The 68193-nt window shown below is 55.0% G+C and overlaps 3 protein-coding genes across 9 annotated transcripts; 1 reads left to right on the top strand and 2 right to left on the bottom strand.

Annotated features, from left to right (window-relative positions):
• The first annotated feature begins 5565 nt into the window (after positions 1-5565).
• On the top strand, positions 5566-27956 carry SLC29A1 (solute carrier family 29 member 1 (Augustine blood group)). 5 transcript variants are annotated; one of them, XM_082048062.1, is made up of 13 exons: positions 5566-5634; positions 21707-21789; positions 22217-22298; positions 22568-22713; positions 22943-23082; positions 23291-23425; positions 23600-23697; positions 24055-24145; positions 24270-24361; positions 24486-24594; positions 24848-24933; positions 26663-26862; positions 26964-27956. In XM_082048062.1, the coding sequence occupies exons 2-13, from the start codon at positions 21761-21763 to the stop codon at positions 27073-27075; spliced, it is 1320 nt and encodes a 439-aa protein (XP_081904188.1). In that variant the 5' UTR covers positions 5566-5634; positions 21707-21760; the 3' UTR covers positions 27076-27956. The 5 variants fall into 5 exon arrangements, with proteins under 5 accessions (XP_081904188.1, XP_081904187.1, XP_081904189.1 ...); XM_082048061.1 differs by lacking the exon at positions 5566-5634 and adding an exon at positions 5739-5903; XM_082048063.1 differs by lacking the exon at positions 5566-5634 and adding an exon at positions 15259-15392.
• Positions 27957-36083: 8127 nt separating this feature from the next.
• SLC35B2 (solute carrier family 35 member B2) lies at positions 36084-44535 on the bottom strand. 3 transcript variants are annotated; one of them, XM_082050062.1, is made up of 4 exons: positions 43702-44535; positions 40433-40626; positions 39980-40140; positions 36084-38233 (listed from the first exon to the last, which is right to left on the bottom strand). In XM_082050062.1, exons 1-4 carry the CDS (start codon positions 44010-44012, stop codon positions 37295-37297), a joined length of 1605 nt encoding a protein of 534 aa, XP_081906188.1. In that variant the 5' UTR covers positions 44013-44535; the 3' UTR covers positions 36084-37294. The 3 variants fall into 3 exon arrangements, with proteins under 3 accessions (XP_081906188.1, XP_081906189.1, XP_081906190.1); XM_082050063.1 differs by lacking the exon at positions 43702-44535 and adding an exon at positions 43443-43525; XM_082050064.1 differs by lacking the exons at positions 40433-40626; positions 43702-44535 and adding an exon at positions 43443-43667.
• A 702-nt stretch (positions 44536-45237) lies between these two features.
• NFKBIE (NFKB inhibitor epsilon) lies at positions 45238-58669 on the bottom strand. Its single transcript, XM_082050078.1, has 6 exons — positions 58209-58669; positions 47603-47705; positions 46847-47078; positions 46577-46665; positions 46059-46307; positions 45238-45742 (listed from the first exon to the last, which is right to left on the bottom strand). The coding sequence occupies exons 1-6, from the start codon at positions 58538-58540 to the stop codon at positions 45677-45679; spliced, it is 1071 nt and encodes a 356-aa protein (XP_081906204.1). The 5' UTR covers positions 58541-58669; the 3' UTR covers positions 45238-45676.
• Between the last annotated feature and the right edge of the window lie 9524 nt (positions 58670-68193).

Genomic DNA, 68193 nt, shown 5'->3' with positions numbered 1-68193 from the left:
GTTGGCCGATGGCTGCACAGCTGGCACTCAGTAACTAGCCACCCAGTGACTCTGTGGCTAATTGGTGTCATTACGTTGTAAATGCTTGTCAGAGCAAGTAATTGGGCAGCTGGAGCTTAGGGGAGGGCGGCAGCGGTGCAGCAGCTGGTGTGGGAGAGCGGGAAGATGTACAGTGAGGGAGGCACAAGTATGGCGATGAGGAGGGAGAGATTGCTGCGGGAAGGATTGCATCCAGGAGGTGGCAGGGATAGGAGACCCTTAGCAGTGGCTTGGGCAGAGGGGTTTGTGTCATCTTCCCTGCCAGCTGGGAGATGCCCCATGTCCCAATGATGCTGTTGTCCTATGGGGCACCAGGCCCTCCCCTCAGGCAGTTTGAGAGGGGCTGGACCTTGGCTGGACCTCACAGCCCACAGATGCCCTCAGTAGCCCCAGGGGTGCCCTGGGCCCCTTGCTGAGCTCTGCCCATGGACAATGGGGTTTGTTTCTGCTTGCCCAGCTGGAAAATACCCATGGCCCTGCCACCCTTCCCTGCCACATCTCCAGACTGTTTGCTCACCGGGGTGCAAGCGCTTTGGGGGGGTAGCATTGTTACTCCATTGCATCTCAGTGTTACCAGTGAGGGGAGCTGCTGAGCATTGGGAGGTGGTGGGGCTGCAGCAAATGCTTCCCTCTCCCCTGCCTCTCCTTGCAGGTTTTGAGCCAGGGCTGCTCCTGGGCTGGCAGTCAGCTCCTGCTGCCCTCAGCTCACTAGTGAAGAAGTCGCAGGCAGCTGCCTGACTTTATCCTGGCAGATCGCCTCGTGCGAGGAACCAGGGGGACAGTGGGGTGCTGGAGATCTGCATGGCTCCTTGCCAGCGGTGACATGCCCAGCTGGATCTCCTGCCACGGGCAGAGCTCGGGAGGGGATCACAGCCCGCCCCTCACCCACCTCGTCCCAGCCAGACTCAGGCCATCAGGTGAGCATCGCTTACACCCGCCACCTCCCACCCCGAAATGCAGGGCAGGGCAAAGAGGTCCTGCGGGGTCGCCATCAGGAGCCTCACAAGCAACGACCAAAGAACCCCCACCCCAAGAAGGGCCTGCAGCCAGAACCCTGCTCCGGCATAATTCAGGGCCAGCAAGGGATCAGCAAAACTGAAACCATCCCTGAGCCAGTTGCTGAACTCAGCAAGAGGCTGTGATGCTTTGTTGATTATCAAAGCATCTGGGATCATTGCAGTCTCATTATAACTGGATTCCCAGGAGCTTGTAGTGATTTTTTTTTTTGCCTTCATTGGCTAATAGGTTAATAACCTACTGGCACTTGACAGAGGTCCAGCATCTTCTGTGTTTTCCTCCATGTGACTGATTAAAGTGCCCCTTTCCCAACCCGGCTGTGCTCCGCTGCCCTGTCACACGTGCACAGAATCGGATACGGGTGCTAATCTGCTTGCCACCCCGCTCCTGCCTGCCTGCTCAGCTGTTTAAGCACACTGGCTCTCTGTTTCTCTCCACCGTGGCACAGAGGCTCTCTGAGCCGAGCCACCCATGCCTTCCTCAGGAACAGGGTGAGCGGTGCCTGATGGAGGGAAACGCTGTCTCTGTGGGTTGTGCTTGCAAAGGAAGGGTGGTTTCGTGATGGAAAGGGGAGCAGGATGGTGTGCAGCCCCCTGACCTCAGTCCTGTTGCAGGCTGACAGCCTCATGGTGCCTCAGTTTCCTACACAGGCACAGGCAAATTGGAGAGAAAGGGAAAACATTATAGGGAGGGAAGGCTGGCAGGTTAATTAAGATATAGTTGCAGAACACTTGCAAATCTCTGAAGAAAACATTCAATATAGGTGCCAAGTATAGAGAACCCTGGAGGCACCAAGTGCCTGCAAATGCTGCCTAGCTCCTCAGGCCCTAAAACTTAAATATTGCCCAAGAGCCACGGAAAATATTCCTTCAGCTCGTATGATGCATTACCCACAGCCTGGAATAACAGTTCCTTTTTCCTCTTGCTTTCCAAACCAGCTGTTTGTTTGCTTTCCCCTTTTGGATTTTGATGCTTTAGTTGAAGCAGGGAATTGCTACCAAAAAAAAAAAAAAAAAAGGCAGCTTTTGTAAAAAGTTTGGCAGCAAGCTGTCTGAAGGGGAGCACTTTGACTGTTTGTTCTGCCTGTTACAAGCTAGCTTTGAGCAGAGCGTACAAATTGGGCTCCAGGTGACGGCGTCGCATTGCCTGCAGTGCACATTTGAGGTTTCAGAAAGAAAGCTGGACAGGCTGAGCATCTTGAGCCCCACTGGCGTGTCCTGGGGAGCACGTCCGTGGGACTCCCAGCCTTATGTAAGGGAGAGGCTTTGCTGGCTGCCTTCCTCCGGGAAAGCAGGGCTCTGCCTGCTCCCTTTGCTCTGGGGAGTGCAACAATCTGCCAGCAGTGGCAGCGTATTTTGGCACCTCACTGCGGCTTTCGGGATGGAGAGGGTGGAAGAACAACAAGCCACAAGGCCCTGCTTGAGGCTGCTTTTTCTGCTTGCCCAAATTACGGAGGGGAGAAAGATCTAGCTCTGTGTGTCGTACTGGTGTGGTGCATTGCTGGGCCCGGTACCAGTGCTGGGCAAAGCACCACTTGTTTCCGGTTTGGAGCAGAAACCATTTCCATAGCTATTTGCTTCTTCTGGGAAGCTTGTTATTATACTTGCAAAAGCCAACACAATAACATGAGAGTCACTTGGGAGCAGAGGGCTCTGCAAAAGCAACACATCCCATCAAGATGAAGCAAGGCAGCTTGGCCCTTCAGCAAGGGCTCGTGTCTACAGGGTGAAAAGTGAGTTGTCACCAGCTGTGTGGTTTGTCACCTTCCCTCACAGAAGAGGTGTCGTCCCCCTGGGACCACACACCAGCATTGGCATCACACAGCCCAAGGTCCTTGTCTCGCTCTTGAGGGCAGACATGCTCCTGGGATGAGACCCATGGGTGAAACCTCTTCTGCCCTGCACCCTCTCCCAGCCTCAGCCTTTCTCACTGCATGGTGTCTTGTTCACTCCAGGTCTCTTGCTTTCCCCAAAGGAAGGCATCGTTAGACCCCATCCTGCAAGTCAGTGGTGGGTGGGAGTGCAGGTCTGTGCATAGAAGCAGCTGTGGGTCCATGGTGTACTTTGGAACTGAAGCTGCCTTTCTCCTCACCTCCCCTTGGGTTTATCTGCCGGCCTCCTGTCTGCCTGTGGTCACTGGTGGCTGAGACACTGTTCAGTGTTAATGGATTTTAAACCCCATGTCTCCACTGAGAGACAGCTCTACTGAGAGATGTTGATGTACTGATGATGCTTGGGAGTGGCTGTGAGGGTAGGACCAGAGCTGTGAATTAAAGAACATTTAGTCCCGTACTTTGGGGATGGTAAGTGCTACACACCCCACTGCTGAAAGCCTGGGGTGAGACAGTAGCTACTCCCACCCCATCACAAAGCAGAGACTTCCCAGAATGTCCACACCAATGCGAATTTTGTGTTGTTTCTCCTCCCTATGAGGTTTGAGGCTCTTAATGATGCTGAGAGCCTTGTCCTGGCTTCTGGAAGCACGATGGTACTTTGGCTGGGCACCACCAGTCTGGACCTCATGTTCAGGAGTCCCTGGGGATCAGTTCCCACAGCTTTTGGCCTGTACTGAACTCGGAGCTTATATAGAAAAATCAAATTGTAGTGATGCCCAAATTTTAGCTCAATGCTGCTGACCAGTGAGTGTGGACATCTCAAAGGGAAACATGGGGCCAGGGTGCTATGGCATCAATGTCCTGGGGACTGCCATGTGGGCTCGTAGGGCTCCATAGGTGACAGCATGGCACATCGCAAAGCCAGAGAGCAGGTGACATGAGACATCCCAAAGCAGGCAACCTTGATCTTCTTTTTTTGCTTTTTGTTTCCCTGTCTATTTTGAACCATGTTCTTCGTTCATGTCACATCCTTTTTGCTGGGGTTGAAGGAGGGAGACAGAGAGGAGGAGGGGAGGGAAGAGGAGAGGAAAGAGAGGAGAGGGAGAGGGAGAGGGAGAGGATGAGAGGTTTTGCCTGTGTTGCAGCTCACTCAGAAGATCTTCCAGATCAGAGAGGCTTAGGGAAAGTGGGCTGAAGAAAGGCAGGCCCTGGGCCTGGATCCCTTATTGCCTGGGAGATCCAGCAGCAGCTTAATTGGAGATGGGAGCTTTTAAATTTAATTTGATCTGATATGAATCTTGCATTTAAGACAAGAGCCTCCTGTCTTATTATCTGACAACATTGTCTGCTGCTCACTTCATGTTTTTGGCACATCCTGCTATCTCACCGCAGAAACCCATATGGCAACAAATATCTACCACCAGCACAGAGAGGGAGACATCCACAGACAGGGGCTGCTACTGAGCAGGACTGTGAAGAAGTCACTTCCTGAGGGTGACACTCCACAGTGTCATCATTGCATCTCAGAAAATGCTGGTAGCTGTTTCGCCCCTGTCCTTGTTGCCTTTTTCTTGGGCTTTGGGGACTTTTTGCTTACGTGGCAATGTTCCGCAGGTCTGTCTCAAAATACAAGCTTGGTGCTTGGATCCTGCAGGGAAATGTGTCTTAGAGATCATCTCACTGAGAGATCATGAGGATGGGAATCTGCCAGAGCATTCGGGGGTGTTTTAACTTCTGATTTTAATTTCTAACCCAAACTGATCACTGTCTGTAGAGAATTTTCTGAGGCTGTTTATTAAGGGAACAAACACTTTTGCAGTCAGAGCTGCTACAGGGACTTCCTGGTGCCGTGCCAGCAGCTGCACAGCAAAGGTGAACGGTGAGAATGAGGAGGGCCCTGTGCTCCCAGCGGAAGCACTTTGAAACACCGAGCTGCAGAAAAGGCTTCTACAGACCGTTTAACCGCCCGGATGTGAGATTGAATTCAGGTGCACTCCCCTTTGCTGCGGGACAAAGTACCCTAAGTCCTGCTGCACCTTGGCACTCCAGCAAATGAACAGGCTTTTGTCATAGCGGAGTAGTTACCTCTTCCGGAGAGTTAGGAGCCTGGAGATAGAGAGCCTGAAAAAAAAAACAGCTTAAGAGTCCACTTCTGCCCTTTTGATACTGTGTACACATCATATTGATATGCTCTGGATACAGGGGAATTGCTAAATTTCAGATGGCTCTGTGCATTGCCTGCCTTCCTGGGTGTCACCATCATGAATGCACAGTGCAAAAAGCTGTCTTCAATTCTCTCTTTAACCTGAGATATTTATATATTATAGTTTTACACTCAAAAGTGGTGACTGCCAGCAGAACGGGTTTTTGTCCAGGTTAGTATGCAGCACTGAGGACAAGTGATGGATCTAGTGAACGGGACCAGTTCACGCTCCATTTAGAGCCGTGATATAACATACAAGCTCTCTTTAGAGCTATAATATGTACTAACGTACAGGTATTAACAGAAACCGGAGCTGGGTGCAGCTCAGGGGCGTAGGAAGAGGCTTTGCTCTCCTTCCACCACAGCCGTGCACCATAAAGCAGCCGAACCCCGGGCTGGATGGGAGAGCCGGGGGTTTCCCCGCCGGCTGCGGGGCGCGGGGAGGCGCGGAACGTAGTGGGGGGAGCCAGGGGCGGGCAAAGCCAGGGGGAGGCCCGGGACCAGCGAGCGGCGGGGAGCGGCGTGGAGGAGCCCAGCGCAGGTGGGTTCACCCGTGGGGTTGGGTAGCGCACGGGGACGCGGCGCCTCTTGCTCGTTTTCCCCCCGTGGGGTTGAGGGTCGAGAGGTGGGTGGGGGGAAGGCAAATCCCGCTGTCCCCCCCCGCCGCAACGCAGGGACCGCGTGGTGCTGAAGGCGGCAAAAACAGGAGGAGGAGTTTGCAAAGCGGACAGGGAGGAGGTGGTTTCCCCTCCGCGCTGGGGACAGAAGGCGCCAGAGCCAGCAAGGAGCGGGGGCCGCCTGTATTTTAAGGTACTGACTCAAAGTCGCTGAGCTTGCGATCTCACCCGGCTGCCGCCGGAGCTCCGAGCAGCCTTGCAAAGCTGCCGGGTGCGTGGGGAACCCACGCACCCGGCAGCTTTGCAAGGCTGCTCGGAGCTCCGGCGGGAGCCGGGGGGTCACAAACTCAGGATCCGGCACTGCGGCGTGGAGGGGAGGCGGCGTGTGGGTCGCAGCGCGGGTTGGGGGGGTTGATGCATAGATGCTGCCTTTTGGGGTGGCGGGGTGGGGGTTCTTCCTTGCTGACTCGCACAGCAACTGCGAGTCCCCTTTCCTGGTTACTGCCGGGGGAGAGCATGTGTTTTTGGGGATGCAAAGCAGAGCAGCATGTGGTTTTGGGGATGTGTAGCGCGCTGATGCTCTGATGCCTGGGATGCAGGACTTCACCGAGGGGTTTGTTCAGTGGTCCTCTGACTGTAGGGATGTGCATCTCCGCCGAGCACTGGTGTGTGTGCACGATAGCGGTGCGTGTTGCGAGGACCCGCTGGAAGGTGTGTGGACTGGGTACCACATGCTGCTGTGCAAGCAGCAGGGCAGAGTCCTCTTACCTGTCAGCAAAGCCGCTGGGGCCAGGGTTCCTCCAGGTCTTGCTCAAGAAAATGTTCTAAGTTGGCTGTGGGATGCTGTGGAAGATTTCGGTAAGCATTTCTTTCTGTTCCTGAGCTGTGTTAACAGAGAGCCTGGCCCAGGCAGCAGCACTGAGAGCTTCTGTGGAGCCCTTTTGTGCTGTCCTCCCCACCCCTGTAGTTAAATCTGAGCCTCTAATTAAATCTGAGCCTCTCACCCATGCTAGGTGCTAATACTGCCAGGCTGACACAGTCCCTGCCTGTGTTCACCAGCGTTCCCATCTGCCTTTTGGGAACGGGCCGTAAAGCTTTGGGCTGTGTGGGAAGGCAGCAGCAGCCAAGCCTTGGGGCTGTGGGATCGCAGACAAGTGAGCTTGTATCCTTGAGCCCAGTAGATTCCCCAGGGCTAGGGGCTGCAGGAGGAATTCATGCAGCTGTTAGCCACAGCTGGATGTGCATCCTGGCTGTTCTGAAGCAGGAAGCAGCCCAAAGGCCCTTCAGTTGCCTGTTGCGAGCTGACACAATTGAGGGACTTCTGTCAATGCCGACACGGGAAATCCCACTCCCCTCCTGCAGCACATCCCGGCTTGGCGGCATGGTTTCCTCTCGCCAGCCCCTGTGAGCTGCCGGACAGCCCCGGGCTCCCTTGGGCCTGCCTTCCCTACAGGATGTGGCTAGGCAGGGATGCTTTTCTCTTGGGTTCACTGGTTATCCGAGTGCAGTTCATGAGTCATTGATACAGTGTCAGTCCAGTGCCAACACCACGTGTGCCCTTCGAGCACTCCTGCTCCTGATGTTGCCTTTTGCTCCTGGAAAAGACAGGTATGCTTGCTCTTGGCTCGCCATGAAGGTCTTGACAGAGTGGGAGTGCTTTCTGTACAGCATTGAGGGCTGTAATGTAGGCCACAGAAGATGGTTTGCAGGGTGGCTGTTCCACCCCGGCTAGAGCAGACAAGAGGTGGGGGCCTACGCTGTGCCAGGTACCTGGAGCGAAGAGGCTGAAGCAGTTCACTCCAGCTTGAATGAGCAAACGTAGGGCCAGCACACAGGCCAGTGTGGCACCTCCATCCTGCGTCTGTCCCTCTTCTCTTCCCCAAGCTGCGTAATTAACTACTGGCATAATTTCCTCATCATAGCATCCCTACTCTCATTATCTTGGGCTGGGAGGTATTTACAAGCCTTGTGCTCTTTGAAGATGAGCCATGGGCTTTGTTCTTGCCCTAGCCTGACCTGTCTCCCTCATTGTTGTGGTTGGGGGGCAGCCAGGGTGCGGAGGACAAGGCACTTGTTCACCCACTCCTGTGCTGCTCTGTCCTCGCTCTGCCTGGCTCCATTCCCAGCTACCCTGGCAGAGGCAGGGCTTGGGGACCAGTCCGTTGGGCCATGGGGAGCCCAAAGCACCTGCCTGCCCTGTCCAAGTGTGAGGGCACAGGCCATTGGCTTTGGGAAGCCAGCAAGCAGCATCCACTGCTTTCTCGGGACAGTTGTTTTCGTCCAGCGTAACATCCAGGTCCTTGGCAAGTGTTAAGGAAGCAGCAACAGCCGCTCTTATCAGCAGAGTAATGTTTGCTTGTGCTGCTTGCCAGCTCGGTACTGACCCCACAGTGCAAACTCCGCTCACCTCCCTGCACCTTCCTGAGCTCCCCCAGCGCCTACCTCTGCCCTGTGACTGGTGCTGCTGGGGCTGCAGGACCGTGAGCTCTCCGAGTTGCATCTCCATAGAATCACAGAATCATTTTGGTTGGAAGAGACCCTTAAGATGGAGTCCGCCTATAACCTAAATCTAGCACTAAACCATGTCCTTAAGAGCCTCATCAAAATGTCTTTTAAACACCTCCAGGGATGGTGACTCCACCACTTCCCTGGGCAGCCTGTTCCAATTCCTGACAACCCTTTCCCTGAAGAATTTTTTCCTAATATCCAATCTAACCTTCCCTGGTGCAACTTGAGGCCATTTCCTCTTGTCCTGTCACTTTTTACTTGGGAGAAGAGACCAACACCCTCCATGCTACAGCCTCCTTTCAGGTAGCTGTAGACAGCGATAAGGTCTCCCCTCAGCCTCCTTTTCTCCAGGCTAAACAGCCCTATTTCCCTCAGCTGCTTCTCATCAGACTTGTGCTCCAGGCCCCTCACCAGCCTGGTCACCCTCCTCTGAACTCTCTCCAGAACCTCAGTTTCCTTTTTGTAGTGAGGGGCCCAAAACTGAACACAGGATTAGAGATGCAGCCTCACCAGCGCTGAGTACAGTGGCACAGTTACTTGTGTAGTCCTGTTGACCACACTATTCCTGATGCATACCAGGATGCTGTTGGTCTTTTTGGCCACCTGGGCACACTGCTGGCTCATATTCAGCCAGCTTTCAATCAACACCCCCAGATCCCTCTCTGCCAGGCAGCTTTCCAGCCACTCTTCCCCGAGCCTGTAGCTCTACCTGGGGTTGTTGTGACCCCGCGTTTGGCCTTGTTGAACCTCACCTCCACGCTAGCTCATAATTAGCTGCCAGCAAGATCAAGCACAAAGCACTATGCAGAGTGAGCTACAGGCACTTGCAGATGGGCAGGAGTCAGGGTTTTAACAGCTAGGCAGCTATTAGGATTTGATTAAGCAGTGTGATACTTTATAAGTTAACAATGATAGTGCTTCATAGGTTAACAGTGTGCAAGACATGGGATGGGGAAATAAGCGTGCAGAGTAGGGGCAGACCCTGGATAGGTTTGGTTACATCAGGATTTGTGGTCCAGAGGGACCCCACTGCCCCAGCTGAGGTTGCGGAGCAGCACTGCACCCCATCTCCTACTCCAGACCCTGCAGACCTGGCTGGGGGATCAGCTGTACATACACTCTGGGGTCCCCATGTGGGAGAGGAGCTGTGGTGCCGCGTGAGGAACATGTACGAGGGTAATTGCTCCCATGGGACAAAGGAAGCTGTTGTGTAGGGATAGCACTAGCTATTTGTAACTTCATTGCTGACGCTGGTGGTGTGAAGGACATTACTGTTGTGACATTTTGGTCCTGCTCTGCCTTGAACCAATCCCTGAGGGCAGTCTCAAAGCACTGGGTATGTGTGGCTGTCATGCACCATCCATGACACAAATCAGTGAGCCTGGCATTCTGAGTGCAGTACTGGAGGCTCTCTGTCAGCCTCTCTGTTAAGCCGTGTGTGAGCACAGCCAGGCTTGACCTCCAGGAGACCAGCTTTTTTTGAGGCCAAAGGGGAGCAGGGACCTATTGCCTGCTTGCTGGCGCACGCAGAAGTGGCCAGCAGGAAATCAGGCAGATTTCCGCAGAGCCTTCTTGCTTTCTTCCCACCACACCACTGCCAGAGCGATCTGCTCTAGTTCGTTTACTTTAGGACGTGTCTGGTGGGAAAGCAACCCGCTGTGAAATTTCCAGCTGGAAATTCATGGAGTGAATGGTCTGGGAAGCCGCAGAGGCAGGAGGCAGGCAGGGCTGGAGGTGGAGAGGAGTAAGGTTGAGAGGGGTATGGCTGAACTGGGAGCAGTGCTGGGATCGGAGGGGTGTGCAGGCAGCCTCCTGCTCTGGCCACGTACCGAGGCTGAATTATGGCAGCAGGACTGGCTGGAGACTCCCAAGCCTCTGCCATCGGCCTTGCTGTGCCCAGGGCAAGCCATCAACCTGAACGTGTACCAGAGTTCTCCTGCTGGGCAGAGGGGCATCCCACTTGGGCCACCCTGCTTGGCTTCTGCCAAGCCCATGCTGTGGCTTCAAGGGTGGTCCTCATGGACCTGCCCAGTTCATCATGCCTAGCACAGCCACCCACTGGCACCATGCAGGGACAGGGAGCCGATTGACACCTGCGGCCGAGGGCTGGAGCGCCTAGAAGAGCTCAAAGATGGTCAGGGCTTTGGGGTGGGCAGCCCCATTTGAGTCTTGCTGCAGGTTTGCTTGTGAGAAACCCTTGTGAGAGAAGCTCCCTCTTTTTAGGTTTGGGGATTACCCCTGGAGAACAGCGGGAGGAGGTGGGAGGCACTGGTGGCACAGCTGCCTTCTTGGTGCTGGCCAGTGACTCAGGGTTGAAGGAGCTGCCTGCCCTGCCTTTGACAAGCCTTGTCTTTTCCTGGCCTCAGAACCGAGATGCAGGCAATTCCATTTTTTTGCCTGGGGTATCCTTCCTTGGTGCTATGGATGAGCTCTTTGGTCGTACTTGCTCCAGATGGGATCTCTGCTCCTTTGGGGAGCCCAGTCCATCAGGGTTTGTAGGTGTTGGGCTGTGGCTGAGGCCAGTGGGGTTGGGTGGATCTCCGCACCCTCCTGATGAAAGCAGGAGCGTTATCCACGGGAGGAGGCAACACAACCAAGCTATTAAGAAACAATCCACCCTCCCCTGCAGCTTCTCCTTCCCGTCTTCACACCCACTCCTCGTGGCAATACAAGGTTAGTGTGACCGTGTGGTAAACCACATCAGAGAACTGATCTGCCAACATGTTCCTGGATGGGGCTGTTACCTCGGGGGCAGCGGGAGTGGGGTACCTGGGCAGTGGGGGGCAGGAGCTGTGCCTCACAGGGGGTCAAGGGAACTGCTGTAGGGCTCCATGCTCCCCCTGCCTGGGCTCTGCATCTGGGACTGCTCCAAAAGAGGAGCCTTTGATCAGAAACAAAACCTGACAGCAGTAAATTGCCTGGCTGTCCATAAGCAAACACAAGTCCTCTGCCACCAGCTGTCCCTCCCTTCATCCCTTGTGGTTGTACGGGGGATGCGGCATCCTAGAAAGGCATTGCTTCAGCAGGGCTCAGCCCCTGGGCTCCCTATCACCTGGCATCGCTGTGGGAGTGCATCAGCATTCCAGCGTGTTCAGGCACTTGGGCAAGCTCTGGCAGGGCACCTTTGACAGAGGTTATGGTACCCTGGGTCTCCCAGTGGGGAGTCTCAGACCTGCCCTTGTCTCTTCTGCTCCCCAAGTTAATGCAGGAGAGGCTGGGATGGTGGCTGAGCCTGCATACCAATGCTAGCCTCTCCAAAGCACCATTTCAGCATGAGCAGAACACTCGGCAGCTCTCAGGTGGGGCTCACATGCCTACCTGAGACGTCTCCAAGGATGCTTATGGTCCCGGCAGCTGTGGCACACCGGGTGGCAGCTGGTTACACAGATGTGACAGGATCTGCAGGCTGGGATTTGGAAGGGATGTGACTTGCCCTTTCCAGACTTGTGGCCTGGCTTATTATTGTTGGTCATGAGGGAGAGTCTGTTTTGCTGGGGTTTGGGCAGACGCGGGGGTGAGCTCCCCACCTCCTGTTGGTTCTCCCTGCCCTTCCTGTTTGCCATGGGTTAGCTGATGCTAGTGCTGAGAGCAGGAGGTTTGTGCTCTGACTTATTCCCTCTGAAGGAGGTGTCTGCCTTGAGCCTTGCTCTGGCTCCACGTGTGAGACCTTAGTCCTGCCAGGGTGTTTTGAGAAGCTGAGTTGCTCAGGGAGGAGGGAAAGGAGTGCCAGAGGTGATGTTTCTAGCCTGGGTGTTTACTCCAAGTCCTTTGCTTGCTCCACACCGCTGATGGCATGCTGCCACCTTGGCTTTCCATTCCTCAGTCTGCAGACGGTGTGCTGCCCACAGGGCTCTTCTGGAGCTGCTGCAGAGCAGGGATGTGGCAAGCCCAGGTCTCAGCAGGCAGCATCTTCCCCTCAGTTTAATTTAAAATCAGCTGGGAAGTGTGCAGGTGTGTGTGGCTTCTGGAGTGCCCTCAACTCCTAGGACTCTTGGGAACATCTTTGCCCTGCTGCTGGGAGCTGGCTGCAACTTTGGAAGTGAGTGGCTTTAGGCAGGGTCCGTGTTGGGGGAGCAGACCCAGCCAGGGCATCATCCCTTGTTCCTCCTTTTCCTTCTGGGGATCATGGGGCGCCCTTGGCTGGGACAAAGTGTGCATGAGGGTGACAGACATGCCGTCTCGTAGAGCAGAGCTGCCGTGCCCCTGTCCATTGTGAAATGTCTGCATTTAGCAGCTGAAGCCAGTTCAGGGTTTGTGAGATGCTACGGCTGCCCAAGCAGCGAGCGGGGTCTTGGCAGGACAGACAGCTGGCAGAGGGACCATGTGGGACCACGGTGGGTGCCAAAACCTGCTTCCCTATTCGCCATCCCCTTTCCCAGTAGGGCTGCGGATATGGCATGCCAAAAGCAGCCGTCAGCCAGGGCCCCTGTTCCTGAGCTGGCCTACAAGGAAAAGGCCACTTGGTCTGCAGGGACCCAAAATAGCCCTGGTATTTCTGTCCCGGCCACCGGGCACAGCTGACGTGCGGAGGATGGAGCTAACCTCAACCCGCCATAGGCCTGGTGGTGGCTGGCCACTGCGTGTCCGTCCCAGCTTCTGCCAGGGGACTGCTGGTCAGCCCCTCCAAATTTTGGGAGCTGGGGAGATGGTGATGCTGTGGGAAGATGTGTTGTTCTGGCTCTTTTTTAATTCCTCCACCCCCCTACTAAATTGGAAGCAGCTGTGCAGCCTGGACCAGCCTCCAAAAAACTGCCGAGTGATGGCAAAACGAGATCTGTCCTTGTGCCAGTCCCCCAGCAGGGCTGACAGCCTGCTGCGGCCCCTCCGCCGAGTCCTCTGGGTGCAGGGGCAAGGCTTGCTCCATCCAGCCCCGGGGAAGCTCTCCCGCTTGCTTGGAGGGGTCGGGGACAGTGCAGCCCAGGTGCATGTGGTTCAGCAGCTCCTGCTGGTTGTGGGCAGCTCTTGCCAGCGGAGGGTCCTGCCTGCTGCCAGCTCTGTGCAGTCGCATACGGGAAGGAGCCAGAGCTGGAAGGACAGAGCCTCTCTCTCGGGAGGTGAACATGCCCCAGGGTGTGGGAGGCAGGGGGCTGCTGTGGGCAGGTGCTGTTGCTGCTGGTTGACTGCCAGCTTTCCCTGCAGCCCTGTTCTGGGGATGAGCAAGGGACCCCTTGGCTCAAACTCTCCTGGGGGGGAGGAAGAGGCCCTGTAAAGTGCAAAGTGGCATTTGGAGTAGGGGAGCATGTCTGGGGTTAAGCTGAGCTCTCCCAGCCTCCTCCCCCTGGGGTTCCATGCATAGTTTGGGGAAGGATTTAGAGGGGCTTTTGAGATTTCTAATGATTTCACAGCCCACCCCCTTGCCTTGCCCCTTTTCATAGAGTTGTTTTGAGAATCTCCCAGCTGCAACATAAGCTGTTCCCATCCTTTTCCCGCAGCACCTCATCACAAATTACTCCGTTCTCAGCTCCCTTGTGTCATTCCTGGCTTGACTCCTTCACAGGTCTGCCAGCTCTAAGCTCAGTCCTGGGGCCAGGAACATGAAGCAATGGAAGAAGAATCCTCTCCACTCTGCATCCCAGCACCCTCGGGGCCACCAGTGGGCAGGTGGCCTCCTGTAGTCCTGCTCTTCACCTCTGGTACTGCTCCCTGAGCAGTCACCTCAGGGACTGGTAGTCACCTCACATGTTGCTGGTAGATATGTCAGGGTATGGAGAAGCTCATCTTGCCCCTCTCTTTCATTCCCTGTCCATGGGACTCTCCCAGCCTGGCCTGCTGGGGTTTCTTTATTCTGCATTCATTGAGTTCTTATCTTCAGACTTGTCTGGTCATGGGCTGTTTCGGTCTCACCCTGTCTTGCTGTGTGCTTCCTCTTTACGGGTCTCGCCTCCGCTCCTTTCAGCTGCAGACATTAGGGGAAATGGGGACACAGTCCCGTAGGCTCAGCCCATCCCTCTGACCTGCTATTGCTGCTACCCAAGGTGTGGCCGGCCCAGATACCATCTGTACAAATGGTGATTCCTCTTGAGCAAGCCCAAGCGTGACTGGGGGGAAGCTACTAAAGCAGAAAAGATCCATCTGGCAGCTGTGCCTCAGGGGGTCTTGCCTAAGCACTGCCCCAGCCCCCAGAGAGTACCACTCTTCCACCCCAGTGGGTGGAAGTGAGGAGTGTGTCTCCTGCCTGCGGGAGAGCCAGGCTGTGGGCAGGCAGGTACCAGAACTGTGCTGTGTGCTGTGGCGTGGTTGGGCTGGCCTCTGCCCCTCATGCATGGCTGTCCTGCTTTGTGATGGCCTGTGCCACCAGCGCACCAAGCCCCAAGCTCCTCCATGTGAGGAGGATCCACTCCCGGAGGTGCTTCGGGCCACTCCTTGTGCTTCTAGCTGATTCTTACATTAATGGTGTCCGGTTGTTCTCCCCAGGGGTCCTGTAGGGTTTTCTCCATTGGTAAGCGGAAACGTGGCTTCCTCCCATTGTGCCTCTTCCCACCGCAGACCGCGGTCCGACCCCAGGGGAGCACCCCTTCCTGCAGCACCCCCTTCCTGCAGCACTCCCCTCCTGCACTCCCCTTCCCTGCAGCCCTGGGGCAGAGCCGGGCAGCACCTCCGGTGGGAGACCACACCAGCACCCCTGGGGGATTGGACCAGCCCTGAGGACATGGGCTTTGTGGGGGCTGCCAGCTGCAGAGGATGCCAGCTGAGGGTGAAGGTCTGGGACAGAGCATCCCTGGGCTCTTCCTGAGCACATAGCAGTCCCATGGGAAGCCATGGCCAGGTGGTGTGAGCCTTTGTGCCTGTCTGTATTGGGTCATGCCCCCTCCCTTTCCCACCTCCAGACAGTCCCTGGAGGTGCTGAGACCTGCCTGGAGGCACATCCAGGTCCTGGAGGTGGTTTTTGCTCTTCTTGGAAGAGCCCATACGAATCTCCATCTCTGCGAACAGGCTCCTGAGAGCAGCTTATCTCTCACCCTCTGACGCCTCCTCTGAAATGACGTCCCCAACTTGGCTCCTACCCCCCCGAGTGCTGTATCTCCTCTCACAGCCCCAAACTGCTGGCCTTGGAGCAGGCGACTGTTCCAATATTTGCGGGGCTTTTCCTGCCCCTCCCAAGGCTGCGCCATCCCCATAGTCCCGTGGCCTGAAGTGACCAGGAGCGAAGGTCTGGGACTAGCGTGCCCTTCTGGTAAGCTTCTTCTATGAAGTTAATATGTCCCTCTGCCATGGACAATGACCCACCTGGGGGTGACAGCCTTTGATGGGACACGGAGCATCTCTGCTCCAGGGGGATTGTGTGGATGCCTGGAGGGGTTTTCTCTGGCCAGGAACCAGGCATGCCTGGGCTTGGGTACTCACAACATGCTGGGGAGAGAGGGGTGTGTGTTCCTCATGGGGCTGCCATTGCTGGGGCCCTCTCGTTGGTATTTTGCCGGTCATACATCAGGGCTGGAAACCCACTCAGCAGCCCTGGTGGGGAGGTGGATGCCCACAGCCTTGTGGGACTCGGTGCAGGATGCAAGAGTCCCAACTGCATTGCCTAGGGGATTTTTGTGGCTGGCTCTGCCTCATCACTGCCTGCTCCCCTCTCCCTGGTGGGAAGCCCTTCAAGGACAGCACTTGAGTCCTGTCAGGCCCTTGGGTAATTTGCCTCCCAGCTGGGTTTCTTTACCTGCTGGGGGCAAGGTCCCCCAGGGAGCCTCTCGAGGCTCCTTGAACTCTCCAGATAAGGGACTTAGCAGCTGGCTGGTGTGCGCACTTCAAAACACACGGTGGGGCTGAATGCTCCCCCCCGCCTCCCCGCTGGGCCTCCTTGCCGCAACCCGGCAACCGAGATAACAGCCAGTGGTGGGTGCTGGGAGTGAAGTGGCCTCTGTGGCTTCTGCTCTATGGGGAGTTTGCATGGTGACTGCGAGTGTCACCAACCTGAAGGCAGAGAGGGTCTAGAGCTGCCTCTCCTTTTGCCAGGGGAGGAATTAAGGGAGCAAGGTGAAGCAGGTCAGAAATGGTGCCTGGGGCTGGGACACTTCCCAGGGAGGTGCTGAGGAGGCATAGCTGCTGCTTGCGGTGCAGAAACCTCTGTGGGGTGAGGATGCTGCTCAGGCTGCCTTGCAGGAGGTTTTTTCTGCCTGCCCAGCCCTGTCAATGCAGAGGGGTTTGTCTGCACACAGTGAGGCGAGGGGGGAGGCAGAAATGCCCCCATGCCACTGCCTCACTGAGCTCCCTCCTCAGGATGCAGGCACAAGCAGCACCGGGGGAGCGGGTGGTGCAGCAAGCCTGTTTGCAGAGAGGCGGGCTTCGGAAAGGAGAAGAACAAGAATAATAGGAAGTGCTACCAGCTCTATGATGGATACTGCTTGCAAAGCACATCAGGAGCAGGAAGCCTGACATAGTCTGTTGGAAGGATGGGGGATCGAAGGAAAAGAGACCATAGAAGAAAAGCCAGATTGAAGCTTTTGCCTCTCTGTCTGCTCCAGAAGAGCCTGACAGAACCTTCTTTTGAGGGGCTCCTCAGAGCATCTGTAGAGGAAAGGTTAGAAAGCAAAGCTAAACAGCAAGAAGTCACTAGGGCAAGGCGATGTCCACCAAAAGGAAAGGGAGGGTGAACTGGCTGGCTGTTGCATGTGGCCTCTAGTCATTCATTCACAACTTCCCTGGCCCCCAGGGACTGGGTGGGGGGAGAGATGTGATGTGGGTTTCTAAGAAGGGCTGGAGGGAACTTCAGGGAAAAACTGACGGGTGAATCTGCTGTGGCGCCCACATGCCTGCGCAGAGATGGGGTCCTGCCGAGGGGCCCCCAAGCTGGGGCAGTGCTTTTAGGGACTCTGGGCTTGTGGTGCCCACACCGCTTCCCAAAAAAAAACTTTCAACCAGGGCTTTCAGCCCAGTTTTTAAGGGAACTGGCTGGTCAAGGGGAAGGTCCTTGCATGGCTCCGTAATCAGTACCAAAACAGGAAGGAGGGTGTAGGAGTCAGCGGTCAGTTTTTGCAGTGGAGATTGCTGTGCTGGGTCTCATGTTTTTTCAATGTGTGTGTGAGCGACCTGGAAAAGGGAATGAGCAATGAGATGTCAGCTTGCTGAGGCGATTGGATTACTCAGGTTCGTGGGGACAAGTGCCAGCTGGGAAGAGTACAGAAGACCATTACAACACCAGCCAGTAGGCAGATGAAATTCAGTTTAGATGAATATCAAGCGATAGACGAGGGTGGGGGGCAAAAGCCCCTAATCCACAAACAAGATTACACACTGAGCTGGCCACTCACAGCAAGGCCTGGGGCTATTTCAGATAGCTTGACGTCCATAAAAACACATTGAATTATCTTTCTGAGTGACAAAGCAGAAACAAAGCAGGAAAGCTTTGTGCAGCTCTTCAAATTGGCATCTCACGCCCTTGCAGGCACTGTGTGCCCACAGTCCCAGTGTTTCTGGAAGGGTTGAGGGGAGCCAGGGAAGGCTGGGAGGAAAGAAAGCAACAAGGAGGACTGAACACGTGGAGCTGTGCCTGGATGACTAACTGAGCTAGAATTTATCTGTTTGGAAAACGTGCTGCAGGGTGGATATGATCCAGGCCTCTAAAGCTGAGGCTGGCATGGAGAAGCCAGTCCAATGTTCATCTACCTTTTGATGGCAAGGGCAAGCGAGCCCCAGCTGAGGCCTCTCTCAGAGGCTCCCGAGTTTGAGGGGGAAACAGGGATTTCACAGAAGCAAAACCCACTGTGGGCTACAAAACATACGAACAGCATATCCCTGTGGCTGGGGGAGCAGTTGGGGAGTTAGTCTCTGCCTGTGCCACTTTTACCCTTTCTTGGCATCTGCTTTTGCCCTCTGAGGGAGGCGAGCTTTTGAGCCAGACTGGCCTCTGATTTGACCCAAGCTACCTGGCCTTATTTTGGGAGGGCTTGTGTTTGTCCCAGCACTGGGGTGATAGTGTAAGATCACGCGCACACTCATACGTCTTGTGAAATACAAGCACGTGTTCTCGCAGCTGTTGGCTGAAGGCGGTGGCAGGAAGGACGCAGCCCCGGAGGCTGGTTCTGCGGACCCTGGTGTGAGGTAGGAGAACCCAGGAGTGACGTGGTTAGAATTCAGGCATGCACATGAAATCTTATGAAACGGGTGGTCTGGAAGTGTTTCCCATCCTCCAGCTGAGTCACAGCCACCAGGGCTTCACATGACTTGCACACCTATACCGGGCTCGTTCCTTGCCCATGGGTAAACCTTGATGTGCCCCCAGATCAGCCTTCCTGCTGGGAGGGCTCTGGTGTCACCCAGGAGGGGCGAGCGGATGTAGGGGATGGGGTGAAGCCTGGGGAGGCATCTGGCTCTGCCCGGTCTTGGCCGCGCTCAGAGGAAGTGCTGACCTTATCCCTGCAAAGTGATCCCCTGCAAGCAGGGGCAGGAGGACATGGGGTGCTCATCCTTGAGTGTGATGACAGCCCCTCATCTAGGGACTGCAAGGACGGCGCTGTGCTTGGTGTGGCGTGAAGAGCTTTTCTTTAAAGAGCTGGTGTTTCTGGGTATAAACCCATAGCGTGCCTGCCCATCACCATGAAATTGCTCTTGAGCAGAAAGCCACGTGTGTGCTGTGCTCACCTTTGGTGAAGGCAGCAGAAGCAGCAGAAAATGTGATGTGTGGGATGGGAAATGTGGGGAAATCTCCGAAGCCTGGTGACGAAGAGCGATCTACAGGTGTGGCTGTCCTGCAGTGCAAGCTTTGCTGCGCAGGTTAGACGGTTTTGGTGACAGCTGGCACTTCTGTGTGACCCAATACCGCAGGTGTCACTTAGCGTCTGTCAAGGCCTTTGTACAGTGTGAATGGGCAATTAAAATTGTGCTTGTTCTTGTTTGTACCTGCTTAGAGGTGCTATCCTGTGGTTTGTTAAGCCTGCTCCTTGTTACCTTGCTCCTCTTGCTTACACATCACTTCTGAGGGGATGAGACACAGCTCTATGCCCAGGAATAAAATGGATGTCCTTATACCAAGGTCCTGCATTGCTCCTGCTTTTCCCTATCCCCCGGGCTGTGCAGCTACCAAGCTGGTGGCCAGGCTAAACATCAGGAGATGCCTCAAGAGGTGGTTAGAGCTGTGCTGTGCCAGCCAGGTGGCTGGAGGGTGGCATCGGTCCCCTGGTCCCTTATGGTAGAGCTGCTCTTGTGGAGCAGGAGCAGGGTTGCCACCAGGGTTGCTGGTGTTTGTTCGTGTGACCTTTTCTGTTTGTTGTAGGGTTGTTTGTAGGAGCTGGCAGCTGGGCACATTTCCTGCTGTAATGAGTGCTGACCCGTGCGCCCCTTGGCAGGCGCTGGCTCTTTGTGGAAAAAATTAGGAGGTACTTAGCGAAGTGAGACAGAAAACAAACAGAATAGGCAGGAGGCTGTGCTGGGCAGCCAGGCAGTGCCAAGGAAGTCGGGTTCCTGACGCAGGGATGTGGGTGCTCTCCAGACGGAAGCAGGAGGTGCCGGGAAGCAGCGTGGCAGAGCAGCACGGAGCACCCTGCCCTGCTGTCCCCCGAACCTCCCTGCCACGCCTGGCTCCTGCCACCTCCTCCACAACACCCTTGCCTTCTTGCCTTTCCTGGGCACCGCGGACGGGCGCCTGGGCAGCGGGACCTGGGCTGTGTGCCAGATGTGGTACCCGACACCTCTTCTCCTCCTCTGTGGATGCCGCTAGACCCACATGGCCCCAGCCCCCGTGACTGGAGCTGGGGCCTGACACTGACCCCCAAGAGCAGGGGGGTGTGGAAGGGGGTGGACTGTGCTGCCTTCAAATACACTGAACTCGGGCCTTGCCCTGGTTCCATCGTTGCCAGGTATGTCTGTGGGTCAGTCCCTGCCCCAGTTTCTTGGGACACTGATGTGAGCTCATGGAGGTCAGGGAGGGTGGCCAGGGGATTGGCTGGGCAAGGGGCAGCATGTTGAGGGCTTGCTGGGGACCTGCAAGGGGAGCTGGGCTTCTCCTGCCTGTTTGAGAGAGAGATCTGTTTGCCTGGGGACAAGCAGTGGCCCCGGCAGGGTTTCTGTGTGCAAGGGGGTGGCAGTCGTGCTCTCAGATCCCTCTGCTAATCCCAGGTCGGGGCTCGGGGCGTCCCCTGCCCACTGAGGCACTGGCAGGCTGCCAGGAGGCGATTTTGGGATGTTTTCTCTGGAAGCTCGGGTGGCTCACAAGGGCAAAGCAGGATCTGTCATACACTGTACTGCCTGCATGGTAAGGCAGGGGAGAAATGCTGCAGCCGGCTCTGGCATCATGGGATGGCACCTGCTGGTTTTGTGGGGCTCTCAGTCCCATGCAGACCTACCTGTCAGCCTGCTCTGGCTTTTCCAAGCAGCCAGATTTCCAAATTTCCAAATCCTTCTCCGCATCCTGCTGGCTGTGTTTTGGCTCTGTCATAGCTGTAGGCTCCCCAGCCTGCAGGACTGCAGCAGAGGAGGTGGCGAGCTGTGCCCAGAACCACGCAGGGACCTGCGACAAGGCACACGGGTTCTGCTGCCTTTAATGCGTGTCGGGGCTGGCAGGGACTACAGATCCCAGCATGCTGCTGCCGGCTTGCCTCCTCCTACGCCATACCTGGCAGGGCGCAGGCAGGGATGCTGTAACCGGAGCATTGCCGACAGCCAAGGGGCATGCCCCACAGGGGCTGGGGGCTCAGTGCCGGGAGCCCCGCTGCAGATGAAGCCCTGGGAGAGGTGCTGGAGCACCCCATGCTGCGCCGACCGGACTGGAAAAGGACAAGGCAGGCCTGCAGCTTCTCTGGAGCGGCTAATCCTGCAGAAGAGGGGGGGGAGCGGGGAGGGAAGGTCTCTTCTTGAGGGTCCTGGGGCTGTATCTGTGGGGCTGTCTGAAGGGAAAGTAATGCCAGGGAGATGGCAGGGACCGGGCAGGTGGTGATGGGGGAGAAGGAGCGGTAGGCACCAGGGAGGGGACAGCAGTGCCGGGGACACCCTTGGCTTTCCAAGGTGACCCAGGAAAGGGCTGCGAGAGGCCCAGGGAAGCCGGATTCAGAAATAGGGGGTTTTTAGTGGTGGTTCTGGTGAGAGAGGCTGCTGGATTAAATGTGTCTTTTGTGCTGCCATGCCCCAGGCATTGGAGGGAGGTGGGGAGGGCAGGGGGGCAGACACAGCCCGCTGCGCGTATGCTTCACTCACAGCCTGAGGATTGGGGGCACAGAGAGCTGCAGGCTCACAAATCCTTTAAGAGCCTGCTGTGGAGCAGCTGGGCAGCTGGCGCCGAGCAGCCTGGGCATCTCAGGAAAGTGATTTTCCCTTCAGAGGGAAGGCTTGCTGTCCCCAGCCAGAGGCATATGGCCATGTGTCACAGACCCTCAGCTGAAGGGCTCCGAGCCACAGGTTTCCAAAGCTAGCGGGGCTGTCCTCTCCTCATTTGCTATCTCTGTTTGGCTCCCGGTACTGCAGAGCCCGTACCCCGCAGCACAGCTGTGGGGTTAAAACCAGCACTGCCCCTGCCTGGCCTGTGTCACTCACTCTGCCATAAAATCCTCTGCTTTCCAGACGGAGAGCAGCCACAAGACTTGCTGGGAGTGGTGCTGACCTTTGCCGCACAAGATGACAGCAAGAGACGGGCCCCAAGACAGGTAATGTGGGGCTCCGGGCTGGGTGTTGGGGCACATCCAGGACACCAGGAGGTCAGGGATGACAGGGGGGACCCATCATCCGGGGAACCCCCTCTCCTGAATGTTCACTGGGCTACCAAACTGTGCCTTCCACAAGATGCTCTCTCTGTCAAGTTTTCCATAGCAAACAGGCTGTAAACAGTGAACTTCTGGGTGCCACGTGCTGAGGAGCAGCTGGCCTCCCCGACCAGGGGAGGGTCTCCCATGGCACCTCTGCAGTGCCACGGTCTCCTCCGGCAGCCCAGGCTAGCTGGGGCTGTGGGGCAGGGATAGGCCAATACATTTCATCTTTCTCCTGGTGCCTCTGGCTGTGGTGTTGGGGACAGTCAGAAGCGATGCCTGTGCCCCGCCCAGTGTCCCGCTCCAAACCTCTCCGTCACCTCCACAGGTACAAGGCTGTCTGGCTGATCTTCTTCATCCTTGGCCTAGGAACGCTGCTGCCATGGAATTTCTTCATGACCGCCAGGGAGGTAAGGCCTTCCCTCCTGCTGCTGCCCATGACACTAGTCGTCCCTTGTCACGTCTAGGGACCACGGTGTAGGTGTGTCAGCATGCCACAGTGTAGAGTCCATGCGTTTGCATGCAGGAGAGACAGAAACGTGGGTGACCTTGATGGGATGAGTGGTGCTGAGGTGGCAGGAGGTCTGGGCGTGAGGCTGGAATGGGGAGAAAGGTGGCCTGAGTGTGCTGGAGGGTGGCCTCGCAGCACCTTGGCCCCACTGGGTTCCTTCTCTCGCAGTATTTCATCAGCCGCCTCGGGAACCAGACCAGTGAGGCTGCCTTTTCCCCCAACTACCTGCAGTCCATGTTTGACAACTTCATGACTCTCTGCGCCATGGTGCCCCTCCTCATCTTCACCTGTCTCAACTCCTTCATCCACCAGCGGTGAGCGTTGCCTTGTTCTTGCCCCTACCAGTCCCCATAGGGCTGCCCAACCACGGCTCATCCTCCTACCCCAGCACTGAGTCAAGCCGCAGCCCATTCAGTCCAGTGAAAGGCAAAACACCAGCCTCCTGTGCTGGCGTTTGACTGGAATTCCCATGGGAGAGCTTGGTCCCAGCCTCACAGGCTTTCTTGGGGGGTGGGTTTTGCTCACTGAGACCCTCTCTTACAGGATTCCCCAGCAGGTCCGCATCTTGGGCAGCCTGGTGGCTATTGGACTGTTGTTTTTAATCACCGCGATCATGGTGAAGGTTGCCATGGAGCCTCTTCCCTTCTTCATCTTTACTATGATCAGCATCGTCTTCATCAACTGTGAGTGAGGCAGCAGGGAGAAGGAAAGGGGCACAGCCTCATGGCTAGTGCTGGTCTCTCTGAGAGAAAAGCATGGCCCTTGATGCTGGAGAGCCAAGGAGGAGGGAGACCTGCCCTGCCTCACAGGGTAGGGGCCTTGGCTCCCTGCAGACATGCAGTCCATCCCTGCCTTTGGTTTCTAATTTCTGCTCATCTTTCCCCTTTGCAGCCTTCGGCGCCATCCTCCAGAGCAGCCTCTTTGGGCTGGCAGGGCTCCTGCCTGCCAGCTACACAGCTCCCATCATGAGTGGTCAGGGCTTGGCGGGCACCTTTGCTGCTTTGGCGATGATCTTCAGTATTGCCAGTGAGTAATCCCTGCCCTGCAGGTGACAGAGCCTTCCCAGAGCACTGCTGTCAACAGGATCTGCTGGGCTCATGCTACAGGATTGGGTGGGAGATAGCAGCAGGGCCCCGCTCCTGTCAGCCCTCATCATCTTCTTCCTTTTTGCCCCCTTCTCCTCCCTTCCTGTGCTCCCAGTTGGCGCCCAGCAAGCCAGGACCTTCATCGGTTACTTCACCACAGCCTGTGTGGCAATTGTGCTGGCAATCTTCTCCTACATTCTTCTGCCTCGCATGGTGAGACTTTTGTCATCCTGGTGGGGATGGCGTGGGGACCTGGGACCTTTTGCACATCACAGCACAAGGACCATGGCCCACTGACACCCCAGCCTTGGCTCCTACCAGCCTCCACCTCCTGGGTCAAGGCAAGCCCTCCCCTGCCCCAAAGGAGCTCTCTAGGATAGTTCCCACCTCAGATACCCCAGTATCCTTGTGCTACTGTGGAAATGAGCCCCTGGGTGAGCAGGGAAGCATAAGTATCGGACATAAGTGGAAGGAATAGTTTGCCCATGTTGCCCATATCTGGCATTACCACCCGGCCCCTGGCAGCCTTCTTTCTTCACGGATGAGTTCCCTGTGGCTGTCTCTCTGCAGGATTTCTTCCGATACTACTCCATGAAGGACAAGACAGAGTACCGTGTGTACAATGCAGAGCTGGAGACCAAGAGAGACCTGATTAAGAAAGGTAAGGGGCTGAGAGGAGGAAGAGGAAGGAAAGAGAGGAAGAGCTGAGAAGAATGAGACAGAGGACTAAATTAGATCTCGGCTTTCTGGGGTCTGCTATGCCCTGCTTGTGTCTCTCCCTGCAGATGAGCCCAACGGCATGGAGCAGAATAACTCAAAGATCATCCCTATCCACAACCCTGACGAGAAGCCTTCAGTCATTGCCATTTTTAAAAAGGTCTGTGAGTTGCCCCTCGTACAGGGGATGGGCACAGGTGTAGGAGGGCAGGGGGAGAGGAGACCAGCCCTGCACTGGTCTCTTGCCCTGTGTTTGGTACCAGCCTCCTCTTTCATCTGCCTAGCTCTGGGTCATGGCTGCATCTGTCTGCTTCGTCTTCACTGTCACCATCGGCGTCTTTCCTTCCATCACAGCTAAGGTGTCCACTGTCCTCGGAGAGGGAAACAGATGGGGTAAGTGTGGCTAGGGATGGGGTGGGGTAGGAGGAAACATGCAACAAGGTAAATGGGAGGAAACAAAGTGAGGCTTGAAGTAGTTGGGGTGCTTGAGGGGAAGAGGAGACCATTGTGCATGATGGTTTTTTATGTGGGCACCAGCCTGACTGAGAGAGCATTCCAGTCCTTAGTGGGAAACCAGGGGGACTCAGACCTGAAGGAGTGCCTGGGGCATGCTGGGCTCATCAATGACCTTCTCCCCCTTCTGCAGATTCCTACTTCATCCCTGTCTCCTGCTTCCTGCTCTTTAATGTCTTTGACTGGACAGGACGGAGTCTCACTGCTCTCTTCACATGGGTAAGTGTGGAGAAGGGAGCAAATGCCCAGGCACTCCTCATCCCCAGGCCCCTCAGCCATGGCTGTCACTGGGGCTGGAAGGAGAAAAGAGGTGCAGAGCTGACTCCCACCCTGGCTTTAAGTCCTAAGCAGAGATTTATGGGTCAGAGCCAAGAACCACAGTGTTGTCCTGTCCTCCTCCCACCCTTCTTTCAGCATGGCATGGATGAAGCTGCCTCCTCCATTTCAGCCTCTTTGTAAACAAACCTTCACTCCAGCTATGCAAACAGCCAAGCAGGAGCGTGGCAAGGAAAGAGGGTGAAAGACAGGGCAGCCCAAAATAAAACCTCGCCTCCACACAGGACACAGCTGCTTTAAAGAGCCTTGTCCTGGGAGCAGGGCAGAGCCATGCCACATGGGTCACAGAGCTGTCCCCTGCCGTGTCCCCTTGCTCTCATCTCCTCCGCTTGGCTCAGAGCTGCTGGGGCTGAGTGCTTTGAGCTGTGATAGGGGTGGGTGAGGAAAGGGGCTGTCCCATCTGTCTCTCTTCCTGCCCCTTCACCCATCCCCCCAAGTGCTGTTTCCCTCTGTTTGTTGAGGCTGTTTGTTTAGAGAAGCTCTTCAGCACCATATGCTGTAATGTCCGTCTGGCCTGGCTTCCCTGCAGCCTGGAGCTGCTTCTCCCCCGGCCATCACTGCTGGCTGCCCTCGGCCTTGGCCATGAGCCGCATTGCCTAGTGTCCAGGCCGCAGCCTCCGTGGTGGGATGACCCAGCAGGAGACGTTTCCAAAACAAGGCTGTGTGGAAAGTCTGACTACATGTGGTTTGGGCTTAATTTCCCTGGTTGGGGCCCCGCTCGCTCCTCTTCTCCTCCTCAGGCAGGAGAGGCTGCTGCTCTTGCCTGTTTGCCCACAGACATAGCAGCTGTCCTAACCTCAGCTTCCCCCCGTTCTCATGAAGTGTCCCATGGCTCCACCAGCCCACGCAGCTCCCAAGGCAGCTGTGGGTCTGTCCTGACCCCAGACCAGTGAGCCCTGTCATCTGCAACCCTGGCACCCCATGGGGGGGACCCCAGACAGAGCCAGGCAAATCTTGTACCAGGGGCTGCCTCACTCGCAGCTGCAGAGACAGCACAGGGGGACAAGCGCCTCCATCTTTGTCCCAGCCTCCCATGTCCAGCGGGATCCAAGGAGACTATAATTCAGTCCCTGCCTTTCCCAGCACTGTCCAAAACAGCCCCAGCATAATCCGTTTCCCAGATTGCTGGATTTCGCCCTGCTTGGCTGGGAGATGGCGTAGGAAGCTGAGGCGCTAGTTAAGCTCAGTTTTCAGGCCCTGAGGTGCCAGAGGGGATTTACCTCTGCCAGACTTGTCCTGTGTGGTGGTTTGTTGATGGAGGAGATTGCGTGAGCGTGCACGAGGCTCTCCTGCCTGCCTGCCTGTTGTTTTCAGCAAGGGCTTAACAGTCACAAACCCAACTCAGTGTTTTGGCTTTAGTGCTGCTGTTTTCCAAGTCATCTGGGATAGGACTTACAGGGCAGTAGTGAGACCTAGTAGGACCTCCTTACCACAGCAAGCAGTGATGCTGAGATTTGTTGCAGTGGAAAAGGTGTCTCAGCAACTTTGCCTTCTGTGTGGCTCCTCTGCAGCCCCAACACAGCAGGGACAGCCAGTGCAGCGCCTGCTTTCATGCCACGGGATGGGGAGTGCCCAGTTCTCAGCTTCTCAATGACCTGTGTTTTTCTCCCAGCCTGGAAAGGACAGCTGCCTTCTGCCAGTGATGGTGGTCCTCCGTGTCATCTTTATCCCTCTTTTCATGCTGTGCAACGTGCAGTCCCGTAAATACCTGCCTGTCGTATTCTCTCATGACGCCTGGTACATCGTCTTCATGATCTTCTTCTCCATCTCCAATGGCTACCTGGCCAGCCTTTGCATGTGCTTTGGGCCCAAGTGAGTAAGAGCTGGGGCCAGGGGAAGGTTTGGTTACACCCCCAGGCAGGGCATAGGGCACACGTCCCCAAGGATGGGTCTGATTCCTGTTTCTCCTCTAGGAAAGTGCTTGCCCACGAAGCGGAGACAGCTGGAGCCATCATGGCCTTTTTCCTGTCGCTGGGCTTGGCCCTAGGAGCTGCCGTCTCCTTCCTGATCCGAATTCTCATCTAGCAGAGGCACCCAGGAGGTGCAGGGACACCAAGAGACGGCTCCGCATCCTCCTCTGAGGCCCTGGACACCTTGGCACCGTGGGGAGATGACACCTCACGCCTGCCCCTGCCAAATCACACTGCCATGGCAGGCATTATGCCCAGGGACGGTTCCACTCCTGCAGGGTTGGCCTGGCTCCTGCCACGCTTGGCTGTGTGATGCCTTCAGGCCTATGTGCCTTTTCCTTCCCCATGCTGTGTGTGTGTGTAAGACCACCCCAGGATCTCATAGAGGTCCAGCTGCCTCCCACGCTGCATAATTTCCCCAGCTCAAGTCCAAAAGCCAATCTCAGCCTCCTCTGTGATGGAGTTGGAGGCTGGTATCCAGTGTTATTCCCTCTCTTGCCCTTGTCCCCAAGGCACCTGGGGACTTGCTCTCCTTCCCTTCCAGGGGGACTGGAAACAGCCCACACCACTTCTGCTGGTGAGACTTACAAGTGGGGAGGAGACGCCTGGCCAGCCTTGCCATTCCTGCTCTCTGCTAGGCGCACAATCCCCTCTCCAGCAGCAATCCCAAGGACACAGAGATCCCTGTCCCACCCATATGAAGAGTCAACACTGTGGCTAGGCTGAGGGAGGAGGCCTCCACACCTCCCCTTCTCCCCCTCTCCTTGCCTTTGTTCCCTACATTTGTGTGTGTGTGTGTGATTGTACCAGTTTTCTTTCTGCCTCCTGGTTGTGTGACAGGAGGCCTCACCATGGGCTACAAAAGGAGAGAAGGCAACTCCTTTTCCCAGCCTGCTTGTGCTGCAGGGGGAGGCTTGACCTCTCCCTTGGCTTTCCCATCCCGTCTGTGTAAACGTGTCTGTACAGTTGCCGTTTTCTATAAAAAGACCAAAAGGCCTCTTTGTGTATGTGCTTGTGTCTCTCCGTCACCACAGCGGAGAGGGCTACAGAGAGGCAAGGGCTGAAGGGAGCATTTCCCAGGTGTCCCCAGGGTCTCCTGTAGCCATTATCAGCCAGTGGAGCAGTGCGTGCATCCCCTGCAAAGGCTTTTTACCAGGACCTGTTATGGCAGGACAAGGGGTAATGGTTTTAAACTAAAGGAAGGAAGATTCAGGCTACACACAAGGAAGAAATTTCCTACAGTGAGGGTGATGAAACACTGACACAGGTTGCCCAGAGAGGTGGTAGATGCCCAGTCCCTGGAGACATTCAAGGCCAGGCTGGACAGGGCTCTGAGCAACCTGATCTAGTTGAACATGCCCGTGCTCATGGCAGGGGGGTTGGACTGGATGAGCTTTGAAGGTCCCAACACAAACTATTATACGGAAGGCCCAACAGTTCTCCACTATGGGGACTTGGGCAAGATGGGAAGGAGGTGCTGCCCTCGGGGTACACCACGGAATCACAGAATGTTAGGGATTGGAAGGGACCTCGAAAGGTCATCTAGTCCAATCCCCCTGCCGGAGCAGGAACACCCAGATGAGGTTACACAGGAATGTGGCCAGGCGGGTTTTGAATGTCTCCAGAGAAGGAGCCTCCACAACCCCACTGGGCAGCCTGTTCCAGTGTTTTGTCACCCTCAGGGTGAAGACATTTCTTCTCATGTTTAAGTGGAACCTCTTGTGTTCCACTTTGTACCCACTGCCCCTTGTCCTATAATTGGTTATCACCGAGAAGAGCGTGGCTCCATCCTTGTGACACTCACCCTTTACATATTTATAAACATTAATGAAGTCACCCCTCAGTCTCCTCCAAGCTAAAGAGACCCAGTTCCCTCAGCCTTTCCTCATATGGGAAATGCTCCACTCCCTTAATCATCTTGGTTGCCCTGCACTGGACTCTCTACAGCAGTTTCCTGTCCTTCTTGAACTGAGGGGCCCAGAACTGGACACAATATTCCAGGTGTGGTCTCACCAGGGCAGAGTAGAGGGGGGAAAGAGAACCTCTCTCAACCTACTAACCACCCCCCTTCTAATACACCCACAGGCTGCCAGCACCTCTGCTAAGGAGGCAATGCACCTGTGTCAAACAGTCCACCACTGGGGCTCCCCGTGTGCAAGCGTGCCCAGGAGTGGTGCGAAGCCACACGGAACTGCTCTCCCACCTCCTTCCATGGATAATGGAGTGGACAGAGACGGGTGGGGCAGGCAAGGCTGGCAGTGAAGCGTGTCCATGAGGGAGAATGCGGTGGGAAAGCGGGCCTGTTTTAAGGTGGTGGGCAATGGAGGGAGGAGGGTCTCCCACCCTTTGTCACATCTTCTCAGCTACAGGTTTTAGTTACATTAAGCTGTGGAGGGACTCCTGGGAGCTGGTTTCAGGAGAAGCCCTGTTTCCAGGTGTTGCACAAGTGTGATGAAGAGCAGCTGAGGGAACTGGGGCTGTTTATCCTGAAGAAAAGGAGGCTAAGGGGAGACCTTATAGCTGTCTGCAACTACCTGAAAGGAGGTTGTAGCATGGAGGGTGTTGGTCTCTTCTCCCAAGCAGCAAGTGATAGAACAAGAGGAAATGGCCTCAAGTTGCACCAGGGGAGGCTTAGATTGGATATTAGGAAAAAATTCTTCAGGGAAAGGGTTGTCAGGCATTGGAACAGGCTGCCCAGGGAAGTGGTGGAGTCACCATCTCTGGAGGTGTTTAAAAGGCATTTAGACAAGCTTCTTAGGGACATAGTTTAGTGCTAGAGTTAGGTTAGGTTATGGTTGGACTCAATGATCCTGAGGGTCTCTTCCAACTGAAATGATTCTATGATTTTATGGGTTGGGCTTGTGTTATGTTATGAGGATGCCCATTTCTCTCATTGGAAGCAAAAGGACTCCTGGTAGTGGTTGCTCAAGGCTGAGCCTGGGGTCATGGCCCTGGCTTGTGTTTGTCCCTTTCTCTGCAGCTAGAGATGGAATGTGAAATAGAGATTAGTGGTGATGAGGCAGAGGAGGAGAAAGGTGAGAAGGAAGACAAAGAGGTAGCATCCAAAGATGAGGAGAAACCCAAAATCAAGGATGCGGGCTCTGAGAAGGAGGAGGTGAGAGACAAAGGCAAGAAGAAAAAGACCAAGAAAATCAAGGATAAATACATTGATCAGGAAGAGCTGAACAAGACCAAACCTATTTGAATCTGCAACCTGATAACATCACCCAGGAGGAGTATGGTGAGTTCTACAAAAGCGTGACCAATGACTGGGAGGACCACCTGGCTGTCAAGGTGGGTGCTGGGCCATCCTGGCTTCCAGGGAGGGACAGAGGGTCCCTTTCTGGCCAGTACCCAGAGCCACCACGTGGTTGTGCCTCAGAGGGACTGAGGGCTCCAGAGTCACTTGGTGGTGCCCCAGCCCACACTGTGATCCCCGTGCAGTTGGAGTGGTTGTCCATGCCAGCCTAGAAGCACAACAGGAGTGTGTTTGGCCTCAGAGAAACATAACTTGCCCATCCAGGCCTGCTGGATGCCAGAGAGCCCTGGTACGTGGTGGGCAGTGGGGCTGAGGAGGGGCAAATGCAGGCTGCTTTGATGCTAGAGACTCTGCTGTGCCCCCAGTGCTGAGGAACAGCACTTCATCCTGCCCACAGCAGGTCCAGCAGGAAGAGGAAGCACCAAACCCACTGGTTTTCCTTCCTGGCTCTGCAGCAGTGTTCTGTGGAAGGGCAGCTGGAATTCAGGGCCATGCTCTTCATCCTATGCTGCGCTCCCTTTGACCTCTTCGAGAATAAGAATAACATTAAGCTCTATGTGAGGCATGTCTTCATCACAGACAGCTGTGATGAGTTCATCCCTGAGTATCTAAGTAAGCCCCCACCTGCTTCAGCCTCCAGTGAGGAGCTGGAACCTCCACAGCCTGTGGTTCCACTCCCAGTATAAAGCGACTACCTGAGACGCTAGCTGGTGTGGGTGCACAGCAGTCAGTGCCTTAGCACTTTTCCTCCTGTAATGAAGCTCAGAGCTCTTAATCTGACTCTTGTTTTCATTTCCCCTACTCAGACTTCATCTGGGGCATTGTGGAATAAGAGGACCTGCCTCGGAACATCTCTCGTGAAATGCTCCAGCAGAGCACGATCCTCAAGGTGATCTGCAAAGCATTGTGAAGAAACTTTTGGAGTGCTTCTCAGAGCTGGCAGAGGACAAAGAGAGCTACCAAAAATGTTTTTATGAAGACTTTTGCAAGAATCTGAAGGTGAGAGCTGGGTACCCTGCACCTGGAGGAAGGAGGGACCCATGTCCTGTCTGCCTGAGGAGCAGGCTTGTCCTGTGCCATGTCTTCTCTGTGTGGGTGTTAGGGTGGAAGGGTCTTGTGAGTGCCCTAAAGAGCTTTGCTGGGCAGCTGGCCCCTCTGGCTGCCCTAGGCCCAGGACTCAAATTGTTAGGGGACAGGCAGAGATGGCTTTGCCTTGAGGATGGCCAAGTGCATGCAAGTCCCATCCTGGAGGCTTCATGCATCTCTTCTGCCCCCAGCTGGGCATCCATGAAGACTCAACCAACCAAAAGTGCCTTTTGGAGCTGCTGCATTTACCATGCGTCCCAGTCAGGCAATGAGGTGACTTTGCTTTGACTATGCATCCCATATGAAGGAGACCCGGAAGAGTACTACATCACAGGTGAGCCAGAGCTGCTCCGTGCCCTAGTGAGGTGGAGGTTACCTGCCTACCAGCCTCAACTTAAAGCAAATTCTTCCCAGTAGGTCCTGCTGCCTTCAGCAGGCTCCCCCTGCTGAATGACGGCCCATTCCTGGGGGCTGGGGAAAGATCACCTAGGCCTAGAGCCCTGGCTGCAGCCAGTTTTATGCAAGGGGCTCTGAGAGACTGCTGCTGTTTGTCCTGCTGTAACCAGCTCTGACATCTTGGTGGCACCTCATTTCTAGCTCCAGGGGAGAGTAAGGAGCAGGTTGACAACTCAGCCTTTGTGCAGTGTGTGTGGAAGCCTGGCTTTGAGGTGGTGTACATGACTGAGCCCCTTGACAAGTACTCTGTGCAGCAGCTCAAGGAGTTTGATGGCAAGACCCTGGTATCAGTCACCAAGGAGGGGCTGGAGCTGCCTGAGAATGAGGAGTAGAAAAAGAAGATGGAAGAGAGCAAGGCCAAGTTTGAGACTCTCTGCAAACTCCTGATGGAGATCCTGGACAAGAAGGTGCAGTGGTGCAGACAAGGGCCCCAGCTCAATGTGTGCCTCTCATCTCCTGCAGAGTAGCCTCTAAAGGAGACCAGAGGTTCCAGCATGTGCTGCACCATGTTCATCTTAGCTGTCAGACTGCAGGTGAGGGGCACTGACCCAAATACGTGCATTGATGGGAAGAGGGTAAGTGTGGGAAACATGCAGTAGGTACTGAAGGTGCTGGCTGAGCTGTCCAAACTAGTTTGTATGGCAGCCTTAGGGCTGTTTGGAGGCTGTTTTCTGCTTGCTTTGTCTGGTCCCCAGGTGAACCTGGAGTATCATGTGTGCTGTAGCTGGGCCCAGTCCAGGGCACGTGTGGACCTTGCTCAGTTAACCTTTGGCTGCATTGGCAGGTAACTATCTCAAATTGGTTGGTCTCATCTCCCTGCTGCATCATCACCAGCACTTATGGTTGGATGGCCGATATGGAGCACATCATGGTTTGGCATGACTACGGGGTGCTTAATAGCCCTGCTCCTCAGGCTGTGGGCAGGAGCCAGCCTGCCTTTGCTCCGGGAGAAGCTGTACCTCTGGGATCACTTGGAGGCCTCTCTCTCCCTCTCCTCGCCTCTCCCAGGCATGGATGAAGACGAGGTGACTGCAGCTGTCCCTGATGGAATCTCACCCTGCCAGGAGACTAAGGTGCATCCTGCATGGAAGAGGTAGACTAAAATAGGAGGAAGCCTCTTCTGTCACCTGCCCCATATTATGTCTGCTTAGAAGGGCGTCTGCTCCCACCAGCTGCTACTGACTCCTTGGTGGTGTCTCCTTTTTTTTTTTTTTTTTATTTGGTTGGGGTTGTTTTTGGCAGGGGGCAGGAGAGCACAATTCCCTGTTTGTTGGTAGTGAGTGATTCAGGCAGCCCGAGGCCTGTCTGTTCTGTGTCTTTCTGCTGTGTAGTAACAGCTGATGGAGAGTGGAGGTGAGGAGCCAACAGCCTTCCCCTCTCTCCTGCCCATGGGGTCTCCCATGTTCCCAGTAGGCATCAAACACTGCCCTTGTTCCACTGGGGTGGGAGAGCCCTTCCTTAGAGCTGCTGCCTCCCTGAACACCCAGGATGGGATATTGTATTTCAGTTGGCTTGGTTACTTTTGTTTATTTTTCTGTTGTTTTGTCTACTGGAATTAAAATATCAAAGAATGTGGTTTATGCAGAGAGGTCTTTTGTGTTTCATGCCTACCATCCAGAGGAAGGAGTCTCAGCGTATGCCTGAGTGTATTGGGCAGCTGGTCTCTCCCCTGCCCTGAGTGGTTTTCAGAGCGCTGTTTTAGCTTATCTCTACCCCTTCCTGCCCAGCCACCATTCAATGGGTTGGAGAAACACATTATGTGCTGTGCAGGTGGGGTCATCTCCAGCTGGGCAGCAGTTCTCCACTCAGAGAGCTGCATGCCCCACGGCTTGGGAACAAACCTCTTCCATCTGCATGTGTCAGCTGGCCAAGCTGTGCCAGGACATCTGATCCGCGTGTCCCTGTGGCAGGAGCCACCTGCCTGTTCCCTGGTGGTGCAGGGGGTGGAGTGACAGCTCATGACTATATTATTGAGCGGCTTCTCTTCAGCTCTTAGGCAAAACAGCTTTTGCTCTGTACTCTAGACTCTACCTTTCTTCTCACTTCCAGCCTGTCCTTGCTGGCCTTCTGCAGCACTGGAGCATTTTGCAGTATCTGGGCACGCCCTAGCTTTTGCCTGTGTCCCAGATGATGGAGAAGCCTGGGTCATCACCTCTGATTCACCTGCACTTTGCACCCCACTCACACCCTTCACTGGGTGAAACTCCTGGCCACATTGGCCCTGGGGTTTGGCAAGGGAAAGGGACACCAAGTTGTGCTGGCTCCTTGTCAGCAACTGCAGGCACAACACAATGTGGGCTTCAGCAAGCATCCATCTTCACTAGGGAGGGAGGAGGCAGAGCCTGATGGAGTCCCCTGTTGCTTACCCAGGGACTGTGGGGCACCATGCTGCAAGCCTGGCAGCTGTTTGGGCGCAGGCTGCTAGGGCAGTGCGGAAGCTGAGCTAGCAAATGCCTTCAGGGTGGTTTTCTTTCCCCAAGACAGGAGAAAAAATTGTTTAAAAGTAAGATTTCTTTTTGGATAGGAAAGTTTTGATATGTGAGTCAGTAAATTCTTCTCTTTCACAGATTGTTAGGGATTGGAAGGGACCTCAAAAGATCATCTAGTCCAATCCCCCTGCTGGAGCAGGAACACCTAGGTGAGGCTACACAGGCAGGTTTTGAATGGCTCTAGAGAAGGAGACTCCACAACCCCCCTGGGCAGCCTGTTCCACTGCTCTGGCACCCTCACTGAGAAGTTTCTGCTCAAATTTAAGTGGAACTTCTTGTGTTCCAGTTTGAACCCATTACCCCTTGTCCTATCATTGGTTGTCACAGAGAAGAGCCTGGCTCCATCCTCACGACACTCACCCTTTATATATTTGTAAACATTAATAAGGTCTCCCCTCAGTCTCCTCCAAGCTAAAGAGCCCCAGCTCCCTCAGCCTTTCCTCATAAGGGAGATGCTCCACTGCCTTAATCATCTTCGTTGCCCTACGCTGGACTCTCTCCAGCAGTTCCCTGTCCTTCTTGAACTGAGGGGCCCAGAACTGGACACAATATTCCAGATGTGGTCTCACCAGGGCAGAGGGGGAAGGAGAATCTCTCTCGACCTACTAACCACCCTCCTTCTAATATACCCCAGGATGCCATTGGCCTTCCTGGCCACAAGGGCACAGTGCTGGCTCATGGTCATCCTGCTGTCCACCAGGACCCCCAGGTCCCTTTCTCCTACACAGCTCTCTAACAGGTCATTCCCCAACTTATACTGCAACCTGGGGTTGTTCCTGCCCAGATGCAAGACTCTACACTTGCCCTTGTTATATTGCATTAATTTTTTTCCCGCCCAACTCTCCAGCCTGTCCAGGTCTCGCTGGATGGCAGCACAATAACTTAGAATGCTTGTGTGCCTTGTTTTTGCACTATTTTTTCTTTAGATCTACATTTAAATTAGAAAAGGGATCCCATTCCCAACCTTTTTTTTTTTTTTTTTTTTTTTTCGATCAAAGGAAAAAAGAAATCCATTTTCAGTCTGTCAGCAGATGGTAGGGCCAGACATTTGGAGGCATTTGCAAGGGCAGGACCAAGAGCTGTGAGGCTGCACAGACACTTTCAAGAGCAAGGAAAGGAGCACAGGTAAAACTGCTGAGGAGCCAAGTGCTATGAAGTACTGCTATCCCTACTGTCTCAGCTATCTCAGCACTATGGTAAGCAGCTCCTGTCTCTGGTCTCCTCCTCTGTTTCTCCTGTAGCCCTCAGCCCAGTCTCCTGCTTCTCTAGCTCTTACACCAAGGTAATGTCTCTGACCCCAGATCACCTAGACCTACAGGCAAAATTTTTCACCAGGTGTCTCCTATGTGCTAGTAAGATGTACCATTCATACCCAAACCTCTTCTGGCTCTGGCATGGGGCCAGTGGAGCTGGTGTGGGTCCATAAGGAACGGGTTCTTCCAGGGCCTTGCCTACAGCACTGCTGGCCCTGGCTGGCAGATGTTCAGCGGGCCTCTGCACTATCTCTAGGTAGCTCTACAGGCTGCAGCTATACCTGTTAGCGCTGCCCAAGCTGCACCATGCAGGAAACCCAAGAGCTAAACCTGAACTGGCCTAACAGCTCCACCAGCCCACTGGCATTAGCAGAGGTCCAAACCTGGCTGTGCTCCCCAGTCATTTGTGCAAGGACCTTGTCAGGCCTTACAACAGAGGCACCAGTGTTTGGAAAGACAGACAGCCTTGCTGTCCCAGAGAGACTAGGGACACAGGAAAGGTTGGGAAGTCTCTCCTTTAAAACAAAACAAAACAAAAAAACAACCCCAAAAAAAAACAAATAAAAAACATTTAGCCCCATGGCACTATATGCAGCATATTTTTAATTTAATAAAATAAAAAGAGAAAAATGTTGCCTTTCAAAAGTACCAAAACCTGCTGGCTTGTCAGTCAGGTTGTGTTGAGGAGAAAAGGGTTAACCAGTAAAACCCAGGTTCCTGGGGAAGAGCAGCTTCCAGTGCTCCAACCTGTCCCCTGCTGCCTGAGGAGCAGGTGCCCCCTTGCTTCATCCCCTGCTGCCTGGGGAGCAGGAACAAGGCACCCCACGTGGGCTCTGCCCCACCTCTCAGCCCTCCAGGCACAGTTGGGCTCTGTCGGGGCCCGAGAAAGCCAGGGCTGATGCGTCCAGTTGGCAGGAAGAGGGGTTATTTGTGCTTCTCTGAATGGCAACTACAAAGCCCAGAAACTGTGGCACTGAGACACCCCGAGGCGATGCTGGGGCTTCTGAGCAGCGCAGCCTTTGGCCTGTGACAGCAGCGGATGTAACCAAAAAGCAACCTAGAACAACTCAGCAAGACTTGGGAACTGTACCGACCAGAATCCATCTCTGCATAAAAATCAGCCTGGGCAGAGGGGAGCGAAGAAAATAATCTTGGAGCAGGGCAAGGAACTGCTAAAACCAAACTGGGATGTACCGGCTTTCACTGTAGCATGTCCTCCCAGAGCAGATCCCAGGCCTGGGGTAGGACAAGCTGGGAGTCCTTCCCGTAGCTGCGCTTGTCCTACCTGGAGCACCTCCTGGGAGGGGTGCTGAGGGCCTCACATGGAGGTGTTTCAAAAAGAAAACTAGTGTTTTGCTTGCCCTTTCCTCCTGCTGAGCTCTGTAGCAGTGACAGAAAAGGAGGAGCATTAGCCAGAGGCAAGAGGGAGCCAGGGAGAAGAGCTCCCTCATTCATCAGCGACTTCGGAAAGAAGCCACAAGCCAGAGGTGGGGCAGGAGTACCAGCAGCCCTACGCTGGTCCTCCCTGCGGATGCAAGCCCCCTGGCCCATGCCTTGGCTGGAAGTCTTTGACCTATTAAGGCAAATGGAAAGGTTTGGAGCTGTGGTAGCCCAGAGTACTCCCTGGGCTTGTTCCAGCCCCTTCCCCAAGAAAAGCAGGTGGCAAAGTGTCACTGGTCCAGCCTATCCATATACCCCACCCTGCTCCTCAGCGGGTTCTGAGAAATCAAGCAAGTGCCCCCTAGCGGAGACAGGACAGCAGCATGGCTTAAATGCCATGGCATCAGCTCCTTAGACCTTTTGTACAGGGGTCTCGCCTGGCGGGAGCTTCTTACTGCGCTTCTTCATACGGCTGCGGGCATAGACACGGAGGAAGAGGGCCATGAAGACAACGGCTACACCCAGCCCACCCACAACAGTGACAGCGTGCCCATAGATGAGGCAGGAAAGGAGGATGGCAAAGGCCTGGCGGAGTGTCATGATGATGGTAAAGACAGCCGCCCCAAACTGGTTGATGGTGTAGAAGATGAAGAGCTGGCCACAGGCGGAGCACACGGAGAGCAGCACGGCATGGGCCGTGAATTCCGAGTGGCGGGCCATGAAGCGTACCGACTCCAGCAAGGCACCCTGCTCCAAGAGCGAGCCCACCGTGAAAAGGCAGGAGAAGACGTTGACGCCAAACATCATCTGCACGGGAGACATCTTGTAGGTGAAAAGGGCATCCTGCCAGTTGGAGGTGAAACTGTCAAAGATTATGTAGCCGGCCAGAAGGACTATGCCTGAGAAAGTGGTGACAGTGGACATGTGCTTGTTGGGACCATTGGAGAGAAGGAACATACTGACCCCCACAGAGATGAGGGCAGCAGTCAGGTACTCCCAGTACTCATAACTCTTATGCGACACCAGTTTGCCCATCATCATCACTGGGATCACCTTGGAGGCCTTGGCCAGCACTTGGGTGGGGAAGCTGATGTACTTGAGTGCCTCGTACTGGCACCAGCTGCTGAGGATGTTGGAGAGAGAGGCAAAGGAGTATTTGTACATAGGAGCCCCGTGGCGTGGCTGCTTAGTCAAGGCACAGTACAGACCAGCCACCGTGAAGGCCAGGATGCGGTTCATGAACACTAGGAACTGGGAGTCCTTGAACTTCTCACCAGGGTCCGTTTCGGTGGCACCATACGTTCTTGTCATCACACGCTCCTGGAGGACGCCCCACGTGAGGTAGGAGGCCTGTGAAGCAGGGGAGCACAGGGAGAATCAGGACCTGCAACGGAAGCCGCAAGCAACCACGGGAAGAGCAGACCCCAGGAGATCTTTGCTTGCCCCAGCATTACCTCATCCCTTACACAGCAATGATTTCCTGAGACACTGGGAAATGGGGCACCCCCCACTCCACCCATCTGAGGGAACCCAGTGCCCATGTGATTACAACCAGAAACAACCTGTCCCAAACAAAACCTGCTCAGTTTACAGCCTCTTCAAGGGGAGAGAAGCCCACAGAGCAAACATCCTGGTGTACAGAGAGCACTTGTGCTTTAAACTGCACATTGAACCAGCCCGACAGGATCAAGGAACGTTACTGATGCACAGCTGAGGTTCTGGTGCCAGCTCCCTGCGGCAGCTCCTGGCAGTTTTCTCAGTGGCCTCTGCACTGGTTTTTACTTCCAGCTCCCGAGGCCCAGTTCTCCCATCCAAATCAATTCTAGTTTCAAACCCAGCAGAGGAAATTGTCCTCCAGGGATGATCACTGCTCTGGCTGTCACCTCCACTATTTCTGGTGCAACAGTACCAAGCCCCTCACAGAACACAGACTTCCTCTCACCACACACCCCCTCCTCAGAAACTGAGGCACGAGAGATGGAAGAACTTGTTGGTGACCCACAGCAAGCCTGAATGGGCTGGGCTGGTAGGCCAGCAACTGGATGCCTTCTTTTGGCTGCAGGATATATGGGTTTTTCTATCACAATGCCCACAATTCTATTTTTAGTCCTCACAGACCCAAAAAGCTGCCCTTCCTAATGATGCTCAGGCCGTAGCTGAGCCTTAGTGAAACTAAGATTAAAAATTCTTGTTTATTCTAGCTGAATGCAGTATTTCTCTCTAATATTCAAATCCAATCCATCAAGCAAGACGTGTCAGCCCCAGAAGGTGACCTAGAGGAGAGCTCGCGTGCGTACACATACGCAGGCACGTCGCAAGAGCCAGAGGCCACGAATGCATTGCAAAGAGCAAGTTTTATTTTAGTTACCTCTCTACTGGGGGATCTCCGAAGCCACATCTAAGCTCCCAGGTAGAGGTGACACCAGTGGGGACACAGGCGCTGGTAAGTTCAGCCCTGCAGTTAGATCACTGGGCCTGCTGAGCTCGCCTGTATTTCAAGGCCTCAGGCAGGCGCAGCCTCCCGCTCTTTCTCACAACAAAGCAGGAATCTCACACATAGTGATAAGGTGCCTAGAGTTTCTCACAGGCCTATGTTATCTAACACAGAGGTCCTACTCATCAAGCACACAAGTTCAGGAAAACAATTAGTGTGATGCATGTGCTTTTTCTACAGACAGGTGCAAGTCACTTGAGCGTGTTTACATTTAACTAATCTCCTCACCAAATCTTCCGCTATATCCCCATACACTGGGAGATAGGAGCGCTCAAACTATCTGCTGCTCTGACATGAACGCCAGAACAAAAGCAGCCCCAACAATCTGCTGAATCACAGAATTTTCCCTATTCATGGCTACAGAGTACTACAATCAGATGAACAGGAGGTCCCAACCCAGATGACACCACCTCCACAGCCCTTAGAGATGACACAGCAGGTGGACTACCCTGGTTGAGATGCTTTGTCTCAGCCTCCAACCCTGCCCTGATCAAGGACAGCACTGCACCCTTGGTCTTCAAGGAACTGATGGTCACAAACCTGCTGCCCACCTCCTCCTCCCAGAGTGGGATGGCCACACACACATGTACAGGGCCCCTTACCTGTAGACCAGCAGTACAGAAGAGCAGCTTGAAGACCTGTCGGGCTGTAGAGGACTCTGTGGGCTCCACTCGGGGTGGCAGGGAGCCATCCTCCTGGTGTACAGACTTCACCTCAGAGCCGAACACGCATGATTTGATGACAGGGAAGCAAATGCCTCGGCCTGAATGGGGCAAGAGAACACAGAGACAGAATTAACCACAGCCTGGCCACCACAAGCTGCACCAGCTTGAGAGGTGAAGCCCCTCTCTCCTTACTAGCCTCCACATCTGCTGGTGTGGGGATCTCAGAGATACTTGTTTCAGGGTAGCACCTAGACGGCTCTGGGATGCAGCTCTGTGAGCAGCTCCCTCCTGGTCTGACAAAGCAGGTCAGGGAAACAACCCGTCAGCGTTGAAGGGGCTGCAGAGAGCTCACAGGGAGGCAGGATGCGTAAGGGAAGTTCTTGCCCTTACCTGTCTCCAGGTAATTCCTTCTCTTGAAGTACTGGATGAGGAGGAATCCCGGCACCACAATACTCGCATAGCCAGCAGCATTAACAAAGAAGCGGAAAAGCCAGAAGTCCCCCCAGGAGTCCTGCAAGGCAGAGGGGATCTCTTCACCAGTAGCCATGGTAGGGAGGGAAGCCAGCACGAGGGGAAGGCAAAACCTGCGGAGAGACGAAGAGGCAGGGGGTAGGCAACCAGCACATGGCCAGCTCTGCTCCACAGGCCTGCGCCACCTAGGCTGCTCCTCACTGGCAGGCAGCACCCAAGTCCCACAACAGCAAGGATGGCAGCATATGCAGTAGGAAAAGCCGTCTGGAGTTCAAGAGCACACACTAGATACTTATCTTTGCTTCTGTTAAGGGTGTTTGCTCTGGCTTAGGAACACATGGACTTAGAAACTTGGATTTCCAGGGCTGGAGAGAACACTGGAACACTATTGTAACCACCTGATTTTGACAACGCCCTTTGTCCAAATCCAAGAATCACCTTGTACCTCACCTTTTTAGATGAAACTTTAGCACAGCTTCTGGGTGAAAAAAAGAAAAGGTCATTGGATGGAAAAAGGGACTCCTACCTAGTAGCTCATGTTTCAAGCCTGTGGCCAGAGCGGCCTTCCTCCGAGAGCAAATGGTTCAGAGCCTCCCCCTGCAGCTGCACCAGCGAAATGGAGGAGAACAGGGGGGGCTCAGACAGCGTGCCAAGGCATTCCCCACAGCTCAGTGGAAATTACCAGGGCTCACCCACTTAGCAAGACACAGCCAGAGAACAAGGCTGGGAAGGAACTTTCCTACCAGCTGGCTGGTTGGGATTTTACCAGGACTATCCGAGAAGGTATAGCTGATATTCTTCAGCTGCAGCTCTAGGTGGTGACCTAGTCAGCTTTAAAACAGCCTTAATACTCCCTGGAGGAATTCTTCCCTCCACTGTCCTCCCCCTCTCACAAAGGCAAACCTGTGATATTCAGGGGCCATGCAAAGAACAAGAGCACCAGGTGCACAATCGAAGGAGCAAGCTGGCAAGGACTGCCTACACGCAAGGCCACCCGCATTCTCCCCTTGCACAGCAAGCTGTGGCTTCCTGCATCAGGGCAGGAGGTTTCCTTGGTCCATGCTCCATCCCTGCCTCAGTCTCTCCAGCAAAGAAAGCCTCCTGATTGCCTTGGGGGCCAGCTGAGCATGCTGTGGGGCTGTGTACATAAACACACACAAGAAGCAGCTCTGGTTCCTGTGATGGCAAGGGCCAGAGGTGTTAATCCCCCCTCCGCCAAGAACAACTGAGTCAGAGGAATTTAGGTCCTGTGAGATATACCTGGCCCAAACATAATATAACTGTGACCTCTAGTAGACCTCACCTGCAACTGAGAGACATACAAACTTAGAGCTTTAAAGGCAAGAAAGTCCCCTGCCATTTCATGAACAACAAGCCCTCCCCACTAACCTCTTGTCCCCTTGGGAAAGGCCTGAGGGGCTTTTCTTATCTTCAGTTGCTGTGGCCAGGACCCCATAGTCCAACAACATGACTTAAGCCAAGAATGTGTTTCACCCTGAAATCTCCCTTGTGCGACTTAAAGGACCCAGAAATTCCCAGCCCAGGGAGAAGTGCAAACAGCAGGGGGTGGGTTTCTGTGTCTGCTTCCTATTCCCCCCTGCTCTCCCCCATAGAAAAGGTAGTTTGACATCTTCACCCCTGTCATCTCTCCTGCTGCAGGGGCATCACTGCAGGCTGTAGGGGTGCTGCAGGACGCAAGAACAGGCCCTGGTGCAGGCATCTGGGGCTGACGCTGCCCACATGCAGCCCATATTAAGTAACCCTGACTGATAGCAGCAGAGGCTGCAGAAAGGCCATTTGCTTTTGCAGAAGTCAGATATAAATGGCAGGGTCTGTTGCTACACTCACTGGCCACGTGTCCCTTCAACTTGACAGAAAGTGAAAGCCAGCCGGCTTCATTCAGCCAAACTGTGCCTGCTGTTACCCCCACCGCCCCGCTCAGCACTGCCACAGGAGGAGAACCAGCTCTGCTCTCTCACAGCGGCCGTGAAGAGGAGGCTATGGAGGGACAATGGCTCTCTCTATGCCTGCGCTAGCAATTCCCAGGCCCCAAGAGCTGACTCAGTGCAGCAGGCCCTGCCCTCCCCGCCGAGGCTAGGAGGGAACAGGGACGCCAGTGTTACAGGTAGGAAAGGGGGGGCTGCGCAGGGCAAGTGGGCAGCATGCCGATGCATGAAAGGAGCCTTAGTCTGGTGCCTGCAGAACGGCCAGGGTGCCAAGGCAACAGACTCGGGTACTGTTCCCCTCGGCACAGGAGGGGCAGCTCCCAACCACACCGCTCCAGAGCCGGGCTGGGCCACAGGCTGTGATACAAAATTTGGCTCCTGGGCCAGAGGTCTGAAAAAAAATTCATGCCTGCAGCCCTGCTACTCCCGAGCGCAACTCCAGCACCTTGAAGGGCGGAGGTCAAATGCAAGCCCAGAGCTTAGACGTCCATGACCGCCTACTAACAGCTCTGGATCTTACGTCTCCCCGCAGCCAGCTCAGAGCCGGGGCGCAGGGACAATCTGCCAGTGTCCCCCGGAGCCGGCCGCCGCCTCTGCTACCAGCAGGAGCAGCCGGGCTCCCGGACCCCGCCGCCGGCCGCAGGGACACCCCCGCCGCGGGCAGGGCCTGGCGGGCCCGGGGGTGCCCGGGCTGGGAGAGGCGTGAGGGGAGCCCTCTTCCCGCTCCGGGGCTTTTCTTCCCCCGAGGACCAGGGCGCCAGCGGCCCCTGTCCATGGACCGGCCCCGCGGGCGCAGGCACGGGTAGGAGCAGCGCCCGCCTGGCTGCGGGCTGAGCGGGGACCCGGGGACGCCCCCCCGCTCGGCGGCCACGTCCGCAGGGAGCGGGCCGGCAGCGCGGCGGCCCTCCCCACCCCTGTTGAGCAGGACAGCTGCCGCCCGCCGCCCGACCCGCCCCCGCGCCCACCCCGGCCCCGCTACCCACCTGCGGCCCGGCCCCAGCCGGCTCCCCTCGGCTCCGCTCCCCGCGGCGGCGGCGGAACCCCCGCCCGACGGGCTGGCTGCGGCGCCCCACAGCGCCCCCTGTCGCTCCGGAGGTGCCACGGCTGCGCTGCGGCCCCGCCGGGCACACGCGTGGCTGGGGGAACGCGGGAGGGGAGGGGGGCGGGGCGGGGGGTCCTGCCGGCCTCCCGGCACCTCCTACCGCAGGAACGGGCCAGTGTCGCTTCCGGAGCAGAACATACCGAGTGAGGGAGGGGCAGCCACCGGGCCGAGGGGGAGCCGGTTCCAGGCCGAGCACCAGGCGCGGATTCTGAGCTTGGGAGCCGGGCCCGGCCCTTGCCGCCCCCACCGCCTCGGGCCCAGACGCGCCGAAGCCGCGCTTGTTTTTCAGCTCCAGACGCGCCTGACACAGGGGAAAAAAAACCTGCTTGCAGTGCAGCTGCCCTCGATCCGCCGGCCCTGGCCTCCCCCGGGCCCTGCACCGGGGCTCGGGCCCCCTCCCGGGCACACCCCGCGGCTGCGGCGGGCGCTGCCCCGGCCCTGTGCTCGGCATCCCCACCCCGGCCCCAGGCAAGGCTGCAGGGCCGGCTGCAGCCACCAGGTGGCCACCCAGTAATATTTTACAAGACACTAATTAAAAAAAAAGACGACATTTTTATTTAAAAATAATATTAAAAAAAAGAGCGCAGCTCACTTGCCTCTGCCTTTTTCCTCCCTTCACGCCCAGCTGCAGCCCTGGCCCCACCGTGCCGCTCTGCCCTGCACCCATTGCTCCAGCTCTGGGCCACCCAGGGTGCCCCACGGCCCCTGAGAAGGTGGCACTGGAGCAGCCCCGTGGGGCACCCGCTCCTCGCAGGTGCTGGCTGAGGCCCATGAGCAGAATATGGCTTGTTTGCAGCAGGGTTGAGGCCCTGCCAGAAGGTGAAAGGCAAAGATTCAAAAGAAATAGCAATCCAGGCCAGGGCTTCTGAAGAGCCCAGGCAAGCTCCATCGAGGCCTGGAGGGAGCCTGTGCTGCTTTCCTGGCTGCATTCCCGTGCTATCTGTCTTTCCAAGAGGGGAGGAGGAAGACAACGGCTCACTCCAGAGCATCGCAGGCGATTGCGCCATGCAGGATTTGCCCCAAACAATAGCAGCTGCTCCCAGGCAGCAAGTGGGGAATTTCCCTGGCTGAGGGGGTGTCAGGCGTACTTGGTGTCTCCATGTCTCCGTTCCCACAGCACCTTTGGCTGCCGGTTCCCTAATACACCACACGTGCTCCTTCAGCTTAGAGAGGGGGCAGGGAAGGGTGGTGAGCTGAACGACAGAAGAGATGTGGAGATAACCCTGCAGCTTCCTCCACTTTTGGCCTAGAGGAATCTAAAGCCCAAGGAAGATCCATGCCCTAAGATTTTTAGTGCCTTCCCAAGCCAGGAGATGGGGCAGGATCTTTCTGTCCTCTTTGCAGAAGAGGAAACCACTGCACAGTGAGGCAGCGAGGTATCAGGCACCACACCAGAATCAGGGATCCACAACCTGGTCTCCTGGCACCTCCTGCACTGCCAGACGCTCTGCAGGATGGCATGGAAATGGAGTGCCAGGCTGGGATCCCTAAGGCTGGAGCACTGGCAAGGTTCTGCAAGTGGGGAAGCCCCTGCGCTCGCACTGAACTTCTGCTGTGAGAAGGACGTGAGGGAGTGGCAGGCTGGGGAAACCCCTGCAGCCCTCACCTGCCCAAGCACCCCAGGTAATGCTCAGCCTCCCAACACTGCGGGGTGGGTTAGATCACAAGACCTCAGGTGCCCACAGCAAGAACAAATGTTTATTAGAGTACGTGTTAACTCTCCTCAGCCCACACTTATTCTGATGGTGTTTGGGGGTGCCAGAGGACGCTCCGTCCACTGTACAATGTGAAAAGGAGTCCTCTCCTGCTCCTTCCCTGTGTGAGCTGGAGACCCCCAGAAGTCAGACCCATGGCATGGAGGGGAAAGTCAGTCCTGCTGCTGGGCACAAACACTATAAAAAAAAGCCTCCCCTGTGTAGTGCTCATAGTACTACCTTCTTCCCTCCATGAAGGCAGCCTGAGGCCAACAAAACTTTTCCAAAGAGGAGTGGGGGGAATAAGTGTCCCAAAGTGGCTCTGCTCCCACTGAACTGCAGGCAGGTGAGGTCCCAGTGGGCAGCAGGGCAGCAGCACAGAGCGAGGGGGCAGCCTGGCAGGCCAAAGGAGTCCAGCCGCTCATTCCGAGCACACAACAGGCTTCCCTGAGATCTTCAGGTCATCGAAGGGCAGCAAGGCGAGGAGCTGCAAACGTCAAAGATGCAGAGGTGTAAGGAACCAGGGTCACATCTCCACCAGGGCTGGGGTAGAGGCCTGGACCTGTCTCTCCCAGCCCTGCAGCCTCCCACATCCCCAGAGAAGTGCCAAGAAACCATGGCTGGGCTTTCCCTAGGGCTCAAGGCAACAGGCACCCACATGCCCCCCAGAGCCAACGCCTGCACCCTGTGGGGGAGGATGGGCATGGCTAGAAACTCCTCCTAGGAGCTACCCCCAAATCATTTGACTCCTGCATCCCTCAACATGCTCGCCGAGCCACAGGCCTCCCCCCTCATGGACTCACATCGTCGTTGCCATCAGCCAGGTCCTGGGCTGTCTCGTTCTCCATGTTCCTCAATAGGGTGTCAGCCCCAGAACGTGAGAGGATGGTGGCGATGGCAGCATCCTTGCGGCCCACGGCCAGGTGCAGCGGGGTACACCCGTTGTACATCTGGGCATCCACATACGCCCCATTGTGCAGCAGGAACTGGACAGCTCTGCGGTTGTGGCACTCCACGGCCAGGTGCAATGGGGTCTTCCCGCTCGTTCCCTCCTGCAACCACAAGGGCATGGGTGCAGGGTCCCCTCAGATGGGCCCTGCAGCACCCACACCCCCTTGACAGGTAATCCCCAACTGCAGTCATAGCACCCAACAGACCTGCAAGGACCTTTCCTCTCTTCTTCAAAATTCAGTGCTTCCAAGCTCCACAGCAGTCTTGCCACTGCCCAGCAGTGCCTGCCCCAAGGCTGGAGGAAATGCTCCAGGGAGCCATGCACCTTGCCCAGCCTCACCCAAACATCTCACCATGCCCCTAGCCTTACCCGAACATCAATGTTGGCGCCGCTCTCCAGCAGCAGAGACATCATCGGGATGTTCCCCTTCAAGGTGCTGATGTGCAGACAAGCCAAGCCTGGGGTGGGGAGGCAGGAGAGAGAGCCACAGTCAACATGGAGCACCCTGAGGCATGCAAAACCCAGCCAACCTCAGCTCCATGCCCACTCTGCTGCACTCCCAGGTCCCTGCATACACAGCACACGGTCTTTGCCCCAAACTGGCCACCAGCTCTGCACCAGGCTGCCCCAGGGTCTCACCTTGCCAGTTCTGGAGCTGCAGGTCCTGGTGGTGCTGGTGCGGCTGGGTCGTGCCCTCCGGTGGGGCTGTGCCCTGCAGCAGTTGCTGGGCACACTCCAGGTGCTGCTGCTCGCAGGCCAGGTGCAGCGGCGTGTTGCCGTTGCGGTCCTGCAGCCCGGGGTTCACTCCCTTGTGAATCAGTGCCTGGATCACGCTGGGCTGCTCCAGGTACACGGCGAGGTGGAGCGGAGTCTAGAGAAGATGTGGGCACAGAAATTAGGAGAAGGGGGGATGACCCACAGGACACCAAGTGTGATGAGCCATGCCAGCCTGGCAGCATGGGTAGGCTGCCATGAAGGAGGCCATCCCTATTCTGGAGTTAAGTGTGGCTGATGGTGGGGGGGATGCACATGGCTTGTTGTCCCTATGCCTCAGCTCACAGATCACCCATGGGGGCAGATCTCACTCTCCCAGGTTATCTACCCTGCCACATTCAAACTGTGCCTGCTCCACCCTTGGAGGCTGTCTGCAATGTCCTGGGGCCTCGTAAAGGATTTCACCCTGCCATGCTGGGAGGCATCACACTTCTCTCAGGGTACCTCATACACCTTTCTTCCCCTTCCTGAAAACGGGCTGCCCACATTGGGACCTCCACCATGCTCTGGAGGAAGTGGGTGGGGGGTCCTGGGGAAAGGGCAGATAGATTGGGCATCTATCCAGGTAGCAGCCTGTGGCACCTGCCTTCCACCTATCTTCTGCTTATTGCATCCACATACCTGGAAAAGATCATTTTGGATCTCCAGCACCTCCCTGGGCAGCTGAGCAATGCAGCAGAGTGCCACAGCTGGGACGCAATGGATAATGGCCAGGTGAACCAACCTACAGTGGGGATAAAAGGAACGGGACAAAAATAAAAAAGAAAAATGAGTCCTGAGTGGCATGCTCGGGAGTGGAGATCCCTCACTGCCACATGGAGGAATAACCTTCCTGCTTCACCCAGTCCCTTTCCCTTCCCACCAGCTTGCAGCTCCTCCATCCTGGCCTCTCCCTGGGGAAGCTCAGCAGCAGGGCAAGGCAGGAACATGGCCTGAGGCTCCCCAGGGCAGTAGTTCACTCTGGTCCCCACAGGGAACAGACCCACCTGTCCCCGCTAAGCATCGCAGGGTCCTCCCTCAGATCTCACAGCAGGTGTGGGGCTTGGACCCATCACTGCCCAAAGCCAGGCCTCCAGCTGGTGCAGGTCTACAGCACCTGGGATGTGTTTTGCAGAGCCCAAGGGACAGGTTTGGTGGCTGCAGAAGGAGGTCTGGGCCCTAGCAGCTGCCCGGGGAATTCCAGCTCCCCGCTGCTGGCTGCACACTGCACTTCTGCTTTCCCCGCCACAAAGGCAGGCAGCCAAAGCCGGTCTGGAGCCCGGCACTGGTCCAAGATCACCTGCATGGCACAGTGCCCATGCCAGCCGATCTGCTGGCCTGCACAGATTTCCTCTTCTCTCCCCAACATCCTTCCCTTTCAGCACTGCTATGGAAAGGCTGGCAGGCAGCCCACCTGTGCAGAGTGACACTGGAGCTCCCGCCATTGGAGCTTGGTGGCCAGCAGGGAGCTGTGGGCCTCAGGACTGTGGTCCCCACAGCCACGGAGTGACGAGGTAGAGTGGGGTCCCCCAGCCCAAGGAAAGGTTTTATTTCCATCCAAGATCTGATGCTGGCCCCCATGCAGTCAGAACAGAAGTGAGAATGTGACAGAGGCAGAGCCGAGAGGGAATTTCCAGTCTGCTCTGCTGACCTGCCACACTGCCGGGCTCCACTGCACAGAGGGACTGGCCCCCTGCTGCAGGCCAGCCCCCTCAGGCCAGCCCCGGCCATGGCGAGCAGCAGGGAGAAGAGGGCAGCAGCGAGGCACAGGCAGCAGCTCCTGCTCTGCAGAGCATGGCAGGCATGAGCTGAGCTGAGCCTGCCGCCTCCTCACTGCCACTGCACTGGGGCCCCTGGGTGGCTTTTAGCTCTGGCTCCAAATGGAAGGTCGGGCTCTAAGTGGGCTCCTGCCGCCCATGCTGCTTGGTGGAGTCAGGCAGGGCCAAGAGATGGAGGGCAAGAGCTGTGCCAGCCCCAACAAGACACCTCACTTGCTGAACAGCCCAGCTTTGGGATGCCACATGCAATGTGGGAGATGGACAGCATACCTCTGCAGGCAGGAAGGCAAGACGTATTGCAGCAAAGATGCGCGTCTGAGGCTGCCTTCTCGCCAGCTGCAAGGTGGGACATAAGCGTGCTGAGAAGCTCAGAGGTCAGTTCCCCAAATGTCCTTTATCCACCTTCTTCCAAGCACTGCCCGAGGGTCAAGTGAGGACTCAGAACCCTGGGTGCCTTCAGCCGAGCCCCATCTTTGGCAGCAAAACAAGGCCAGTTCCTCTTTGCCCTGCTGCCAGGGAAGAGGCTGTGCCCAACAGGAGAGGCTTCATCCCTGGGGAAGCCCCAGGTCACACTTCGGCAGGGAATTCCCCGCTGGAAGGAGACGCCACCCACATTTGCCTCTGCATCACTGTAGGGTGCCCCCTCGCCACTGGTGCTCCCCAGGGCAGGGCAGGGGGCTCTGAGCCTTGCCAAGAGGCCTCACGGGCAGGGTCTGGCTGCCCACAGCAGACCATGGGGCAGGGGCACAGCCGAGGGGCCCAGGCCACGCTAGCGGGGTGCATGAGCGAGGGGCAGAGCTGAGGCACCGGCTGCAAGAACACCCCTCTCCTCGGCAGGCTCTTGCTGGCCCCAGACACGATGTGATCAGGGCAGGGAGATTCCCTGCTGGGTTTTGCATCAGACCCTTGGTCCCCCAGTGGCACCTGTGCCAACATGTCCTTTGCCCACTTGCAGGGACAGCCCCTGTTTCTCCAAACTGGCTCCCAGGTGCCACGTGCAGGAGGAGGCTGTGGGATCTGCCTTTTTCAGGTATGGCAGAGATAAGACTGCTCAGAGAGGGGACTTTCCAAGGCAATTCGGCTTGAACTTTAAACCTCTGCTGCTTTCACTTTCCAGAGCCACGCTGTGCTCCCAGGGGAGAGCGCAGCGCCCAGGGTCATGTCCCCATGCAGCCAGCCCCTGCGTCCCCAGGAATCCCCCCAGCCCCTCTGCCACAACCCACGCCACTCTGTGCCGTCACGTGAGGACAAGTGGGGCAGTCACCTGGGGGAGGTGGAAACCCCACACAGCCCTCTGCCACCACCAGCACTTCACTCTTCCTGGCTTGGGTGGCTTTGCAGCTCAACAGGACAGTGGAGCTACTCAGGGCTCAGCTGACACCGAGTAATTTTGGGCATCTATGCCATGGAGGCAATGGGGGTGACCATCCCCACCTGGTCAGAGCTCAGGCTTTCATCTTGAAGCTGGGATGTGCCTGCTTTGAAGGTTTGCTTCACTGTCTCCCTCTTCCTTCTCCACCTGGGCGCAGCCTCCTCCTGTGCTTTCATTTCTGCATTCATTCCCCCCTTCCCTCATTCCCAGCCCTCAACTTCCTGAAATGGCTGCAAGAGCTGTGAAACACTTGGGGAAATCGCAGCAAGGCCACCAGGCTGGGATGAGCCCACCAAGAGCATGTGTGTACTAGGGCACCCTGTGCCATGGGCAGTGACGCCAACCAGGGATCGGGACTGTCTCCTGCTAACCTGGGAGACTTCCTATGCCCAGGAGACCTGCTGTGCAGGCATCATGCCAATCTCCGCTTTCTTCTGGCCAAGGCTACAAGCACACTTCTCTCTGTGCCCTGGCAGCCCTGTGGTCCAGCCGCTGACGGGCTGATGCCTGCTGGCATGCAGTGCCCACAGCTGAGCCCAGAGCTAGGGCATGGCCATGGAGAGATACCACTCGCTGCCAGACACCCCTCCTCATCCAGCCACTGTCCCCTACCTTTGCCAGAACAAGCCCTCCACCCCATCACATTCGGACCACTGCCCTTCCCTCAGGTGCCTGCATGCCTCTCCTCTGCCTTCCCCTGCTTCCCTGCTCCCTCTATCCCCATGCTCCTGCCTGCAGCAGTCCTGCCTGCAGCCATGGGGATGGGTGCCCAGGGGGACTTCTGGAAAGGCCAACAGGGAGTTTTGGAAAGGGCAGGGCAAATGTGGCCAATCTAGCTGGGCTCGTTCTCAGCTTCTCCACTGGCTCACCAGTTCCTTCCTGGCATAAGGGGACTCAGTAGTGCTCTGAATCACAAAGGTCCCAGAGGCACAGGGAATTGCTGGCACAAGGTGATCTACCTATCACCAGAGAGATAATGATCCTGGAGCAGAGGGGTCAGGGCCATCCCTGAGGATGTCCCCAGGTCTGAACACATAGCACTGCCATGCCCAAGGTGGTTCTTGTTTGGGCACAGAAGAACATCCATTTCCACAGCGCTGTCCATCCCCAAAGCTTCTGAGTGACCTCGAGTGCCTGGGAGGAGAAGTGTCCATGTCTGAGGGTGCCTGCAACTGGAGGTGAGGAGTAAGGGTGACACCCAGCTTTGACACATAAGCACAAATTATGAAGTCCCATCTGTTCTCCAGCTATCCTTTTCCCTCCCTCTAGAAAAAGGGCTGACCATGCAGATCCACCATCTATGGGGCAAGACACCTTGTCATCAGAGCAGCCTCTCCCTTCACCATCTCACCCCAGAGGCATCTAGGACAAGGGATCCAGCATTCAGTAGAATTTGCTTTGAGAAATTTTTCTCCTTCTCTAGATAAGGTCCCTGTCCACAGTGGGAACAGTTCACTCCTGGCTCCCTATTTTGGCTGAGCAGAGCAGTAGGAAATCATGCAAACAATTCACACAAGAGAAACTTGCTCAGGGGAGGAAATGGCCCCAGCAGCAACAGAGAGGAGAGCGAGGGAGGAGGAAAACAGTGGGGGAATTCCACGCTTACCCTGCTCTCCTGTGTCAGCCCCATAACCTGCGCTGCTAACCGCTTCCTCAGCCATCAGCATGAGCCCCTGCCAGCAGGCTCAGCAAGCACGGCTCCGTCCAGCAGCCCAGCCCGGCTCCCTTCCCCCTCATCTATCAGTGTGATGCTGCCCTGCTCTATAAAGCTGTTCCAGCTGCCCTCAGGCAGCTCCAAAGGAGCAGGGGATCCCAGGCAGCTGCAGGCTCAGCCCCGTGTCCTCTGCTCCCGCCCTGGATCTCCTGTTCTGTGGGTTTCTCTTCTCTTCTTTTGGCAGGGCACAGCTTGAATTGGAGCGTGGTGGGGACTGGACTGGAAGGAGGCTGTGGCTAGCGGGATGCAAAGCCACATTGGGTTTGGTCCTCCAATCTCCAGCCTGCTGCTCCTGGAGCCAAAGGGAGGGGTGGGAACCCATGTGTGAGCAAGGGAGACAGCCTCTGCCTTTCCCGTGGTGCTCTGGTCTGGGTGCTGGCAGACAAGGGGTGCTGGAGGCTGACTGGTGGGGAAAGCATTGCGAGGGGGCTGTGGGCACCTTGTTTCTCAGTGAGGTGCGGAGATGAAGGTGCCCCTGTTTACCAACATATAGCACCCCTGGCCTCACATCCTCTAGACTCTACACCCACACATTTGGGCATTTTGCTTGATTTCTGAACAGATGGTGGGTCCGGGATTGCAGAAGCACTAAACAACACATGCATGCAGACTGCTCCCTGCAAAACAAGGGATCTGTCCCACACTACCATCACTGCAGGAATGGGCCAAGCCAGAGAGCAGCTCAGCCCATCCCAGGAGGGCCCAGTCATGGGCTGAGAAGCAGGAGGAACAATTCCAATAAAAGCAGCAAACATCCTAAAAGGTCCATTGGCCATGGCAACTCCATTTCAAATAGAGCAAATTCCCATTCTTCCTCACCAGGAGGCAAACGTTCTCCTACAGTTTCTGTACACACAGAAATAACTTGTGGCCAGAACAGCGTCTTACAAAAGGACAGTGCCTGGACTTTGCCAGAGCCTGTACAACACATCCTAGCAATCATTTACAGCCCTGCGTGTATCCTCACTGCCTCAGGATTTTCTTCTAAGACCGCAGCTGTGTGGCTAGGATATCTCGGGGCCGTACTTCAGCCCTGCATCTCTCGCAGTCAGAGGGGCTTCCCATCTCCAGGACACATAGCATCCCACGCAGCTCACGCTGAGAAGCACCCTGTAACCGCTCTCACAGCTCAGACCCCATGACCGCTCTTCCTACACAGTCACGTCTGATTCCTCTTTTATCCACATTGTACTGAAAAGAAAGCAAACCCAAAACAACAAAAATCAAAACTTTTTTTGTTAATTTAGCTGAGTTCAGCCCTTTTGCAGCAGCAGCCAAGCCTGCCTGCCCAGTGCAAAGAACTGATCTGTTACAGCCAGGCATCAGGCTTTTGCGTCCCAGGACATGGAAATTTCCAGCCATTCTTTCCCTTCCTCTGTGCTGAAGTTCCCTGTGCCTCTCCCCAGCTCCAAGGCCAACCTATGCAGGTGGAAAGTCTGAAGAAACTTCCTCCAGGCCAGGCTGAAGTCATCCGAACAGGGGAAAAAGAAAAAAAAGAATCTCTTCTTGCCTGTGTGATCTCAGAGGGCTGCCAGGACTCACCCACCTTATGCCAAGCCTGTACGTGTGTGACCCCTGGGGCAGCCAGGAGCTTTTGGGGCATCCTAAAGGAGCCTGTGCAGAGCTGCCTGCCCTCACTTGGAGGGGGACCAAGACCTCCCCTGCTCACCAAACTCCTGAGCACACACAGAGGAAGAGCTGAGAGTCCAGGCACGGGGGGGGCTGGATACTGCAGGTTCCCTTCCCCCTCTGGACAGCCCCACATTAGGACTCATTTTCTTCTCTGCCCCACAATAGCAGTGAACTAGGGAGCAACCCAGGACTGTAACTCCCCTGGTAATCAGGAAAGTAGCTTCCAAAGCCCCTTTGGAAACCAAGAGCATCACTGCTTCCCATTAACTATGGCCAGGCTGCTGCTGGGCAGCCACCAACAGCCCAGCCCAGCTGAGCAGGGGTCTCCCAGCCCAACCAGCAATGGGATGTGCTCTCCACACTGGACTTCCTCCATCTTTCTCCTAAAACTGTCTCTCTCCAGCTCCCTGCTTCTTTTCTCCTTTCACAGTGGTTTCCCTTTGCTGTCACATGCTGAGCATTCCCACACATGCTGGGATCCAGGAGTACGGGGGAGTTCAGCAACATCCCTGTTCAGCAGGCCAAGCGCTGAGTGAGCAACCACAGCAGAGCAGGCAGTCTGAATGGGGACAACCTCTCTTCCCCTGCACAGGGAAGATCTCTAGCACAGGGCTACACGAGATGCGAGGGTTACGACTGGCACATGCTGGTGCACGGTTAGAAGTGGCTCTTTGGTCTTGCAAGATGAGCCTTTGTGCTCAGTGCCTACCCACACAGGCAAGGGCTCAGCAGGGAAGGCCCCTTCGCTACCATCACGTGGAGGAGAGCTCAGAACATCAGCTCCCGTGGGGCACCAATTTTACTTGATTAACTGTCCCCGAGTCCTTGTTAAGGCATCTCAGCCCACGAGTCCCTGGCACGTGATTTCTTATCAGCAGACGGGGCAGCACTTGTCTCTGGTGGAAGGAGGAAGTCAGGCTTCCTCTGCTCTCCTCCCTCCCTGAAACACGCACCCAACCAAACCCGCTTGGTCCCATTTTCCACCTGGAGGAGGCCAAGATCTCTCTCCTAAGATTGAGCTGGGCTCCCCCAACTTTCACTGCTGCAGAGGAGCCACACTGCACATGGAGCCTGGTTCGGAAGATAGCGACTCTCCTGCAAAGTCACAGCCCCAGCTTCTCACAGCATGGCACGGCCAGAGGTCCCAAAGCCAGACTACATGTGCTCTAACCAGCTGGCCAAGGGGCCCATCACCATGGCATCAGGTACCAACACCATAAACTGGTGCGTGGCCCAATGACCAGCATGGGCAGAAAGGAAAACGTGTCAGACAGAAGAGAGGAATCTCAGCCTAATTTCCCACACTGATAAATCAACTCTGCCTCTCCAGAGTTGGCAGAAGCTGTCATAAGCCCAGTCAAACGGGGAGGTTTTCCCTTGTGCTGGAACGAGAAAGTTGATCCCATCACACTCCATGGGACCTGGTCCCATACCCACCCTCTCCCAGGACACCAGACTCATGCATCTGCCTGGTGAGGCTGGAAGGAGGAGGTTTCCTCAGGGAGGCCTAACTAAGGTTGAGCTTGTCTGGGGGCTGCGGCATGGTGATAAAGTTGCCTGCAGCCTGCTCACAGCTAGCCATGCCTGCAGCTGGAAAGCCCCTCTTCTTTGCTTCCACACAGAGCAGTCCCATCGGGACTCAGTTCAGCAGAAAAGAAGCTGGTTTACCTGGAAGAGATAGATGCTTGGAGGAGACCGCTTGGTTTACGGGGAAAAGGTGGATGCTTGGAGGAGACTGCTTGAGCACACAGGGCTTGCGGATATGTATTTCTGCTCTAAATGCACCCACCATCTTCTGTCTGTTCCTCATCCTTGACCTCTCCCACCATGCCAGCTCTGCTGCTTCTCTCAAGGGCTGATGTGCGGTAGCCCAATTACTGCAGCTCTGACTTCCTGGAGACAGAGGGACCGTCAGTGGCACTGGGGAGGCGAGGGAGGCTGGGGCTTTTGCAAATGATTCTTGGAAGATGGCACCCACACATTTCATTGGCCATCAAACCCACATGTCCCCTGTTGGCCAATTTCCTTCCTCCAGAAGTGGAACCCCTTCTAATTTTGAGTGCGGGAAGATCCAATTTTAGCCCCATTGCTTCACCCTGCCTAGGCTAACGCTCCTTTCCCGTGGAGATGGGCAGGAAGGTATCCAAGGAAGAGCCTGCTGACGCTCCAGCCACCCAAGCACATGGTCCTCACCTCTGCCTCTAACTCCTACACTTCCCCAACAAGCTCCACGCTGACAAACATGGCCCCCTCGAGGCAGCACGGGTGGGCAGGCCTGGGGTAGCTATGGACAGCCAAGACTCCTGCCAGCTCCCTTTGTATGAGCCCGGTGCTTCTCTCCGCTCGGTACCAGCCAGGGCAGCTGGGGAAACAGGAACTACTTGGCCAAAACCCCTGAACTTTTTCGTATTTTCAGAACTACAATTACAGGAAAGTGTTGTTGCCCAAGTCTTCTGAAATATAATGATAGTATGATTTTAATTCTTGGCCTAGAGCTGTTCTGTGGCAGACGTTCAAGCAAGGCACACAAGGAAATGTGCCACTGACGGAGATGAAAAGAAGTCGATGGGTTTGTCTGGCTGGATGAAAGGGATGCAGCCTGTGGCCATTTGATCTCTTTTCTCTGAGGACCCTGTGTTGCTGGATGAGCAATTGCTTCTTAGACTTTAGCATTACTATGAGCCCTGACTTGTTTTTGCATACAAAACCGGTGGCAGTTCAGCAAGTTGATCGACCTGAGTGGTGAATGTTCAGCATTTCTAAATATAAATGCCGCCTACCTCTCCCACAGGGTCAGGAGGAGAGACAGGAATAGCAGAGGCAGAAATCCACAGCCTCGCCGCTCTAACCACAAGAATAGTTGTTTTTTTGTTGTTTGTTTGGTGGTTTTTTTTTTTTGTTTTGGTTTGGGTTTTTTTGTTTTCCAGCACTGCAAGCGGATCCCAGGAAAGCCACCTCCTGCGCTGGTATGGCCAACCCTGAGCTGTATGCGCTGCACCACTGGCAGACTTTTGCTCCCTCCCTCGCTCGTTACAGATTTCCTGTTCTGAACTGCACTGAGAGAAAACAGAAGAGCAACTGCAACCATTTGGATAGCTCTCCAAGAGCCTCTCCTGCCTACAGTAACCAAGACACCACGGATTTATGTTTCCCTTGTTAATGAGATGCTTGCGTTAGGCTCTGGCCAAGCAAGTCTGACAAGCAAAGGGCTCAGCCACCTCACAAAACAGCCCCAAGCAGCAAAAGCATCTCCAAGCAGCTGCATCTACCAGGCTCACTAAAGAACAGCAAGCAGGGAGCCCTGGGCACACAATGGGATGGGCTGGCCCTGGGGGGCTCTTCTGAGGCATTACTTCCACAGCTCTGCTCAAAACACCCCTGTCTCTTGCCATGGGTACCTTGGCTCTAGAATTACCACTGGGAAAGGCGGCAAAGCTCCTCCATGCTGAAAAGCACCAGAGTCAGCCTGTAGATAGGACAGGACCAGAAAGCCCTATCCAGGTGCCTAGCTGGGGAGCGTGGGAGGCTGGGTTTATTCTAACCTTGCTTGCCACAAGACTTCCAGCCAATCCTTGGAGCAGATCCCACAATGAGCATTAATGAACTAATTAGCAGATGTACAGGCTCCTTCCTAACCAGGAAGTAAACACTCAGGCTGGTTCCCAGCTCATCTTCAGCCTCAGAACCAGATGTGCTCTGCCAGGCAAGGACAGGGCCTCCTCGCTGCTCCTGCTACTGAGGACATGTGCTTGCTCGTGTCGGCGCCTCTTAGTTTCCCTTCCTCTTGCACCATTACTCAGTATTAAACACCAGCCTGGGTTTGGGGCAAAGCTTTGCCCTCCTCAGCTGCGAGCACACTTCACTCATGCTTTGTGTGTGCACTCATGATGAAAACGTTCCATCGAGGGAATGTACAACAGGAAAGAGCTGTGATTAACTGAAGGCAGTTACCAGAACACAAACCAAATACCTCCAGCGTGATGCCTCTGCCCTTGAGAGGGCATTACGGATGTGGGAAGCCCCCCCAATTAAGAGAAACACTCATCTCCGTCACAGAGGCTCAGGAGGGCAGCCCTGTAGCAGGTTGTGCGTCACAACTGTACTGAAAGCTGCGGCTGTGCAGGCGGGTTGGCGAAGCAAGGCAATTTCCACCTGAGAACAAATAGTTCTCAGGTTTCTCGGTTGAGCAGCATCTGTGGCTCTAACACAGCCATCTCAAGGTCCTGCCCTGCATAGCCAATATTGTTTTGGGTCTTGCTCGTGCGTCATCTCACGCAGCCAAGCCTTCCCCATTGGGGAGGAAATGTTGCATTCTCTGAGGAAGAGACACCAGGGCGGGGGGGGGGGGCTTGATGTGCCCCCCACCACTTTATAGTTGCTAGCAGCCCCATAGTTGGTTTCCTATGGTGGGTCCATTCCGTGCCATGTTGCCTGGGGTGCATCTGCTCGACCTGGCTCAGATGCCCCACTGGTCACCCACCCTGGCCCACACCAGGTTGCCAAGCATCCATGCACAGCACAAGGCAGGAGGCTCTCAGGACAGGGGCTTAGGTAGTCCTTCACAGCCAGGCTGAACGGGTGCTACTTGGGAGAGGGCTGGGGACCACTGCAAATAAAGCCTGATTTATCTCTAGGGACCGGCTACAAAGGGGCCAAGCCCGGGCCTGGGGGTGTCCGGCGCTCGCAAGCCGTCCTCGGGGAGGGAGGGGGGAAAAGAAGGAGGGAGGAAGGACAGGGGCCGCGGTCACTTACGTGTCTCCGTCCTCCGAAAGGTAGGTGAGCGCCTCCAGCTGCTGCCGGCTGAGCCCCTCGGGCGGCGGCGGCTCCTCGGCGCGGCAGGCTGCCGGCAGCCCGGGCAGAGGCTCGGGAAGGGCGCCGGAGCCGTAGCTGGAGTCCAGCCGCTCCTCTGCGGCTGCGGCCTCGGCGAGGGTTTCGCCAGCGGCCGGGGGGATCTCGGCGGCGGCCGGGATCTCTCTCCCGCCCGGCAGCGAGCGCAGCGACTCGATGCCCGAGTCGCACTGCCCGTCCTCACCCTCCCAGCCCGCCGCTTCCTTGCGGCACTCGCCGCCCTCCGCCCGCGACATCGCTCAGCGCCCGCCGCCCGCCCGCCCCGGGCCCGGCCCTGGCCCTGACCCCGGCGCCGGGGGGCTCATGGCCGGAAAGCCAGCGAGCGGCGGCCGGCGCGGAGGCTAAGGCGCCGCGGCTCCTCCTCCTGCCCCTGCCCGCGCTGACTCAGCCGCGCCCGGCCCCGCCTGCCCGGGATTCCCCCCGCCGCGCCGCCACGGCTCCCTCCTGCACGCCGCAAACGGGGGGCTGGCTCTCCGCGCCCTCCTCGTCCGGAGGCGGTGCAGGAGCACTAAGGGAGAAAACCCACCTGTGGGCAGGACACGCGTGGGCAAGGGCTGGCAGCCCGGGATGCGCAGAGGAGGTGGCTGTGCTGTGCTCTCCTATGCCGGGCAGTACATGCCCGTGTGTTCTGGGCCTCCCCTCTCCCCTCCCGGATTCGTTTGGGTTCTTTAAATAGCAGGCAGGTTTTATGGGGGTGGGAGAAGGACCTTGTCAACGCAGGCAGTACGGGGTCAGGATGCTGTTGCATGCGCAGGTGCTGACTGGAGCCGCAGGTTCTGTGGGAAGTGATATGCTGGATGTCACTTATTGGTAGCAGAGATAGGTGATAATGAGATGTTTGCTTTTCCCATGTGCATGGTTTAACCTGTTTCACCCACCGAGGCATGTTCTTGTCCGTACTGCTTGTCCAGGCAAAGGGAAAGGCCAGGCAGTCACTACAGTTGGTTGTACAAGTCACTTGGCCCAGTGACTTCCCACCACCTTTCTGTGTTGCAAATAGAAAGCCCGAAGCACAGAGTGGCTGCCGGGGCTCACACAAGAGCAGCCAGGACACAGACTGAAGCTGAAAATAGAAGTTCAAATGAAGGCCCAGCTCTGCCTGTGAATGATTGACCAGGCTGCACTTCAGTGCTCTCCTTACAACATCAAAACTATCCAGTTGTGTTCCTCATAGATCTCCATAGACTTCATCTCGTCACTTTCTAGTGTCCCAAGCAGTGGGCTTTCCTTAGAAGACAACCTAGAGATCTCTGAATGCAGGTGACACTTTAGAATCAGTTTCACTTGTTGCTTTTAATTGCTTGACTTGCCTCCCCACCTCCGCAGGGTGCCCACCTTTCCAGCTCAGCTCAGCAGGAGAGGAAGGATTGCTTCCTGTCACACACCTGCAAGGGAGCCCACCTGGGAAGAACTGGGTGGTGGGTACAGGACAGAGGTCACACAAACCACATGCAAAGCACCGATGACTTCCCCCTCCCGTGCTGCAGCTGCCAGTTTGGATTTGTGTCACTCTCCAACACTGGCTGACAAGGCCTTCAACTGCAGCCTTGCTTCAGGCAAGCTGCTCACGAAAAGTGTCTCTGACCAGGTGGGAAGAAAGATTTTGGGGTGTGAGGGCAGCAGGAGGCAGGCAGAGGAAGTCTCTGTTGGCATTGATAACTTCCAGTCACAAGTTTTCCTCCCACACTCAGGATCTGTTTCAGTATCTCCAGTTGTGTCCCTGATACCACCTGGACATGAGACTACAGTTGCTAAGAGAAAGGAGCTTCTTACACATCTTATCAGCTCCGTCTGACACAGGGCAGGGATCTGGGCCATATATTTTTGTCATTGCCTTGTCGTGGCTTCATCCCAGCTCCAAGTGCATCTGCAGCTGATGCTCCTCAGAGTTTCTATTCTTTCAGCTTTTTGTACCCAACTGCTACTAGGTTACCCAACAAATATTTTCCAAAATGCCTTTGCTATTTTCTCTAGTAACATACTAGATGTTACCAGAGATGCAGCTCCATCATGGAATGGTTCCTTAAAAACTTCTGCATGGACAAAATTGGGTACTGGGAGAACTCCACTTTGGTCAAATCAGCACAAACCTGTGTGGCGATGCACAAAGATTTCACTTTTCTGTGAACTAGTTGCTGCTTTGCGGCAAGTGGCAGTCACCTCTTGATTATCTTGCGATATCCTGTTCCAGTTGGGGCACAGGTGTGGAGCCTGCTTCCAGGGCTAGCGCAAGTCCAGGAGCAGTTCAGCCAAAGCACAGAGCCTGAGCTAGTAAGTCCTGGATCAGCTCTGCATGGTGGCAACTTGAGATCTACCACTCTATGGGACTCTACAGTCCAGTCCACTGCAAGCTGTCTACACCTCTGGCTACCAAGCAGTCCCTGGAGGTGGCCTTCCTCTGCTGCTGATGTGTCCCAGGGCTGCATTACTATGGTCTGATGCAGCTGATCTGGAGAGACCAGGTACTCCCCATCAAAATCAGTGATGCCACCCAGGCATTCAGGTCCAGCCTCTCTCTGTTCTGACCTTCCAATTACACCCACCAACACCCAGCTCAGGTACCATCTCCTTGCTATTGTTCTTCTGGCTGGGTGTGTTTCTATTAACCCTTGGGACAATGTGACTGGAAAGTCTGAAAGATGGACTTGTCCACTCTGCCCCATTATTTGCCCTCAGTCACTCATTCAGCAAGGCTTGGGCTCTGTTTCGTGCTGTCTTTGTAACAGAGAGCTTTTCTGCTTGGCCATGAGGGTTTTGGACTTTCATTATTTTCAGAGTCTTTAAATACAGAGGGATATACATACACATGTGCATATACATACGTGCATATACATGCACATACACACATGCATATATATTATATACTATCTATATACAATGTATTAGCAGGTAGTTGTAGAGGGAGTAAAAACATTCAAATACAACATGAGGCCAATCTTGATGTCCTGATTTGATTTTAAGGATTTTGAAACCAAAACTCTAGTTCTGGGCTTTCTTCAATCCCCCTTAATATGTGTCACCTAAAATGGTTAAAATGGCAGGGAAAAACTGACGAGGAAGGGATCTGTTCCCACTAGAGGTCAGTGTCAACACACTCTGCTTGAAGGCACCCAGTGCTACTCAAAATAACCCCTCTGGCAAGAAACTCGTCTCAGAAAGGTTCTCCCATCACTCGGCTCTGCCAGGCCCATCAGGGCACAACTTGGGCATGGGATGGACTCCCCAGGCGACCTGTGACCCTCGGTACCATCCCAAATAATGTCCTATCCCCACATACAGCCCTCTAATTTCCTAAGTGAAACCTAGGTCTCTGCAGGTGACCTCTTGAACCCAAGCTCTGCCCACCTCAGTTCTAGCCTGGCCTGGCACCAGCATCTTCTCCACTGTTCCCTGAACTGTTAACTGGGTGAGATAAGTGAGATGCAGCTGAAAGAGATGGAGAAAGGGAGCTTATGCCCAGTCTGTGTCTGGTCTGAGGAAAAATAATGGTACTTTAATTGCCAGCTGCGGTCCTCTGCCATGTTTAAGAAACATAGGTTACCTGAAATTTCTGCAAACAGTTATTACCACAGTAATTCACACCAGGCAACGGGACTGATGCTACATTCCTCCCCTGCAGAATGTCCACTGCACAGCTTTGGTCCCGCACGAGCATCGGGCTGCCCCATTCCCTGGGGATGCAGCCCTTTTCCCCCATCCCCAGGAACAGGGGTGCTGAGCCCATCACAAAGTGCTAAATCCCCATCTGAGGAAGCCCCCACTGCATTTTCCTCACCAGAGATGTCTCTGGGTGCACCGAGCGAGAACCCAGACCTCCGCCTGGGGCTCCAGCTCAGGGAGCTCAGCACCGAAGCCACATGTGCCGAACACTTGACTGGGAGCAGAGGCCCTGGGAGAGCAAGGAAAGCTCCAGGAAAGTCGACAGATTCTCTCTGCCAACAGCTGTTCTTTATATCTGACAACAAAACAGCTCCATGGTGCACCGAACTGGGTCACTTCACTTTCTGGCCTAACAGAGTGAAGCAAGAACATGTCTTTTAAAGATTCAATGCTCAGAAGCAGGGCCAAGCTTTCTAACAGACCAAGGCAAAACAGGTCCTCTTCAGGTACCCATTTTTGGGGGGGAAATCAGCCTAGAAAATGCTGACTGCCCTCTTGTGGTAAATCCAGCTGAAATCACAGAGTCACTGAATATCTCTCCAAGGATGCTGCCCTGATCACCTCCTTGCTTTTGAAGTAAGGGATTATTTCCAGTCAGAATTCTCCTCTTTGCAGCCCATGTTGGGTGCCTCTTGTCCTTTTGCTGTGCACTTCAGTAACGTTACAGGACTCATTGAGTCAACATGGCGACACAACCCGGAGCAAATCAGGTTTGTCTACATGTGACCGGTGGTCAGCAAGTTGCCCCATTAATGCCCACCCTGATAAGGACCCACGATTCCCACCATTGCCTGGAGTCCCGCAGTGGACAGGGCAGTTTTTAGCTCTGTCTATCTTTCACTGTGATGTGTATAATATGTAGGAGACTGGACAAGGGGATCAATTCATTTTTTGCATGGGAATCACACTTAACTCACTGCGCTCTCAGCCACAGCATTCATTTCCACATGCAGAATTTGATCATTATAAAGGTGCACTAAAAATCCTTGAGCTTACAAAGGAAATGAACAAAATCCCCAGATATTTTAAAAAAAATTCATTCTAAATTAGATCCTCCTTGTGTAACTCCTGTCAGTTCAGTGGCTGCAACGTTCTTTGCTCACATTCAGGCAAATGCATGGCTGACAAGGCCTCGATATGTATTTATTTATGTGTGCGTGTGCTCAGAGATCTCCCAAAGGAGATGGCAGATGTTATGAACAGGGGAGAGATGGCAGATGATCTTGGAGAACCGATAATAAACCCATGCTTAAATAGATGATGAAAATGTGTGCTAGGTGAGAAATCTTGCCACCTGGGGCTCCCTTTATAGGCAGTGGAGAGACAGACTCACTGATAACCTCTGTCTGGCCACACTGCTTTAAGGACGAACACTCCTCCCTCCCTGCGGAATAGCTGTGTGGAGCAAGGCAGTGCTCCGTCGCTGGGCTATCATTTATTCATGACTCTCTAAGCACAGTTTATTCGGCAGAGGCGATCCGAAAGAGAACAAAAACCTCAACTCACCCAACAATCCCTCATCTCACCTTGTCAGAGAGCACAGGACAGATGCTGCCAATGCTGCATCCTGAGTTTCAGCATCACCACACTGGACCTGATGGCTGTGAGAAAGGAGGATGGGTTAACTTCAATTTTTGAGTTGCTTCTGCTTGAGTTGCTTTCCGCTTCAACCCAGCCCCTCACCATAGCCCTGCAGCCCACTGCTAGCCCAGTCCTTGCTTTCTAACAGTGGTCTAAGTGACTACTCTGCTGGTCCCTAGCAAGCTGCACAGTGCTGCCAGAGATATTACTCATGCAAGCTTGGCTCTGCTCTCAGGAGAGTTAAACCTCCCAGCTGCCACACTGAATTAGAGCTGGTGTCTCTCCACACTTGCATCATAGTGATTTGGGAACAGGCCTGGTGGAGCCACACTCTTGTTAGCGAGGAGCCTAGGCAGGGGTTAGGAGAGATGGGTGAGCAGGATGGCTGGCTCAGGGCAGTGGGGAGGGGCAAGCTGTTGGAAATATTCAGATGCTGAGCAGGAACACAGGGCAGGCAGAGGGCAGGTGGCCATCCCCTGGGACGGAGGAGCCCAGGCATCGTGAATAACTGATGAATTAGTCCATGTTGCCCAGGTAACAGCTGCTCCTGGTGCGCTGAAGGTGGGATCACAGCTATCCCCCAAGGTGGGATCGCAGCCGTTCCCCAGGACGTTGTCCTCACCATCAGCCCGAGTCCGCGTGATGGCCCCTGAGTAACGCAGACAGGCAGGAGAACAGTTGTGTGGTGAGCTTTTAGCCTCTGCCCCAGAACGACCTCATCTCGCCCACAGGAGAGTTGGGTGACAAGGGGATGCTTCCCCAGACCAGGATGTGTCAGGTCCAACCACTCAGCTCTGGGAAGGCAAACTGCACCAGAAAATTATTTTTTTGCTTTTGGGGAGGTGACTCCCAGGACCATAACTAGGCATAGGCTAAACTCTCTGAGTCATTAATTTCCATGGTTTGTTCCTTTCTGGGGGTAATGGGTCAAAAAAACTCAGGCAGAACAAAACATTTGCCAGGGGAGGATTTGGCTCAGTTTTCAGGCCCTTGGGATGGTCGCTGCTGCTCCAGAGTTACATCAGACAAAGATGTCCTGAGGGCTGTCAGACAGCATCTGGGCAACTCTGAATCTGCTTTTCATTTCTAGGGGGGATGTGAGGGAGGGCACTGGGTATCCTGCTGGCTGCTGCAGAGAGGAAAGCGACTTAACCCCAGCCAGAAACCTCTGTGGAGCCTCACAAATAATTGTGCTGATGAAGAAATAGACTCTCATGGGGCTGGATGGAAAATAAGCAAACTGCACACAGGCAGCCTGTTGGAAAGGAAAGGGTCAGAGCAGAAATCAAAGAGTTTCCAACAACAGCAATTCCCATCTGTGAAATACATCCCAGAGCAGGAGCTACAAGCCCATCTACTTCATGAGGTTTCAGACTTTGCGCATTTGTGGACCGTTGGCATCTTGCCCATGGAGATGTAGACCCTGGTGGAGATGTAGACCCTGGTCTAGTGATGCTGAACAGAAACTATTAATAGTTCCCCAGTCACAAATTTTGTGACCACTACAGGTTTACTTCCAACTATAAAAAAGGGCACACCTGGATCTCCTCCCAGCAGACATGAAGTCCGAGTGTAGCCAAGGAAAACGTAACTAATGCACAGATTTCTTTGACGACAATGATTGCAGAAGTAAATGGCACCCATGCAGTCAACACCACTGACCAGCAATGGCAAAGGGAGCAAGAGGCACACTCTTTCGCCCACACTCCCCTTGTTGCATTAATAAGGAGTTGGAGCAATTTAGTTGGAGCAATGCATTCTGGAAAGATCAGACAGCCATCATAAAATATACTTGAAATTTCTAAATGTCAAAAGAATTAGTTTCCACGCTTAGAAAATCCTACATCCTAACATGAGGGGATTCTCTGCTACATATCTGCTTAAGAAAAAGCAGCAGATTGATACGAATCATTGATTGCTTCAAAAAAACAACTAAGATTTGATCACACTTGGCCTATTGGACAGAATAAAGCTAAACCCAATGTTGTATATGTGTGTATATATATATATATGATGATATAGAAATTTGCTGCAAAATCCAGTTTTATATTGAGGCTACAAATACCAGCCTAAAGATAGGTATATATGGTTACCTGGTTTAAAATGCAGCCTCCATAAACATTTTTCCAGAAATTAAATGCAAATTTACTGCATGGGTAACAACTAAAAACATATTTAACCAAAAGCTAAAAGGGTATTTTATGTAACTACCAGAGACAGAAGTGTGAGATGTGTAGCTTGACACATTATGGAAAATGAATGGACAATACCACTAATATGGCCTAGTGCTTTACATCTGCTTGGAACAGATATGAATGTCCCTGCAGGGGACAGATGGGTGGCGGATAGAGGATTTCTGGAGGACAAACTTATTGCTATCACAGTAAGGGCACCACCTCTCCTTCAGTTGTCATGTCTTCTAAAAAGCCTCTCTACTTCTTCCAACCGTTTTGTCATATCAGAAGTGTCCCTGTACCAGAAATGTTCCAGTCTCTAATATGATCTAACAGTAAAGCATCCTGAAAACTACAAGAATAACTGGTGGGGATTCTCACATCTTAAAACAAAGATGTCTTTATCTTTCGCCCTCAAGAGAAAGAGGAGTTGAGTGTTCAGGACAGTGTGTTATAATTAGGATTCCTGGGTTGTCCCTGTGATGGTGACACAGAACACAATCTTGAATGTTGGCCTTCTTGCTTCTGTTTCCAAATGGAGTAATGCATCCTATAGTCTTATTTCTCCCATTTTCAGGAGTATCCTGTGCTCTTTGTGACACATTATTAGCCATGCCCTTGGGTTCCTATCTGAGAGTCAAAACCTGCCACGTGCCTGTTTCCCACATAAAATGGCTGAGAACTCGTACAACTTCAGTTAGGCCAGAGCAGGGCACAGGAATTCTTTGTGACACCTCAGCTTAAAACCAGCACAGCTGGTGGTGTGCTTGACAGCGTTGTCTCCAAGACACAGAAAACCAGTACCAAAGATGCCTGATACAAGTCCTAATTCTGGCTCAGACGTAGCTGCTGAATCCACTGGTGGAGGATAAATTGCAGGGCTCTCTGTGGGTGACTTCATAGGGGTGACAGCAGCCCACTTCCCAAGGTTTAGTCTTAGCGGATAACAAGCCCAAAATGGACACACAGAAGGAAGCTGCTCCTTGAGTCTCTGGGTGTACTGTGGAACTCCTTGCCATGGAATGCATGTAGCATCTACAAGTCGAAAGTTAACATTAAATCAAAAGTGAATGGAGACATAAACTCATATCACCTTTTTTTCCCCTCCGCCCTTCTGCTTTGCTCATTTTTTCCCATCTCTGAGAGAAAACTAGAGCTGTTCCTGAAGGGTGATCATCCCACAGGCACCTTTTAGTCTAGCTGAGGTCACTTCCTCCAGGAGTCCTTAACACTATAAAAAGCAGAAATGCATGTATGTATGCAAATTACTTGCAACTGGCTATTAGTATGCGTGCAATAGCATAGAGTGCTGCTACAGAAACCCTGGCAGCTCCAGGCTTGCTCCTTTTTGCCTTGCTCTTCCACGGTACACACACACACACTGGTGAGCTCTCCTTGGAGGCATGGGATCCATCACATGAGGATGGGTCTGAAGCCCCTGAGAGCCAAGGCCTGCCTTGGGCAGGGGGTGCCTGAGCAGCAGGCAGTGAAATTCAGAGCAGGCTGCTCCTGTGTGCTGTTGTTCCCATGGAAACACGGGAAAGGCGAGAGGAAACGCATCCCCGGCCTCTTTTGAAGATGAGCTCCTTCAGTAGCACCCCTGGCTGCCACGCCTGTTCCTGGAGGAAGCAGTGGCTGGCAATTCCCCTCGGTTGTGTGTCCTTGGGCGAAAGCACCAGGCCTACGGACCATTTCTTCCCCAACCCAGGCAACAGAGTGGGCAAGAGCAAACCACTCATCCGAACACTGGGGCTGAGCCTCAGAGCTCAGAAAGAGTGAAGCAATTTCCAGCAAATTCTTCAGCTCATGCTTTTCTCCAGTTTGGATCTGGGGAAAGACCTGCAAGGACACCTACTTACCCCAGACTGTCCAGGAATCTGGGCTCTACCTACAATAGCTGAACCTAGATGAATCTGGATCCGTCCTGAGCTCTGTGTGTATGTCCCCTGAGGATGCTACCGTGAGTTTAGATGGAGGGTCTGAAGAAACTTCCCCATTCATCCCTGCAACCAAGTGGGTCATGTCTGTGGGTGAAATACGCTGCAGTGAGCGCTGTGGTACCTAGCTGAGCATCCTTGGGCCTGACTGAGATCACAGCAGCAAACATGCTGCCCAACCTAAGGTTTCCCCCTGAATGCCAGTACTGGCGCTGATGGTCAGCCTTACCCCCCAGATCAGCTGGGGCTGTCCACGGGTTAGAAAAACAGACGGAGCTCACGCAAAGTGCTCCTGGTCCTCTGAGCTCTCCCACTCGAACACACACGGGACCCCTCGCCTCCCCATCGGGCCACCCCGAACAGCCTAACGCACTCTCGGTGTGTCTGGGAGAGGGACCCTCCCCCGGCGGCGCCCGGACGGCTGGTCCGCTGCCGAGGGGCGACCGCACCGGGCTCCCTGCCTGCCCGCCACCCTCTCAAGGTCACCCGCCGCCCCGCTCGGGGCGGGCGCGAATTCCGCCGCGCCTCCATCCCTAT

The sequence above is a fragment of the Streptopelia decaocto genome, assembly GCF_964273445.1.
Source record: "Streptopelia decaocto genome assembly, chromosome: 3".
NCBI lineage: Eukaryota > Metazoa > Chordata > Aves > Columbiformes > Columbidae > Streptopelia > Streptopelia decaocto.
The sequence above is the reverse complement of the archived record's forward strand: the minus strand, read 5'-3'. Positions and strand labels throughout refer to the sequence as shown.

Excerpts from the sequence above, each read along its gene's own strand:
- SLC29A1 (XM_082048062.1), top strand. The coding sequence starts at position 21,761 with ATGACAGCAAGAGACGGGCCCCAAGACAG. Across the intron at positions 24,146-24,269 it reads GAGAGACCTGATTAAGAAAG|ATGAGCCCAACGGCATGGAG; the intron begins GTAAGGGGCTGA and ends CTCTCCCTGCAG. Across the intron at positions 26,863-26,963 it reads TGCATGTGCTTTGGGCCCAA|GAAAGTGCTTGCCCACGAAG; the intron begins GTGAGTAAGAGC and ends TTTCTCCTCTAG.
- SLC35B2 (XM_082050062.1), bottom strand. The coding sequence starts at position 44,012 with ATGCCGAGCACAGGGCCGGGGCAGCGCCCGCCGCAGCCGCGGGGTGTG. Across the intron at positions 40,627-43,701 it reads GGCTGCCCCTCCCTCACTCG|GTTTTGCCTTCCCCTCGTGC; the intron begins GTATGTTCTGCT and ends GTCTCTCCGCAG. Across the intron at positions 40,141-40,432 it reads AAGGAATTACCTGGAGACAG|GCCGAGGCATTTGCTTCCCT; the intron begins GTAAGGGCAAGA and ends TGCCCCATTCAG.
- NFKBIE (XM_082050078.1), bottom strand. The coding sequence starts at position 58,540 with ATGTCGCGGGCGGAGGGCGGCGAGTGCCGCAAGGAAGCGGCGGGCTGG. Across the intron at positions 47,706-58,208 it reads CTTTCGGAGGACGGAGACAC|GTTGGTTCACCTGGCCATTA; the intron begins GTAAGTGACCGC and ends TCCCCACTGTAG. Across the intron at positions 45,743-46,058 it reads TGGCTGATGGCAACGACGAT|CTCCTCGCCTTGCTGCCCTT; the intron begins GTGAGTCCATGA and ends TGACGTTTGCAG.